A 60,948-nucleotide genomic window follows, 5' to 3' on the forward strand; every position below is an offset into this window, starting at 1 on the left:
AACAATAACATTACTTTTAGCTAAGACATTTCGGATAAAGTGGTACCTAATGTCGATATGCTTCATTCGCTCGTGATAAACTAGATTATATGCCAAATATATCACATCTTGGTTATCACAATATATATTAACACTTTTCTGTTCTAAACTAAAGTCCAAAAGCAAACTTTATAACCATATCGTTTCCTTTGCTACAAAAGTTAATGCCATGTACTCCGCCTTAGTTGAAGACAAGGCAATGTGATCTTGTAAGAACGCTTTTCAACTAATTGCACCATCCGCTAGCGTAAACACGTACCCTACTAAAGATTTGCAATCATCCAAGTCACCGGCGTGATCCGTATCCACAAAACCAGTGGTCTCATGGCCATTTTTGTCCCTTCGATACATTATATCCACGTTTGTTATCCATTTCAAATATTTGAGGATCCACTTCATAGCTTTCTAATGAGTTTTACTAGGATGCTTCATATAGCGACTAACCACGCTCACAGCTTGTGAAATATCAAGCCTAATGTACACCATAGCATATATAATACTACCCACGGCACTAGAATAAGGAACACGGAACATATGCTCCTCCTCCTCCTCCTCAATCTGCGGTGATAATTTATCTGAAAATTTAAAGTGCTTCGCTAAAGGTATACTTATAGATTTTGCCGACTGCATATTAAAACGTGTCACAATCTTCTCAATGTATTTCTTCTAAGATAGATGTAAAACTCCTACAATCCTGTCACACAAAATCTCCATACCTAAAATTTTCTTTATAGCAACTAAATCTTTCATCTCAAATTCAGCATTTAATTGCCTTTTCAGTAAGACATATTTTTAGTTGTTATCAACATATCATCAACATATAAGAGTAAATAAATCAAAGAACTATTCTCCAATCTCCTAAAGTAAACGTAGCTATCCATCTAACTTTTTATGTAGTCTTGACTAGCCATGAAAACATCAAAACGTTTATACCACTACTTAGGAGATTGTTTCAGCCCATACAAAGATCTCTTCAACAAGTAAATATGATATTCCTTACCCGTAATAGCAAATCCTTTTGGTTGCCTCATATAAATCTACTTCTCCAACTCATCATGAAGAAATGTAGTTTTCACATCTAGCTGCTCTAACTCGAGATCCTGTGAAACAATCAAAGCAAGTAAAACACGAATAGAAGTATGTCTTACCACAGGAGAGAACACCTTATTGTTGTAAATGCCCTCACGTTATGTATACCCCTTCGTCACAAGTCTCGCTTTATACCTCGTTGTCTTGACACCGGGAATGCCCTCTTTACATTTAAAAACCCATTTATTTCTGACAATCTTTTCGCTCTTTGGTACTTTGACCAGCTCCCATGTCTGATTTCGAATGAGTGATTACATCTCTTTACTCATAGCCCCTAACCATTGTGACGACTTCGGACTAGCCATCGCCTCATAATAAGACGAAGACTTATCTGTCTCCACCTCATCACCTACGGTCAATGCATAAGCAATATCTGTATAATTATAACGTACCGGTGATTTAATTTGCCTTATCTATCTATCTACGGTTATAGTGTGCTACAGCTTTGTTAGTTGTTCACTATCATCGACTTCAGGAACTGCGGCTTCATCTACAGTCTCAACTTCTGTTACTTTCGAGGTCTCCGAAATTTTCACCTAAAGCTTCACCTCACTAATGACACAATGATTTGTCTTCTGCTGGTTGTGTCTCAGAAATCCTCCATTGAAGTATTGTAATCTTGTCAAATATCACATCTCTACTGATTAGAAAACCGGATGATTTGGGATCGGTGCACCACAACCGGTAGCCTTTCACCCCATGTGCATAACTTGAAAATAGGCACTTCTTCGCCCTCGGCTCAAGCTTACCATCACTCGCAAGAGCATACGCAGGACATCCGAATATACGTAATACGGAATAATCAACAAGTTTCACCGACTATACTTCCTCAGGAGTCTTCCATTTGATACCAGATGATGGAGATCGATTAACTAGATAACATGGCATGTTCATTGCTTCGATCCAAAATTCCTTACCAAGTCCTGCATACGAAAGCATGCATCGAGCTCGCTCAAGTAAAGTTTAGTTCTTCCGTTCTGCCACGCCATTCTGCTGTAGTGTCCTAGTACTGTGCAATGTCTTATAATACCTTCTTTCTTGCAGAACTCGGTAAAATCTTTACCAAATAATTCCATGCCATTATCGGTTCTCAAACACTTGATTTGTTTATCTGACTGCTTCTCAATCAATGCCTTAAATTTCTTGAACATATCAAACACATCATATTTGTGCTTCGGAAAGTATACCCATATCTTCCTAGAATAATCGTCGATAAATGTCAGCATATATCGGCACCTCCTTTCGAAAGAACCGAAGACGAGCCCCAAACGTCTGAATGAATATATTCAACTAGTCGTTTGGTTGAATGAATAACTGTAATAAACTTAACTCGGTGCTGCTTCCCAAAGATGCAGTGCTCACATAAGTCCAGCTTCCTTGTTTTTTGACTCTTCAACAACTCCCTTTCACTCAGCATTATCATACATGCCTCGTTCATGTGCTCTAAACGCATATACCATAACTAAAGTCAAGTTAGAGTTTGACTCACCTGATAAAACTGCAGCGGTTCCAGTCACGGTCTCTCCCAGAAGATGATAGAGAGTATTAACTTTTTTCCCCTTCATCACTATCATGGCACCTTGAGAGATTTTCAGTACTCCACCTTCAGCGGTGTACCTACGCTTGATGTCATCGAGTGTTCCAAGAAAAATAAGGTTCTTCTTGAGCTCCAGTATATTGCCTTACATCTGTCAATGTGTGCATCACCCCCATCGTACATCTGAATTCAAATTGTCTCTATCCCTACAACCTTACAGACTGCATTATTTCCCAAAAGAACTCTACCACCATTTGCAGTCTGGTAAGTAATAAACCAACTCTTATGAGGCGTCATATGATAAGAACACCCCGAATCTAGCACCCATTCGTCTCCTGACGAAGTAGTAATCACACATAAGACAGCTTGTGCATCACTATCGTTCCCCTCGACAACGTTTGCAACATTGCTTGTGGCATTCTGCCTATCAACTTTATTCCTCTGCTTATGACAATCTTTTATGATGTGCCCCTCATCGTGACACTCAAAGCACTTCATGCGTCCCTCAGATTTTCTATGGCATGATTTTGATTTGCTTTTACCTCTGTTGCTACTAGGCCCTCGATGTTATTCTCTACCTCGAATCGTCAGTGCTTGCATTGTTCCTTGTACTAGACTGTCATCTGGCAACTTTCTTTGCCACTCCTTAAAGATTTAGGCGGACTTCACCTCTTCTGAGGTAATTGTAGTACGCTGTAGTGAATCAGTAAAGTGCTCCGATGACTCTGGTAAATAGGCTAACATGCCATGTTCTTCATCATCAAGTATCTTACCGACATTCTTAAGATCCATCATGAGTTTATTAAATTCATCTAGGTGGGTTCTGATAGACGTACATTTGTTATATCTAAATTGAAACATCTTCTTCAACATGTACAAGCGATTATTCAATCATTTCTTCACATAGAGTGTTTGAAGTTTTGCCCATAATGCTACAGCATCATTCTCCTCAAAGCAACCTCTATTAAGACCCCATCCGACAAATTTAACAGGATTATGCTCTTTACTTTTTCATTAGCTCTATCCTTTCAGAAGCTTTCATTATAATAGGTAACTCATTTTCATCATCCAGTGCCTTGGTCAAATCTTGTGTTGTTAATAAAGCTCGCATCTTGATACTCCATAACACAAAATTATTGCTCTCATTAAATTTCTCAATTTCAAATTTCCTCTTAGACATAATTGTAATAACATAATTTTTAGATAATAATCAAATAAGGAAAAGCTCCAAATCACAATTAAGAAATCCAACCCTAAGCTTTGATATCAATTGTTGGGATATAATATGCGGAAACGATAGGATTCTATAATTTACGTCAACGAGAAATCACGAGAGAGAAATAAATGAGAAATAATAAGGATACCAGAAATTTACGTGATTCGATTCGAGTATCGGTACTACGTTCACGGGAGAGCCGACAATAAATAATCTACTATAATCGAAGATTCAGAGTTTACAATCACTCATACGCTCAAATGTTTCCCACACCTAGATTTAACCCAAAATTCAAAGTGTTTATAAATAAACAATTCACTTGAAGATAAACTCACGGTATAAAATTATCGCGCGTTCAAGTCGTATGCCAAAAAGGAAAAGATCTTAAGCTTCCTCGTGCAGCTCCTCTCTCTCAGTGGCGTGCGGCTTCTTGCGGATCGTTGTACATAGGGCTTCGGCGGCAACTTTCGGAAGGGGGAGAGAGACCTGCAAAAATTCTGTTTCTTCTTTCATACGTGTGCCCAGGTCAAACTTTGACCTGGGCCCACCTACGCTTTGTTTTATATGCATGTAGGGACTCCATCTTCATGGCAAAAAAGAAAATCGTGTGCCCAAAGGTCAAATCTTTGATCTTTGGCCCACCAACGTTGGCTTCTTGCGCATGCAGACTTGGGCCCACGTAACAAACTTTCGGCTTCTGCAAATTTCGCAAAATAGAAGAAACTTTGCTCAGCTTTTTTTTTTCCTTATATTTCCTTTTTGGTGCAGCTTCAAGAGTCCAACGAAACATGTTTTGTAAATATTCAAACTCGAGCGTAATTTAACAAAAAAGATTGTGTGATATCCCGAAATTTGATTCCTATTTCGAAATATATGATAGGATTATTTCATCGATGCGCTTATACTTACTTTACTCTGACTTGATCATTTACAAGTTAATTAATTTATTGGGTAAAGTCATAAAGGGGTAAAATACGAAAGATTAGAGAATTCGATCAGAAGTCGATCGCTCGACCATAAGGATCAACAATGGTTAATACTACACTATTATAAGTCAATTAGTGAATGGATATAAATCGATTCGACAGAACTATGTAGTCATTTCGTAGGTGATTCCACACAATTACGATATTCACGTTGAATGACGATAAACCGATTCGCGATTCGAAGAGGCACAAACATGAATAAAAATTATTGACCATGAGTCAACCGCATGAGAACCTCTAAAAGCCACCAGATAGATTACGTCGTACTAAAATCACATTCAATCGATTTTTAATCACGAAATTTAATTTGATTTCGGGTATCGAACTTTCGAGGATTTCGAGATTAAATTATTAGACGACGTCTCATCGTCCGTCAAATTATCGGCAAGTTCAAAATTTTTGAAAAAGAGATTATCGGATGAAAAATGGAGATCGAAATACAATAAAAAATAAAAAAAAAGAGAAATTCGGATCAAGAGGTAAAATTGAAATTTTTGGACTAAAAAGATTGTTTATATGAAATTGTAAATAAAAAGAAAAGCGGGGACATAATACAAGAGGGTTCTAAGCAAGGGTGGGTGAAGAGAATGATGAGAATTTGGGAAATATCTTGAGAAATTTTTTTATTTTCTCTCTTTCTTTCTTTCTTTTTCTTCTCTCTTCTCTCTCCTCTCTCTTTCTTCCCCATTCCACTCGCGCCTCCTCCCTCTGCAGACCGCCCATCCTCCTTTCTCTCCTTCTTCTTCTCCACCTCCACTTCATTCCCCCTCCTTTCCTCACGCCTTTCTCCCCCATCTCTGCCCATTCTTCCCCCTCCTTCTTTAGTTTTTCTTTTTCCTCAAACTCCCTCATTTTCTTTCCACCACCATCAACCCCATCCCCACCACCATCACCTACGCCACCCCATCACCCCATCACCACCGCCCACACCACCGTACACCATCCCACACCACTGCCATCTCCACCACCGCTCACCACCGTCATCTCCACTGTCGTCTGCTTGAGTCACCATTGCGGCCATCGCCAATCCGAACCACCTTTTTTATAGAGAGATGGATAGAAATCCGGGAGAGTTTGAATGGCCCTCCGTCGTCGTAGTTAGTTCTGTCCAATCCAAAGGATCTATAAAATTCCAAAAAGTGGTCGATGGGTTCGATAAGGCGTCTTGGTAAATGATGTGACTTTGTTCATGAGAGAAGACATCATAATTCTAATTGGCTGCTGAATGATTGATTGGCTGGACGATAGGTTCCCTCGATGGAGAAAGCTTACCAAGAATTAATAATTGAGCAATTTAGTTGATAATTATGGGATAGGATTCAACGCCGTTTGAAGAAAGTTACTCAATAATTCTTTGAAGTGATTGCATTGTGCACTTTCCAATGCGAGAACAAAAAGTGGGTCTTCTTTAGTCTCACAATGGCCGATGAGTAAGATCAAAAGCGACAAAATTAATTTGATGTAACTTGGAAAAGATAGTTACCGTTTTCCCATTTTGACAAGATTTTCAAGGTTCAAATTCAATTGGAAATCGGACCTCGAATCCACAGAAAAAGGTCCAAAAAAAAAAGTTGAAATAACAGTCTATCACTATCCCATCCACATTGTAAGGTGATTTACAAATTAATTATTAGAAGACACATTAGAGCAACTGTTTTGCCGGAATTTCTCCGGCAATGAAATAGGCTTTACCAAGGTAGTTTTTTTTTTAATTTTATTAGAGGAAAATAGGTTCTACATTCTTACCCTTTACCAAAAAAAAAAAAAACAGATTCTACGTTAACTCTGGATAGGAAATATATAGGCAAATAAGAAAAACAATAACTAGGTTAGGAATGTACAAGTATTACAAGCAAACTGAATACAAAGAAACTTTGCCAAAATTTAATCAACAAAAAGGCTTGAGTACATTGAGAGAAAGATATACGTTAGAATTTAATTGATGACATGAATTTAGAAACTACAGCTAAGAAACATGCTAAAATTTAATTGACGATCCGAATATGGAAAATAAAAATATAGCGTAGGAAAGTAAAGATACCAAATGAGAACAAATTTGTTTGATTTGTGCGATGAGCCTTTAGTAGATGGACGATGGTATTTATAGTAGTTGTGCCATAACCGCTTCTGAGCGGTTGCCTCAATGTTCCCTTTACTTCCTAAAGTTTTGTGTCCATGTTCTCACGACATCATAATATAGTGTTTGCATAGTTATTCTTTACAAAATGTATATTAGTTGTTTCACGATCCCAATTGCTTTACTTTTCAATAACTTTGAATTGGTGGCCATATCTTTATGCTCCTTGTGTCTAACACTTTGGTCACTCATCAATCCTTTTTTATCAACACTCTTGTTGAGTTGTAAATCAACAAGCCACCGGCGACAATTGTTGATGTGTACCAACACATCGATACCTATTCTAGTCGCTAACAATGGGTCATGTTTTCCTTGATTTTTCATGTTTTGATTACGTGTCTATCCATATTGATGGTCAGGTCACTTTTTGGTGTAAATAATGACACAAAAAAGAAAGAAAGAAAGAAAGAAAGAAAGAAAACATACACACAAACATGAGAGAGCTATATCTCACGAGTTGGAGGTTTATTTATTTAGTTTTAATCAAGTGAAAAATGAAATTTAATCTTACACTCTTGCTTTTAACTATTGTGATTCGCGAAAATCGATATTTTAAATCCAACTAGAGCTTATGCTTAGAGTTCTATAGTACATATGGGCCTCAAATATAAGTTCTTGGATCTTTCTTGCTTGGGCCTCAGGCATAGAACTTCATCATCATGGATTAATGGTGGATGCATAACATGTTTGGCGAAGAAATGGAACCGCTAGATGAAAAGGGAAAGTGAGATGACAAATGAGATCGAAAGATGAATTCATATAATTTAAATGAGCATTTCAATTCTTATATTAGGTTGGACAGAAGAATGCATTGGAAGAGGGTGTGTTCGAGTGTACAAGAAGAACATGGATAGAGGATTCAAGTGAACTAGGGCTCTTTTAGTTTGAAATGTAATTTTTTGATCCTTCTCAAAATGCCTGTCGAATAAGGAAAAAAAGGAATGGAGGTTGCAATAACGGCTTCCTTACGGCCTTCCTACTCGGATTACATCAATTTCTTTCTGAAAGTATGGATGAGATCAAGTCACATAACTTAGACATAAATCTCTTCAGTGTAACGAATTTTACCTACATCAAATCCTAACCCCATACTAAAAAAGAAATGAAATGGATGGTTGAGAGACAAAATTATTCCAATGACTATCACCATTAGATTCTTTTTTATTGGGAATCATGCTTGCAAATTAATCAATCAATCAGAATTCACTAATTCGCCTCGAAAGGATTCCTCCGCAATTATCAGCACGTGTAGCAGTTGGGGAAGGCTGCGTTATCATTCCTTGGCCGGTCACGTGCCGTAGGAAGCGGCGCACTTGACGAGAGACCCCATGACACATGGTGAACCATTTGACATGTTGGGCGTGCCAAAGACAATCCACCGCAAGACTTCCAAGAAAATAGGGTCCTTCTATTTTTGGGTTAATTGCGATGATCCGCTAATCTTTCTCCGATCTACTCAAAGTCCCACTAATGTTGCTTTCACCTGCATCAACCTTTAGGAGATTATAACTGATTAATGTGTTCGAAAGTTCAACTCAAAAGGGTAAATCGCATATAATGAACTAGGAGTAACATGTAGAATTTGATTAACAAGGTGGATGCGCGCGAGAAAGGGGAAAGATCACATGTACATAGAGCACTTATAAACTAATCGCAGGCAATGTGTAATAGTTTGACAGTACCATGAGATGAATTTTCATAAAACAAGGTTATGAAATATTGAAAAAAATGGATATATTAGGACAGTTTTTAGAGGCTATTCATTATGTTTGTCCTAGGGTGAGCATATCGGACCCATCAAATTGGGAAATGTCTAGACCGGACCAGTCAGTTTGGTTCGCTTTTTGGGGACATCATTCCAATTCCCAAGTCAGGAGGAATTCGACCGACTCTTTTTTTCTAAATATATTTTTTAACATTTTAAAAATAGCAAGAAACCTTAAAATAGTAACAGTTCTTTTTTTTTTTTGCTAATTGATTGGTTCCATTAGACCGAATCGAATCGGTCGGTCCGACCCTAATCACTGGAATCAATCCTCAATCCTCCTGGTCTAGTTCATAATTCTTAGGTTGGGAACTAGATCAGATCAAGAATCGATCATTCCTACTTTGTTCTTCCATGGACCTTGGTCAAAAGAAAGCATAGTCTCACCATTAGGCAAGGGACCGTAGAGCTAAGATGGTGGGCATTAAATGAAATTAAATAGTCGCCAATGGAGTTCGGCAGGGTTTTTGGTGAGGTTGTGACCTGCCTAACAAAAGGCCAAGGCTACCGACCAAAAAAGAACAAAAAAGGCCAAGCCTTGCTAATTTATCAATGGTTGAGAGACAGTCATGACGACATCGACGAGCACCGACCAAGAAATATCTCGTTCTCTTCATTATGTGTACCTTAAAACCGAAAATTTCGATATCATTAAATAGGGAGTGCTAAAAATGACATGACCGTTTACGAAAAAAAATCTTCAAATGATCTTTAAATTTCATTGGTATAGCTTCTTGTGAGCACGAGATAAGATATTTTTTTATATGAATTGAAGCGAACTAGTCGGTTTGGTTCGTTCCTAGTATCAAAGGTGAATAAGACCGGATCAACTATATACACTTTTTTTTTTTATATTTCTTAAAAAAAATTAGTAGATTTAGTTTATTGTTTATGAGGAAATAGAAGCTTGTAATTGAGTAAAAATATATCTGGATAAAAACATAGAATTTGTCTTGAGCTATAAATTTGTTCATGATCATGCTTTGGATAATAAGATATCTTGATGGAATATGAAAAAAATAATAACTAGTTTTATTGGATCGAATCGGATTGGGAACAAGTTATCCCTATTTGAAATCACCTAAAATTCTAAAGAAAAGATTGGTGCCGTCCCTTGGGTCCTTCTAAGCCGTGAATAATTTCCAAAACTTGATAACACTTAAGTAGAATGACTCGAGCTAAACTAGCTAAGAAAATGCATGGGGAGATTCATTATTGAAAAAATAATCATGAAAATGATATTACCAATCGGTATAACTTTTTTATTTTCCTTTTTTAAAGAAAATTAGATTTGAAAATCTCATGAATGGAAAAAATCCAAAATAAATTATATTACCAACATGTTATGTTGTCATAAGGAGCGCCATTCTTGATAGAATAAATCAAATCCAAAATTTTCATCTATTTAAACGACACGAATCAATCACGATCTACCACTTCAATTTGAAACGGAAACATCATCTCGCGTTTCAAAAAATCGATTAGCATAACATCATATAAATTTTATTGAAAAAATTCCAACTTTACCCCATCTCCATCCACGAAATTCACGTACAAAATTTCAAAGAGGAGGGCGGCACACACTATCTTTTCGTGACGCGCAAAGGCCCACCCAGCAATGCGCATCACACACGGCTCGCACGTCCCCTTTTCGCCGCCACTTGTACAGCTCTGCGTGCACCTAAAAAATGTATATTAGTTGTTTCACGATCTTGATTGTGACAATGTCAAGATAATCACCAATTCTCACTCTCTCACACATTTTTGAATCCCTTAGTTTCTCAATCCATAAGCCAAGTCTACATTGCGTTCCTTTAAGGCATTTGAATTAACGTAAAAATTCATATGTTTATAACCATCACTCAAGAAGTACAAGTAATAATTCTATAGGGTTCTTGACTTATAAACCCAAAGATGATTGTACGGTATTTCTTTTATAAGGATTGACATTGATAGTCCCATTTGTCAAGCTGTTGACCAAGCCTATATTACTGTCCCAACAAAGACCTCTTAGATTGGTAAAATCGTACCACTTACGAGAATACTTGAACTCTTGTTGACATGATGATAGTGAGATGATGTGATTCTTGTAAATCATGCATTAATGGTTAGGATAAAATAGCATTTTCCATGAGAGTGAGTAGAAAGCCCTTTTGAATTGATAGTCCCTCATTTGACATAAAAATTGTTAAATAGATTTGTATTGCATGAAAGTGTTTTAGTGATATCATTTTTTTTCTAAAATCATAAGAAATAAACTTTCCCAGATTTAGTCAAATTGGTTGGATATGGGTTAAGAATTTTGCACTACGATAAATGGGTCATAAATAAACAAGTCTACTTTGTGGTGATTGTGCATCTTTGACTATTTTTCCTCTGGACAGAACATTGCTTTGCCCCCTTCTTCCTTTAGATCTTGCCTTGAATGGACCATATATGCACAATACTTCTTTTTGTCTTGTTCCGATTTTAAATTCTTGCTTCTCATGTTAACCCAAATATGTGGTCATTCATTTTTGCTTTATTTCTTGTTTTAAAGCAAAAATTATCCCCATGTGTGATGCTTCTTTCTCAAGCATACGCTTCCATCAAAAATCTTTTTTTTTTTTTAATAATAGTAGCAAATATGCACTGCTGCTACCAATCCACGGCCACTTAAAAGATAATGGGCAGAACTTGATTTTTTTTTTTTATAGGTTTAGTCCAATTAACTCAATTAAGCTTAGAACTATTCACTAGAATCCTTTGCCGCCGGTCCAATGCAAATGCATTAACTAAATTATATGATGAATGCTCTTAAAATTACATGTTACATAATTTAATTTAATATTTTTGTTCAAGGATTGGGGTCGCTCTCTAATATTTATATGTAATAAACAACTATATCTATCAATACGGAGTATAAACCACGTTCCAACAAAACTTGAACCTTCAGCAAGAGAGAGAACCAGCTTTAAGGAATAGAGGGCCATCTCATAGGCCGTGGGCCAAGGTCGAGCGTTTGATGGAATTGGGCTGCTGGGCGGAGGATGATCGAATTGGAACTGGTTTTTTCGATGGGCTGGAGAGTGATGGGCCGAATTGAGTCGGCTCTAATTAGACCAAATTCAGATGTTAATGGATTCCTTTAGTTAAATAGAATGGTTAAATAATAAAGTGAATACTTAGGAGCACTTTACATGTCATTGGGTCAATTGATCATGTCCCTTTATATAAAAGAGGAAAACATAGGATTTTGACAGGTTCTTCACCATTGAAGCCTATTCTACCGAACTTTCTCATTATACATGTTAGATATTTTTAAGAAGTCATCTTTTGTTCCTAAATTAACACACTTTGGGCAAGTTGTTGAAATAACAATAAATACTTTCATTGCTAAGACATTAAAGAATAAGAGAAGCTAATACATGCATGTAATGTCCTCTGGAAAATGCTTTGAGAAGCATCTATCTTTTGTTATATTGTCTCTGATTAGACGATAAGCAGTAGCAATAATAGTGCTTACATGAGAAGAGAATGAGGGGGAAATTATTATCGTCTAGAAGTACAAAGTTCAACAAGTAAAAAAATTTGAAGTTTAATACCTAAAGTTGTTGAGGCATGTACCTCTCTACACTTACATTTGTAAAATTGATGTTTGTCACTCATCGGGGCACCCTTTGTCTACATGATTAGAAAGTCCTTGTTCTGCAGACAGCGTGCCTTGCTCATTGTTTATATCATCATTGTTTTGGCCGATATCTCTTGACAGCCTCAGAAGGAAGTTAGTGTTTTCCAAAGTTTCAACGGCTGCAATCTCATTGTCGCCATCATCCGTATTTCTATCTCTAAATCTGGCTTTCTCAAAAGTACGAGAGTTGAGGTCTCTTTCGTAAAATATTCTTCCCAATGTAACAAATTTCTCCCGTAATGAACCTGAAGGACTTGCAACGACATGCCAGTTTCTTGTGACGAACATGACCATGAAGATGAGGAGAGCTAAGACTGCAGTAGCTCCAGCAATCAAGAATAGGCCCCAAAAACTGTCAAGACCCAAGCTGTTGGAAGAATCCAGGCAGTTGGATTTCGATGGAAACCATGTATTTTCGATTTCCATTATTTTAAGCACTTCAGTATCATTAAGGATTACTCGGGAAATATCAGGTACTAGCGGAGACCCTTTGGGGAAAACCTGCAAACGAAAGGCAAGACATGAGAGTTTTCAAACAAACAAAATAAATAATAATCCTAGTAATAGGAAATTTTGAGGGTTTTCTTTTCGGAGCTAAGAGATTGAGGACTTACAAAGCCAAATCCAGCACTTCTTAATGTCGGGATCATGGTATATCTTTTGCAATATTGAGAAACGGCAAGTTTAATGTAGGGGACTTCATCGAATGCTGCCGCAATCCCACCCTTTTGACTTCCCTTGGAAAGAAGCACATCGCATTCTTCTGCGGACTTATAAGATATAAGTCTGGAATCATTGAACTTCATTTGCTTTAGCATTCCATAAACGAAAGAGTTTTCCAAGTAACCCACATTTTCTCCACTCTTAAGGAGCTTATCCACATCAACCACTGTAGGTTGAAGATTTTGCACCACCAAAAGAGAGCTCAAGCTTGCCGTATAACATTGCGTTAGTATAAGTACCACGAAAACCCACACGATCACAACAAATCTGGCTAGGTTGCTTAATACTCTCTCCCCTGCAATCCAAATTGAGGGAAAGCACCTAAATTATCCAAGAACAATATGTAAATTACAATGTTCAATTGATTTTTTAAAGTCAAGGGTGATTACTTTGTGCAAAGACCATGATTGAAAATGAGAACCAAAAGCTCGTGCCAACTTGATGCCCGGCCGGACCCTGGAAATCTTCATTAATTTGGTGTTCAAGAATCCACACGACGAATGCTATAAACACAAAGAAGCATCCGGTTGTTAACCAAAGGTCCCAAGTGAGTGGCTTCAAGAAAACCCAAGCATTCTTGCCCTTGCTGTCCTTGTATGGCACAAGCATTGCGACCCCGGTTCGGTGTATGGTGTCGTGAAGTCCACGTATAGTGATCTGTTTGCAGTGATTGTTATATCACCCACGATTCCATCGTAATTCTATTCCAACAAAAAAAAAAAAAAAAATGGGAAAGTTTCTTTGTCAACGACATGCTAGCATAGTAAGTTTCAGCAAGTATTCCAACAAAATCAAGCACTTGCTCACCTGGTAAAATACTTGATCGATCATGTCGTCGTAACTGCCCATGCTACTTCCATTGGAAAAGGCAAAAGGAATAAGGTCATAAGCCACAACATAAGGCAATTTATCTATCATGGCTTGAAAGATGTCGATACAGTATCCAGTGACTTTGGATTTATTTGTGCTACGATCAGGAATCACCTGCACAAATTGATTGAAACCGTCCTTCACAGGGACTAAAATTTTCAGCCTCTTCCCATTTGTGGGAATGTCCCATCCCTTAGGAATAGAGGTGGAATCTCCTGGCCATATTATCGATCCGAGATTACTCTTCGAAGTGGAATATTTACTTTTGCTGAATGAATACAAATATCTTAGCAGCCCATTTTCTTGCGTCCAAAATCCAATCCCTCTTGCTGCATGTCCATTGATATTAACAATCTGGAATGTTGACCACTCTAGCTGCCCGTGAACGAGTCTAAAATTTCCAGCGAGGCCCGTGAATGTCGTATTGGTTAGTTCTTGGAGAAGTTTCGGACCACTTTTAGAGACCCCAATAATGTCGAGATCTGTTGTATCTATTGAAGCATTAAACATCTGGAAGGTAAAATTAGCCACACCCATTTCCTCGACAGCCATTGCCAGAGCCTGAGCAGCGTCATAAGCCCAGTATCCGAAAATGTTCAACGTAGGATTAAGGATGGATGGATTGTCTTGTTGGAATTTCATCTTCCATCGGACCATGAAGTTGTTCAGGTTTGGTGTGTTCGGGATGTAAGTGTTGATGCCCAATGCTCCTTGCATCGAACTAGTGACAACAGATGAATCCACAGAAGTCAATTGGTCAGCCATTCCATTAGTCAAGATCCACACATAACCTTCACTCATCATTCCCACCTCTTTTGCTTTGAAAAATAGCCGAGATCCGAGGGTAGGTAACATGTGCATTATGAAGACCCTCGCTTGCATCATCATTAACTTGTAGAGTTCCTCCAGGATTTGACTGTCCGTGGCCAAAGGAGGGATGAGGCTCCTATAATACACTCGTGTGTCGACCTCTTCCAAAGCATCCGTAAGAGAAGGTATGATGCCTTCTCCGAACTCATTGTCCACGTATATGAGGACCACTTCTCTCCAGCCAAAAGCTTGCACGACTGCGCTTATGGCATTCACTTGCGATGAGTCATTTTGCGCAGCTCGAATGAAGTAAGGACTCCGAATGGAACTGAGGGAAGGACCAGTAGCAGAAAAAGAGATGATCGGCACATGAGATTTGTTTCCAAGGTGAATGATGAAGTTTGCTTGCGATGAACGTTGAGGTCCTATTATGGCTTGGACTTGCTTATTCTTTATTAGATCAAGTGCTGCAAGGGTGAAAAAAAGATGGAGAAACAATAACAATATGACACATAATGGAAATTCTTATTGTAAAAGGCATGGTATTGATCAAAAGCCAATTAAAACTTTATGCGGTATCATAGAAATATAACGTTTAAGAAAAAAGGAAAATAGAAGTTTGAAGTTGGATTATAATTATTTACCAGATTGCAGGCTTTCGTTGTTGGCTTTGATATTCTTTGGCATATGATATTGCATACCGATCAGAAACTAATCTTTCATGAAAGTAAATTTAGAACAAAATAAGAGTGGATAAATTGGCCTAGACAGATAAGTTGATTTCTTTATTTCATGGCATCAAAAATTCCACTCTAGAATCCAAGCCCCATATTGCAATTGTATGAATTTTGTGAGGTCAGACCTATGTGAAGTTTTATTATATATCAAGCCTCTCGGCATCCACTGCTTTCATGCATTAACAATTATTTGGTGGAACTGGAAACCTTAGTTGTTTTATTTCCTCATTAATGACGCACAACTTCCTTGGAAATAAATCATTGGCTCAGCTCGAACAATCTTGTTAACCATGATGTTTGGGTCAAATGGAAAAATAAATCAGTAAAATTATGTAGAGATATGCACCATATACATATTTTTTCCAAAGAAAATAATTTGAAATGATCTCCATCAGCCTTCCCCCTGAAGTGGCTATTTTCTACGTAGTAAGTATCGTTTGCAAGATCATTTCTAACAAGATTCACTATGCAGACATAGTTTGGTAGAATATTACTACATTTATAGTGGGACAAGAGTCCTAAGAGAGCTATATATTCTTCAAAGAATAGAATAGATGATAGTAGTCCTACCATACCATCCAAGACCATAAACAAAAATCCTCCATTCACACGTTGTTATCAAGATCAAATTTTGTATCCATAAATCTATGTACATTTGTGTATTGGTGAAATACAAGATAATAGAGATGGTGGACTTCTCAATTCTAAGATCAATGAGATAAGTGCATTAAAAATCTTAGATATTTTTACGAATGTGTAATTGAGTTCTAAAACTTATTACGAAAGTATAATTGAGTCTTAAAACTTCAAAGAGTGTAATAAGTCCTAAAAGTTGTTACGAAAGTGTGATTGAAATCCAAATAAAAAAAATGGTTCAATTAGATCAATTTGATAAGTTTTAGGATTTGATAGTGCTTTTTAAAAGTTTTAGGATTTAATTACATTTTTTGAAGGTTTTATAACTTAATTACAATTTCATGATAAGTTTTAAGATTTTCAATACATTTATCCCATGATTAATTGTTGACCGACCGTAATACAATACTATTTCAATGGTGCCGCACTCTTCAAACCACAAAGACCAAAACCACAAGAAGTATCTCTTTTAAGCTATTACAATTGGATAAACCACCCCCTTAGGGAAAAACAACCCAACCACGCCCCCAACAACACAAAACTCCACCCCTCCGGAGGGAAGTTTTATCTGGCAATAAATTAAGAGGTTCAACGGTCAAATGTTACTCTTAGTGACCAGTCTTGTTATGAAGTCCGCGTGGCGTTGATTGACCAAAACCCACGAATCCCCTCCACTCTCAAGCTAAGCTAAGTGTCAAAATGCCGGTGTCGTAGGGGTGTGCATGGTCCGGGTGGGCGGTTCCCAATCTAGAACTGGGAACCACCCATTAAGAACCAGTTCCGAAAATTTGGAACTGAGATCCACATGTTAGTTGTATGGATCCACCCAAGAACCGGACCGCGGTCCGGTCCGGTTCCAGTGGGTCCATGAAACCAGTCTCACAATAATAATAATATCATTTTCTCGAAAGCTCCGATCTTGACGGGAAACAACTTTGGTTTTCAACCAAAGTTGTTGGTTCTTCGCCGCCCGACCTATTCTTCTTCTCCTCCTCCAACAGCCTTGCTTTTTCACGTGCTTGTTTTTGCCCACCAATTGCTCGACGTTTTGTCAAGGTGTGGTTTGGACTTTTAGCTTCAGTGCCTCTCCATTTGGTTTGACTGGAGATCAACGCCTCTCCATTTGGTGCACTTTGGACTCTTTTTTTCCCACTTTAATTATTTTTTTTAATTATTTGATTTGGGTTTGTTATTTTGTAATTTTATTTTTTTAATATTAAAAATTAATATATTATTTTAATATAATCGGTCGGTTCGGATGGGTGGGTGGACGGATCCGCCCATGGAACCAGGAACCGGACCGGTTCCCTTGAGAACCACCTGGTTCGGGCGGTTCGGGTGAATCCCGATTCTATTGTACACCCCTACGGTCTCATACGACCGAAAGACCTGGGGGATTATATTGTTACCCTCCTCATTCCCAATGTGAAATAGATCAAATTGAATGTCCAATACCAACTTTTTGTTCGTCTTTGATTTTATTAGAAGATGATAACGACTTCTTTTTCACAATGATCAAAGCCCCCTTGGAGATAATGCACTAAACAGATGTTTAGTGCAAAATTAACGTTGGTCGTTTCTTCCGGGAGCTCTGGAAATTGGGGCTTGAGAATCTCTGCTGTGAGAATGCATATAGCTTTGAATGGAACACACATTATTTTATCGTGTCCTTGAAAATTTAACCGGGAATTCTTCTCAAATGAAAATGAAAATTTCATAAGATTGGCAAACACCTCATTATGAACAATAATTAGATTCATCTTAAATCGCACGAACAGCTGCATAAAGTACTTCATCCTCTATGACCAGTCAACACGCCACAGAGAGAGAGAGAGAGAGAGAGAGAGAACCTGCGGCAGCAGCAGCAACCTCATCTCCTTTGGAATCTCTAACATTGAGGACCAGCCTAGTCTTGTAGGAAGGGTTTGAAGTATAGAAGTCAGAGAGAGAAAGGTTAATGCAGCTCAATCCCATCTGACCCACCCACGTCTCCAGATCAAGAACCACCCCAACGTTCACCAGGATCGTTTGGGCATTATTGTTACCGCTCTGCGCCAAGGTGATCTGAGGGCCCTCCCTGAAAGTCGTGACGATTGTGAAAAAGGCGAGAGCCAAAAGGAGGAGCTTTTCAGCATTGGACGAGACTCTTGGAGGAACCATTGAAAAGGGTTTCGGGAGAAGGCAAAGCGCGCGTTTTTTGCATGAGAGAGAGACTTGGAGGATACGACGACGATGTATTTATAGTGGGGAAAAGCATGGAAATCCCATTCAAGGGTTGCTCACGTGGACGGGCCCCATAACTAATTTGTAATGGGAAAGCAGTACGAGGATGATGAAATGGGAAGCCAGACATAAATTCAATTTTTCTCCCCATCTCAGTCTAATCTTGGATGTGATTTTGCCTTCTTACCCCCGACAAAATGCCAGAATAAATGCTTCTCCACGCGGCTTTGAAAGAATGCAAGGAACCTTTTCCTTACGCGGATTTGAAAAAAAGATTGCAATTGTCCTTTAGCATCAGCATCAATACATGACACACCGACACACTATTTTTCAAAAAATGAGAATTTCGAAACGTTGTGACACATTTTATAATTATTATTTTTATCAAATTAATTTGATTCAAATTTACAAATAAATAAATAATAATAATAAATATAGAATGAAATTACATTAAAAACATTAATTCATAATGTGTTAATATCATTCATTGTTTTAATTTAACAAATTCAACTTCATTTCAATAATTCGGAAAAAAAGAAGAAGGAAAAAGCAAGCAATCCACATTATGGACTTGCATGTTAGAGCGTGTCGGAAAAGAAGGAAAAAAACAAACTTTGGGGTGAATTATGTGTCACGGGAAGTGAGAGTCAGAAAGAAAAAGAAGACTAGATTTTTTTTTTTCTCATTTTGTTATTTTTATTATTTCTTATTTTTTATACATATTTACATTTTGGTCCCTCATTTATTGAATTTTTTTTAAATTGATCTATGCATGTCAGAATTCCAGAGTCGAGTGTTGAAGAGTGTTGGGAGAGTTAACCAAGTATCGAATTTTCCGATATCTATTGACCTAGTATTGGAGAAAGTCAGAGAGAATCGAACACATGTCGAAGTGTTCAACACACACAAAGGCTTCCGAAAAGTATTAGTGCTTCCTAATCGATGGCATCATGCACTGTTAGCTCTGGTTTCCTCCTAAGAAAACGAAATTATGTGGGGTTTTCTCTTTTGTGTGGGCTAAGAAATCTATAGACGTAAAATTAGTTGCGTACCTAGCTAAGAAATTGGTCGATTGGTTTTTTCTTATACTGGAAAAGCTAGGAATCATAGTAGTGTATTTTATAGTAGACACAGGTCAATAAGCTTTTAAAATTCTTTTTTGGGTCTCGTTATCAAGTTATCATAAAAGATAAAGAAATATTTTCATTCCCAATCCAATGATGCAAGTAACACGGGAGGGATTGTGTGATATCCCGACATCTGATCCCTATTTCGAAATATATGAAATGATTATTTTGTTGTCAATACGCTTATACTTACTTTACTCTGACCTAATTATTCACGAGTTAACTAATTTATTGGGTAAGGCTGTAAAGAGGCAAAATGAGAAAGATCAGAGAATTTGATTAGAAATTGATCGCTCGATCATAAGGATCGATAATGATCAATACCACACTGTTATAAGTCAATTTGACATAACTACGTAGTCAGCTTGTGGGTGATTCCACACGATTATGATATTCACCTCGAACGACAATAAACCAATTTTCTATTGATTTTATATTCATGGTATATAATTGAACCCTCGCAATTAGATGATAACCGATGGTCGTCCGCGATTTGAAGAGGCACAAATGTGGATCGAAAATTATTGACCACGGGTCAATCGTGTGAGAACCCCTAAAAGCTACTAGATAGATTATGTCGTACTAAAGTCGCATTCGATCAATTTTTAATCACGAAATTTAATTCGATTTTTGGTATCGAACTTTCGAAAATTTTGAGATTAAATTATTAGACGTCGTCTCATCATCCGTCAAATTATTGGCAAGTCCAAAATTTTCGGAAAATGAATTATCGGACGAAAAATTGGAGATCGGAAAAAAGAAAAAAGAAATTCGAATCAAGAGGCAAAATTGAAATTTTTGAACTAAAAAGATTGTTTTTATGAAATTAGAAATAAAAAGAAAGGTGGGGACATAATACAAGAGGGTTTTAAGGAAGTGTGGGTGAAGAGTATGATGAGATTTTGGGAAGTATCTCAAGAAATCTTTTGAATTTTCTTTCTTTCTTTTTCTTCTCTTCTCTCTCTTTCTTCCCCCTTCCACTCGCGCCTCCTCCCTCTGCAGACCGCCCATCCTCCCTTCTCTCCTTCTTCTCCACCTCCACTTCATTCCCCCTCCTTCCCTCACGCCTTTCACCTCCATCTCTGCCCATTCTTCCCCCTCCTTCTTTAGCTTTTCTTTTTCCTCAAACTCCCTCATTTTCTTTCCACCACCATCACCTACGCCACCCCCATCACCCCATCACCACCGTCCACACCACCGTACGCCACCACCATTCACCACCACAACCGCCATCTCCACCACCGCTCACCGCCGTCATCTCCACCGTCGTCCGCTCGAGTCACCATTGCAGCCATCGCCAATCCGAACCACATTTTTTATAGAGAGATGGATAGAAATCCGAGAGAGTTTGAACTTTGAATGGCCCTCCGTCATCGTAGTTAGTTCTGTCCAATCCAAAGGATCTATAAAATTCCAAAAAATGGTCGATGGGTTCGATAAGACGTCTTGGTAAATGATGTGACTTTGTTCATAAGAGAAGACATCATACTTCTCAACTGCTGAATGATTGATTGGCTAGACGGTAGGTTCTCTTGATGGAGAAAGCTTACCAAGAATTAATAATTGAACGATTTAATGCGCATTTGGTAACGATTCTGTTTCCGGGACTAGATTCTGATCAGAACTTATTCTTTTTTATTCTGTTTCCAAGAACTGATTCTAAGCATTTTAAGCCGTTTGGTAACTATCCAAAATGTCTAATTCTAGAATAGAATGCGTTTGGCCGTGCTCATTAATTCTATTCCAAATCAATTTCTTTTAATTTTTAAATAATTTTTTTACTTTTTTACTTTTTTTTTCTTTTCTTTTTTTCATTTTTTTCTTTTCATTTTTCCTTTTCTTTTTCATTTTTCTTTTCTTTTTCTCATCTTCTTCTTCTTCTTCTGGCCGGCGACCTCACCGGAGCGTCGCCGGCCCTCCGAGGCCGACTCGTCGGCCGAGCCTTTGGCCGGGCGTGTCACGCTCCGATCCTCGAGCACGCACATATCTCTTACCTTTGGTCGATTTTCTATTGCAATATCCCAGGACTATGTATCGCCGACCCTTTCATTTATAAATGTACATGTGGAAGCAATTATAAATCCCCAAACAATAAAACAATGGGATAGATTAGGACTTGAAAATTTAACCTGAAAGTCAACACCCTTATGTACATCTGTAATGACTTAGTCATACATGTACATACACAAACCATACTAAAAGGTTGGTTTCTACTCAATTAGATTCTACAAATGACAGACATCGGGATCCTACCTGATCATCCTCGGGGTTCTCCTTCGTATACTCCTCTTCGAGTTCTTTCTCCTCGGGGTTTTCCTCGTCGGTTCCTCCTCCTTAAGCTCATCATCCGGTCCTGAAATGGTTATTCAATAACCACCGAGACAACGTCTCAACAAGTTCTACCCCTAAGACCCGATTAGTAAACTAATACACCTTAGGCTGCCTATGCACAACATGAGTCATAGGACTTATCTTGACCTCAGATTCCACCTGCATATTAGCACAATTTAATAGGCACCCAAGCAATCATTTCACAAATCGAAGCATCGATCAAATCGACCTAGTCGATTACATGTCAACAAGACTACTCACGGTTATTTCCATTCGATCAATCAATTCACAACATCATATCAAAACAATGATCAATCGACCTAGTCGATTACATGTCATTCGGACCACCTCTCGATCACATCAACACCATACTTTAAAATCTCCATTCGGGTACTCAGTCACAAAGCCAGATGAATGCTTGCGGGCATCTTTTTCGCCAAGGTGACGTACCAATTACCGATCACGATAATCTCCAACAGTACACTTAGTCACATAGCCTTATTAATGCTCTCGAGCGTCATTTTCGCCAAGGTGACATAAGTAACAGACGGTCTACGTGCGTTCTTTAAGGCGCCGTTTCGCACGATGATATTTCCCATCACCGAACCACGCCCGTCATAGGTCACAAATCACCGACGATCTACGTACGTTCTTTAAGACGCCGTTTTCGCACGGTGATGTCCTTCATCACCGAACCACGCCTGTCACGATTCATAGGCAGTCTACGTGCGTTTTTTAAGGCGCCGATTTTCGCACGGTGATCTCCCTAATCACCGAACCACGCCTGCCATAAGTCATAGATAGTCTACGTGCGTTCTTTAAGGCGCCGTTTTCGCACGTGAAGTACTTTATCACCGAACCACGCCTGTCTATACTTTATACTTGATCGGTCTCAGCCAATAAAATTCTCAGTTAGCTCTCATCTCTTTCTCCACTTTATAGCTCATCACAACATTATAAAAGTTAAATAAACAAACTCGGCCATCAGCCAATCAATCATTCAATTTCATTCAATTTGCGATAAATCACTAAAATTGCATAATCAAATCAATTCCACGCAACGTAGAGCTCAAATAAATAAATGGACTGCACCACGGCAATCAGCACGAAATTCTAGTCACCAGCCATCCCGGTTAATTTTCCGGAAAATAAATAATTAAATAATTAATTTCGAAAATTAAATAAATAAATACAATAAATTCAATTTAGCACAATATAAAAGCTCAATTAAATAAACGGTCTACGCCACGATCATCAGCATAAAATCCCGGTCACTAGCCATCCTAGTTGAATTTCCAGAAAATAAATAATTAAATAATTAATTTCGAAAATTAATATTTAATTCCTAAAAATTCCACCTAGGCCCGATTTGCCTAATTAACACCCGATAAGGGACAGGAAAAAATCCCAAGAAGCATCCAATAAATACTACAGACAATTCTTTATTTAATTACACTAATCACACAACTAATATGCAAAGCAATTAACTAATAATCACTAATAAACTCTAATCTAACAACCTAATTACACTTAATTAACACTAATCAACATTTAAGTATAATTAGCAAGACTAAGAATGCGTTAGTGAAGTAAAACTCACTTGACAGAAAGCGAAGATCGAAAACCGCGACGGCGGCCGAATTCCAAAATTTCGGCGGCAACAATAGATACTCGAGCCGGGCCTACAAGCCTCGCAAGCCCACAGCAAAAGCTGACCTTGGGCCGAACTTGCTTCACGGGCCCAAGATGGGCTGAACTTGCTGGGCCTCGTTGAAATACAAATGATGTTGGACTTGAAACTCGGGCTGAGATGGGCTTGAAACAAAACTGAACTGGCTTCAAGATATGGGCTGGACTTCAATTGCTTTGCTGGAAATAGGGCTTGGCCAATTAACTCACGTGGACTGGGCTGGGCTGCAGCTGAAGTAATTCGACTGGGCTTGAAATGGCCCTCAGCTGGACTGAATTTTACTGGGCCCAAATGACTGAAAGTGTTGGGCTAAGGGCACGCCGCTGGAGAAGACCGAAGACTGCTGGAGCTGGTGTCACGCGCGGGCTGGGCTGCTGCGGCTGGCCCACGAACTGGAGAAGCAGCTGCTAGCGTGCGTTGGAATCTTCGAGCTTCGCTGGCAACAAGGGGACGAGATGCAGCTTCGCTCGGTGGGGATTTCTTCGGTCAATCTTCAGCGGTTTTCAGCTGGGTTTTGGCCGGTGTAATGGACCGAAACGTGGCAGGGGAAGAGAGCTCGGTGGACGGTAGTTCTCGGTGGAACGTGCGGCTTCCTTCGGCGGTCTTCAACTCCGCTTGTTGAACGAAGTAGATAAAGAAGCTGGCAGATTGAAGGGGAATCACGGGTTTCGGTCATCACGCGGATGGGCAGGCGTCGCTGACAGAAGCTGGAACGTCTGGTAGCAGCAACGTGGTCTGGCGCGGCCCGCGAAGGAATCATCAAGGAGGAAGTGAAGCAGCTGCGTTGGTGGTGACTCGGACGCGTGGAGGAGTCAACAACTCGCTGAGATAATCGCCGAGCTGACCGAGGCGTGGGCTGTTGTGGCTTCGCTGGGCTTCAACTGGCGTGGCAAGACCGAAGTGGAGCTGCAGCATCGACGTGGAGATGGACGAAGGAAGCAGCTCGCTGGCGTTGGACTCGTTGAAGGTGCAAGGGACTTCGGTGGAACGGCATGAAGAGAGAGGGATGCTTCGGTGGTGAGCAGGGATTAGTGGGGCTGAAGCGTGAGTGGGGAACAACTGGTTTTCGGTGGGGGATTGAACGAAGATGGGGCTGCAGAGAAAGTGAATTAAAAATGGGAGCAGCGAATGCAAAGAGAAAGAAAACAAGGCTGCTGGAAAATTGATGGAGGGGATGGTCGCTCGAGAGAAAGGAGGGGGAAAAGTCGGCGAGTGAAACTTGCTCGAGAAGGTGGAAAGGAATGGATGAGGATGGACCCAAAGTCAAATAAAATATCTTCTTACATAAATGCTTGGTCCCCAATACTTTCCCATCAATTTTCCACCAATAAATCTAATATTGATGCCAAAATATGCTCCCCTTACCATATATCCGAATTCTTCAATTTTAATCTTCAATTTATCCACCCAATCTCTAAATCGAAGTCCGATTTTGATGAAGATAAATTCCGTAGAATTTTCAGTAGCTACCCAACACCCAAAGGCTTGGCTTAAAAGTCCAAACTCTCTTAAATTCAGTCCAAACGAATTTATGTTAATTTTTCGTGACGTCCGAACGATTTTCCGTAAAAATCTCGGAATCTCCGAAAAATCTTCTGAGACTAATTTGATGTTCTTAAAATGACATGCGATATGATAAAACTTCCAATTTCTGAAATCGAACTTAGATTGGCGGTTAATTTCACTCAGACGCGCTTTAACAGAACCTGACTACGGGGTAGTTTTAACTTTTTAGGACATATGACCCGTGGTCGATTTTCTTCGAGCCACGACGAACCCACTCGACACATTGGCAATTCTTGATTATCGTGAAAATCTCTAGGATTCAAATACGGACACAAGGGTACCAAAACAATAGTAAGATCAAATTAGTGCTAGTCGACGAGAGTTTTCCAATTTAGTGGAGTCACCCATGATCGGTCATACATCTCAGTCGAATCGGTCTATCTTTGATCTTAATTCGATTTTTAATCGTGCCGTAAAAAATCTCTAAAGATGAGCACGGTCGAGAAATCGATTCATGGCCGAATTCTCGCCTATCTACCTTAAAGTTCTTAATAGCGTACCTAACTAATTTAGTTATCTCATGAGTGGCCAACTCGAGAAAACACTGTAGCCACGTCGATGAAATGCCCAATTTAACCAATCGAAATCGAGCTCGAAAATCGGGATGTCATAAGGCGAGCCTCGGTGGCCGGGCGAGCCTTGCCAAGGCTGGGTGAGCCTCGCCTGGCCACCGATAGGGCTGGGTGTCGCAAGGCTTGCTCAGCCCCTGCCCAGCCCCGACGAGGCTCAGCCTCGCCTGGCCACCGATAGGGCTGGGTGTCGCAAGGCTTGCTCGGCCCGCCCGGCCCGACGAGGCTCAGCCTCGCCAGATCTGGGAGGCCGAGCCTCGCCGGTGGCTAGGCTTGCCTCCGGTGAGCTCGCCAGGACTAGCGGACGGCGGCGGCGAACGGCGAACGGTGGCGGGGTGGTGGACGGCGGTCGCGAGATGGCCGAAGGAAAGAAGAAAATTCTTGATTTTGATTCTCAAATTCGTTCCGGAACAAGAATCAACTTTTTTTTTTGTTCTTCATTCTATTCCCAACTGTTCTCGAGAACAAAAATTTTACCAAACTCGATTGTAGGCTCAAACTGATTCCGGAAACAAAGAATCAAAACTTGGCCATGTTTGGATGGTTACCAAACAGGGCCTTAGTTGATAATTATGGGAGAGGATTCAACGTGGTTTGAAGAAAGTTACTCAATAATTCTTTGAAGTGATTGCATTGTGCACTTTCCAATGTGAAATCAAATTTCTTTTTCAAGTGGGTCTTCTTTAGTTTCACAATGGCCGATGAAGTAAGATCAAAAGCGACAAAATTAATTTGATATAACTTGGAAGAAATAGTTACCGTTTTCCCATTTTGACAAGATTTTCAAGGTTCAAATTCAATTGGAAATCGGACCTCGAATCCACAGAAAAAGGTCCCAAAAAAAAAAGTTGAAAGAACAGTCTATCACTATCCCATCCACAATGTATGGTGATTTACAAATTAATTATTAGAAGACACAATAGAGCAACTGTTTTGCCGGAATTTCTCGGGCAATGAAATAGGCTTTACCAAAGGTAGTTTTTTAATTTTATTAGAGGAAAACAGGTTCTGCATTCTTACCCTTTAAAAAAAAAAAAAAAAAAAACAGGTTCTACGTTAACTCTGGATAGGGAATATTTAGGCAAATAAGAAAAACAATAACTAGGCTAGGAATCTGCAAATATTACAAGTGAACTGAATATAAAGAAACTTTGCCAAAATTTAATCAACAAAAAAGCTTGAGTATGTTAAGAGAAAGATATATGTTAGAATTTAATTGATGACATGAATTTAGAAACTGCAATTAAGAAACATGCTAAAATTTAATTGACGATCCGAATATGGAAAATAAAAATACAGCGCAGGAAAGTAAAGATACCAAATGACAACAAATTTGTTTGATTTGTGCGAGGAGCCTTTAGTAGATGGTAGTAATCATGCCATAATCGCTTCTAAGCTGTTGCCTCCATGTTCCCTTTCCTTCCTAAAGTTTTGTGTCTATGTTCTCACGACACCATAATATAGTGTTTGCATAGTTATTCTTTTCAAAATGTATATTAGTTGTTTCACGATCCCAATTGCTTTACTTTTCAATAACTTTGAATTGGTGACCATATCTTTATGCTCCTTGTGTGTTCAACCTTCTAACACTTTGGTCACTCATCAATCCTTTTTTATCAACACTCTTGTTGAGTTGTAAATCAACAAGCCACCAGTGACAATTGTTGATGTGTACCAACACATCGATACCTATTTTAGTCGCTAACAATGGGTCCCGTTTTCCTTGATTTTTCATGTTTTGATTACGTGTCTATCCATATTGATGGTCAGGTCACTTTTTGGTGTAAATAATGACACAAAAAAGAAAGAAAGAAAGAAAGAAAGAAAACACACACACAAACATGAGAGAGCTATATCTCACGATTAGGAGGTTTATTTATTTAGTTTTAATCAAGTGAAAAATGAAATTTAATCTTACACTCTTGCTTTTAACTATTGTGATTCGCAAAAACCGATATTTCAAATCCAACTAGAGCTTAAGCTTAGAGTTCTATAGTATATATGGGCCTCAAATATAAGTTATTGGATCTTTCTTGCTTGGGCCTCAGGCATAGAACTTCATCATCATGGATTAATGGTGGATGCATAACATGTTTGGCAAAGAAATGGAACCGCTAGATGAAAAGGGAAAGTGAGACGACAAATGAGATCAAAAGATGAATTCATATAATTTAAATGAGCATTTCAATTCTTATATTAGGTTGGACAGAAGAATGCATCGGAAGAAGGTATGTTCGACTGTACAAGAAGAACATGAATAGAGGGTTCGAGTGAATTAGAGCTCTTTTAGTTTGAAATGTCAGTTCTTTTATCCTTCTCAAAATGCTTGTTGAATAAGGAAAATAAGGAATGGAGGTTGGAATAACGGCTTCCTTATGGCCTTCCTACTCGGATTACATCAAATTCTTTCTAAAAGTATAGATGAGATCAAGTCACGTAACTTAGACATAAATCTCTTTAATGTAACGAATTTTACCTACATCAAATCCTAACCCCATACTAAAAAAGAAATGAAATGGATGGTTGAGAGACAAAATTATCCCAATGACTATCACCATTAGATCCTTTTTTATTGGGAATCATACTTGCAAATTAATCAAGCAATCAGAATTCACTGATTCGCCTCGAAAGGATTCCTCCGCAATTATCAGCACGTGCAGCAGTTGGGGAAGGCTGCGATATCATTCCTTGGCCGGTCACGTGCCGTAGGAAGCGGCGCACTTGACGAGAGACCCCATGACACATGGTGAACCATTTGACATGTTGGGCGTGCCAAAGACAATCCACGGCAAGACTCCCAAGAAAATAGGGTCCTTTTTTTGGGTTAATTGCGATGATCCGCTAATCTTTCTCCGATCTACTCAAAGTCCCACTAATGTTGCTTTCACCTATGTCAACATTTATGAGATTATGACTGGTTAATGTATTCGAAAGTTCAACTCAAAAGGGTAAATCGCATATACTGAACTAGGAGTAACATGTAGAATTTGATTAACAAGGTGGATGCGCTCGAAAAAGGGGAAAGATCACATGTACATAGAGCACTTATAAACTAATCGCCAATCAATGTGTAATAGTTGACGTACCATGAGATGAAAAATGGATATATTAGGATAGTTTTTAGAGGCTATTCATTATGTTTGTCCTAGGGTGAGCATATTGGACCCATTAGATTGGGAAATGTCTGGACTGGACCAGTCAGTTTGGTTCGCTTTTTGGGGACATCATTCCAATTCCCAAGTCAGAAGGAATTCGACCGACGCTTTTTTTTTAATATATTTTTTTAACATTTTAAAAATAGCAAGAAACCTTAAAATAGTAACAATTCTTTTTTTTTTTTTTGCTAATTGATTGGTTCCATTAGACCGAATTGAATCGGTCGGTCCGACCCCTAATTACTTGAATCAATCCTCTTGGTCTAGTTCATAATTCTTAGGTTGGGAACTAGATCAGATCGGGAATCGATCATTCCTACTTTGTTCTTCCATGGACCTTGGTCAAAAGAAAGCATAGTCTCACCATTAGGCAAGGGACCGTAGAGCTAAAATGGTGGGCATTAAATGAAATTAAATAGTCGCCAATGGAGTTCGGCAGGGTTTTATGGTGAGGTTGTGACCTGCCTAACAAAAGGCCAAGGCTACCGACCAAAAAAGAACAAAAAAAGGCCAAGCCTTGCTAATTTATCAATGGTTGAGAGACAGTCATGACGACATCGACGAGCACCGACCAAGAAATATCTCGTTCTCTTCATTATGTGTACCTTAAAACCGAAAATTTCGATATCATTAAATAGGGGAGTGCTAAAAATGACATGACCGTTTACGAAAAAAAATCTTCAAATGATCTTTAAATTTCATTGGTATAGCTTCTTGTGAGCACGAGATAAGATATTTTTTTATACTTGAGTTCAATGGATGATCATATGATATTTTAACATTAGATGTATCTAAAACATACCACCCAAATTAGAAACTGTCTGAATTGAACCGAACTGGTCGGTTTGGTTCCTTCCCAGTATCAAAGGGGAACCGGACCAGATCAACTATATATATTTTTATTTATTTATTTATTTATTTATTTATTTCTTAAAAAATATTGAGTTTAGTTTACTGTTTATGAGGAAATAGAAGCTTGTAATTGGATAAAAAGATATCTAGATAAAAACATAGAATTTTTCTTGAGCTATAAATTTGTTCATGATCATGCTTTGGATAGTAAATCTTGATGAAATATGAAAAAAATAATAACTAGTTTTATTGGATCGAATCAGATTGGGAACAAGTTATCCCTATTCGAAATCACCTAAAATTCTAAAGAAAAGATTGGTGCCGTCCCTTGGGTCCTTCTAAGCCGTGAATAATTTCCAAAACTTGATAACACTTAAGTAGAATGACTCGAGCTAAACTAGCTAAGAAAATGCATGGGGAGATTCATTATTCAGAAAACAATCATGAAAACGATATTACCAATCGGTATAACTTTTTTATTTTCCTTTTTTTAGAGAGAATTAGATTTGAAAATCTCATGAATAGAAAAAATCCAAAATAAATTATGTTACCAACATATTATGTTATCACAAGGAGCGTTGATCTCGATAGAATAAATCAAATCCGAAATTTTCACTTGCTTAAACGACACGAATCAATCATGATCTATGACTTCAATTCGAAAATGGGAACATCATCTCGCGTTTCAAAAAATCAATTAGCCTAACATCATATAAACTTTTTTTTTTTCAAAACTCCAACTTTACCCCATCTCCATCCACGAAATTCACGTACAAAATTTCAAAGAGGAGGGCAGCACACACTATCTTTTCGTGACGCGCAAAGGCCCCCCCAGCAATGCGCATCACACACGGCTCGCACGTCCCCTTTTCGCCGCCACTTGTACAGCTCTGCGCGCACCTAATTCGTCCCGCCCCAACCCCACCACCTCGGCCACCCTCTATTTATACTCCGACCCTTCGCCATTTCCCATCGAATCTTTCCCCGTTTTCAACGCCCCCACAGCAACAGAGAAAGATCCGAGATCCGGCCCACCGCTCGCGGCGGCGCTGGTGGCACGGCCTCTTTTTATATCCCTTCCTTCTCCGACGAGGAGCTCCGTCCGCGAAGAAGGGGGAACGCCATGGCCACCGGCGCTGCGGAATGCCTCCTCCGGTGCGTCTACGAGGGCTGCATCTCCGGGTGCGACTCCGGGATCGAGAGGCGGCCGTACCACCGGAACTGCGGCTGCGCGCTCCACAAGAAGTCCGGCAGCAACTTCCCCCGTCCCCCGACGGGGAAGGGCAAGAGCGTGTCGTATCCGATCAGGCGGGCGTGGAGCGAGGGGTCCCTCGTCCTGATGGCCTCCGCGAGTTCGTCGCCGTCGTCGTCCCCGGTCGTGGGGAGGCCGCAGGCGGCGGGTCCTTGCGATCTAGACAGGGCGATGGATGATGGGTTTTGTCTCAAGATTTGATCTTTTTTTATGGGTTCTTCTCTTCGGTCGTTTTTCTTTTGGTTCTTGGTAGATGAGATGGGGGGTCGTTGTTGTTGATGATCTCGATGTTTGCTTCATTCGTTTTGATCTCTTCGTGACCAGCTTAGGAATTTTAGAAGAGCCCCCTCATTGAATTAGAGAAATCTGACATGATCTATAGACATGGTGGTGTCCTCTGGTGTTGTCTGGGTGGAAATCGGTGCGATTGCAATGTTCATCTGTTGATATGGTGGGAGTCAGTTTCATCTGACGATGAATGTACAAAGTGATCTTAATGGAGCCATACTTTTTCTCCCAAATTCCTGTTCCCGTTCTTCCATCTTCTTTTGCGTGAAAGGAGTTAAGATTGTTCTGGATGCAAAATCTGATCGCAAGAAAAGGCTGAGATTTTTCTTGGCATGGATTCAATTCCAGTCCTTTTTGCTCACACAGATTCAGAGCATGTCTCACACCTTTCACATCGTCTTGATTCATCTCCTTTTGCTTGATCGATGATGACCCATCACGCCAAATTCCTTTTTCTATGGGGGGTCGATCTAGACAGAAAAAAATCAGAGGAGGGGGAAGAAAATACGTGCCATGTTTGGCGGGGTCAATTGATCTGAGCAAGTGCAGGCCAACAGACTTGAGATGGAGACAAGAAAGACAAATGGCGTGGCATGCATAAACGAGAGTCAAGAGGGGCGGGCAGGCAGGCCATGTGGGTCGCTCTTTGCTGGCGGATGCAGCCGAACAGTATTCAATTCAAATTGCATTTGCCCTGAAATATGAAGCTGGACTTCCCTGGTCTTTTTTAAACAAAAAGACGTCTCTCTCAGTGGGTTCCAAGCCAATTTTCTTTTCTTTTCCTTCGAAAAAGGATGGACCGTCCACGACTTTTCGAGCCTTTTTTTTTTTTAAATTGAGAACTCTGAGTTGTCTTCTCTTCTCTCAACTGTATGAATCACATGCTGGCGCAAGCCCGAAAAGCAGATCAAGTCCAAGCTGTCTCTACATGAGCGCACTACCAAACGAAGAAGAGAGTCAGGTGACCACCCAAAAAGACAAATTTAAAGTAGCTCTCTTGGAGCCGTTGGGTGCGTACAGATGTTTGACCATTGCTCTAGATTGCGTTATCGTTTCTGTAACTGATGAACCTTCACAAATTACTGCCTTTTTAATGTTTCTAAGATGGCATGACTCACATCACCGACGGGAGGAAATTTGCTTTTGAAATAGACAGTTGCTAACTAAGGTGAAAAACTGATATTTTGTAGCATAATTCAGATTTGCTTTTCTATATGAATTACTACTAACCACAATTTGAGTTATCAAACATGTGGAAGAATAATAATCGTGAAATTTAGTTTTATTTATAAAGAAAGTTATGAGTCACCTGTGAAAAAATTTACTACTTGTGATGTATTGCTGTTTATTTTTCTCTGTCAAATGTCGCCGACCGTTCTTAAAAGTTTAATTGTCAACGGCAACCACGAGCAGGAAATAGGGCTAATCATAGTAAATAATAAGTTCAATGACAAGCAGAGTCTAATTTACCAGAAGTAAAGACAAGGTCAATCTTGATGTTTTGGATCCTAATAATTTGCAGATTATTTGCTAATCTGTGTCTCAATATGGATCAGAATAACCTTTTCTGCTCTCAACAGGTCAGAATAACTTCCAAGTGTTTGCCGCCACAAATTCAATGAAAGAAGATATACTCGAATTATGTACAAACTACAAGAAAAACTAGTGGGGCAACATTGTCAAAAACATAAACCTTCATGCGAGAAATCTCCTCCCTTCACATTGTTTGCACAACAAGAACCGAGTGCTTCAAAGCAGAACGAGAAAGCTAAACAACCAAAGAAAACGTCAACAGAACAAGGTCGTGAGAACTCAATTTGCGGATAAACCTATGCATAGAACTCCAACTATCAGTGAAATTTTCAAAGCCGAGCTAAGTGGGGCCGAGCTCGCTTTCTAGGGCCTTCTTCAATCTTTCTATGGAGACAGTTTCGACTAGCCGCCAGGCGTTAGGCCTGGAATCGTCTCAGAGGAAAAGAGACAACTTTCATGTCCTAACTAATATGGCAGTGCCAATGGCTACGAACTTTTCTAGACATTCTCAAAAAAGAGTTTGTTTTTCTAGAGAACTCCCTAGGCTTCACTGACATGCACAGCTCTGTTAGTCCTATATAAATCAGTGAATAATGCGGACATTCGAGATCACCAAAGGAAGCTGCACTGATGGAAAACAAAACCAAAACAATCAAAGAGACAGAAAAGAAGGGAAGGACGAAGAATAGACTTATAGCAGCTGAAACGACTCTCCGGTGTGTCCTCGATGGAAGCTTGTCGTTGAATGACATGGAAATTGAACGAAGGCCTTATCACTGAAACTGCAGTTGCACTCTGCATAAAGCAATGGGCGGTCATTCCGGTTGCTCTCGACATAACAAGATGTCTTTCGCCAAGAAAGAGTCACAGGTGGATTCATCTTTGTCAACGGCAACTCGCAAGGTCCCTCCATCCTTTCCAGTCAAAAGTAGAGAAAACTCTAACAAAGCAGCTTCATCATGATCCATAGTAGAGCCACCATGACTGCTGGATGTAATTAGATGGAGGAAAATAACTAGCAGAAACATAGGAAATCAGAGGCGACAGGCTATCCTTCATTTGTTCCCTCGAGACAACAAAAGCATCGGAGGATAGATAACACTCGCTTCTTCTAAATTCAACCTGCACGTTTAACTGATCTCTCCAGGCAAGATCAGGAAAATCAGTCAAATTTGTGCATCTCATGCCTTCACTCCGCGTAAGTCCTGCCAGGGACATCAGCAGAGATGACAACACTATAATTTATTAAAAGTCTCAAGCTTCATGCATCTTTGCCAGTAATAATGATGGGAGTTATTTTTTAAAATATTGCTAAGAATATACATATCGGACCTGTAGAAAACTACTTGTCTAGACTCCTCATAGCGCTTTAGGCATGCTACTAGACTTGCAATCGGATCAAGTTGTTGGTATGTAATATATTATTTTTGTACCTAGCATCCACATGTCCTCAAAATATCAGGAAAAAAACAGTTAACAAAAAAGTTTAGGAGGTTATATTGGACATTCAACAGGTCAGGAAACCTGTTTCAAGTGATTGGTGAGAAAAAAAGGGATTGCAAATGAGTGTACTCAAATTAGTAATTTTCATTTGACAGAAAAGAGTTAGCAATTTTCCTCCTTCCGTATTTGTGGTCCACACCACAATTATGTGATTAACTTAGAGCGCTATTTGGGAGAAAACTTCATGATAAAGAAATTCCGAGAAATAATTTTTCAAGAGAATGGATAGTTTTCTTTGTTTGGTGATATGTGATTGAAAACATTTATTATGTTACAATTAATTGCATTTACATTTGTTTGCAACTTTGTGGGCCCTCTTTCCTTAAGATCTTTTTTGTCAAGCGTCATTCTTGGAAAGAAGTGAAAATTGCTCCCATACGGTTTTACGAATTCTGGGAACAGGTTATTTGGAAAGATTTGTAATTCTAGGAAGGAAAGTAATAAATCGATAACATATTTCGAATAAGGCGCCAGATCTGATATCGAATGTTGATGTAGCAAATATTAATCACTTGGGCATGGTTTAAATTAATGCCTTGCTGTTTTTTTATTAATGAAAAGATCATTAAGCACCAAACATGTCCTTGATTGACTTCTTTTAGGAGGTTAATCTCTTCTCTGCAGGTGCATAGTCGATATATGTCTGACTTCTAGGTCCACGTTTTGGTCTTATCCATCTTCTGATGAATCTGGATTTAGGTGATTTCGAATTGATATTCTCATTTTGCGGAACCTAAGGTTTAATTATTTTTATTTTTGTGTCTTGAGATCCGCTAAGGAAGAGATACGACTTGAATTTGCTTATCCAGATAATTGTGGTATGTTCTTAAACTCGTTCCGCGAAGAAATTAGAAGACATTATGATGATGTGGGAGTAGAGAGGCTCGTGAGGATGCCCAAGTTATTCGGCCTTTGGTTAAAATGGGTCGTGACATGTTTTTCAGGTTTTAATTATTTTCTCGACTCAGTTTAGCCCATTTTACAGAAAAAGAGTTACCTGCGCCGAATTTGGCCCATTAAATCTAATTCATAAAATGAGTAGCCGGCTCTATTCCAAACAGATAGAAATTCATTTTGATGACTTTAGCCGAGCACTAGAAAATACTGTCATCTTCCTTCTTAATTTTTTTTTTTTCTAAAAGAATCACATTTTCTGCGAAACAAATGGAGGCTAAGTATAAAACCAAAGTACTCAATCCAATACAAATATGTCTTGCAATTTGTGAACTGGAAGATCTAGTTATAATCAAGAACAGAGTAAAGTAATGAAGGGCTTCATATACGTGGGACTACGGCTCTCTGCCAAGTCCAGTGCAACTTTGCCACACATGATGCATGCCAGAGAATGCAATTGTTCGATGAATAGGAAAACAAGAAAAAGCAACTCACAAACGAAAAGGAGAAAAAGGATCGGTTACCCACAAATTATACAGTTTCCTCAATTCAACTTGTGTCTGGGAAACCGAATGGGAGAGAGGTTTTCTTCAGATGCTGATTGAAGATGGTAGACCAAATTCCTAACTCTCTCTCTCTCTCTCTCTCTCTCTCTCGCTAGAAGTTCCATGTCTAGGAATGAAGAAGTTCCTTGACAAACTTGGTTTTGTTTAACTAACTGCACAAGAACACTTCGAAGCAAAATTTTCGAAGAAGTTCCTACAAATGCTTCCCAGAGAGTGCGAAAAAGATTTCGCAACATTTAGCAGTCTTTTATATGTTTTCCAGGGAATACTTTTACAGGAATTTTGGCAGCATATGCGGTCAAATCGTTGAAGGATATACTTTACCTTACTTCTCGTTTCCACCTGCTTCTTTTATAAATCGCAGCTCCTCTTTTGTTTGCCTGGGAAGTGATGCCGTTGCTCTTGTCCCTCTTAACTTCAGAAATGCATCACCTTTGGTCTCTTAATAAGTGATCAGCGAGTGCAACACAAATATTCGGTATGAGGTCATCTTTACTTGAGCGTGTTGTTGCTCAATGCTGAACCCCGCATTTTGCCTGCAACTATGATGCGCAAATGCATTTGGAATCTGTAGAGAAGATTGGATTCCTATACCCTAATGTTCATGATTAGACTATATTTTTCCGTGTACTAGTATGCCATTGCTAATGTCAAGTATTTGCTGATGAAGAACTTAACAACCAATGTACTTAACTGTTGGTGCCTTTTACGACCCCGTTTGGTTCGGCTTTCCCAAGGAGCTTTAGACCCTCAAAGCCCATTGGGGAAAATATTTTGCATTTAACAAATATTTTTAAAGCTCATTGGCCAAATATTAACATTCCCAATGCTGAAAGCCCAATGCAAGTATGGACCTACTTTAAGCATTTGACATTTTGGAAATGCAAACTGTTTATCCGTGTCACCGTTCATCTTCTTCCCCATTCGTCTTCATCTTCCCCGCCTGTGAGTTGGGCTTCTCTGGTAGTCGCTACCACTGCCTGGGGGTCACGCGTCCCTAGTAACCACCACCTAGGGTGGCGCGACCCGCAACCCAGGTGGTGATGCTTGGGTCGTGCAAGCCAGGTGACGCCAACTGAGGTCACGCAGCCCAGGCAACATCCCTTGGCATGCACAAGCCAGGCGATGCTGCCTGCACTAGCGCGATCGGCCAAATCTAGCCTCTACAACCTTAGATGACAACGTTGCCTAAGGTCACGACCTTAGGCGGTCAGATCTAGTCGTCTGGCAATTGGCCGGCGGTTAGCGGGCCACCGGATTTGATATTCAAATTATATATATATATATAGTGAAAGCCCATTATAAATGTAAGTTTTGCCAAACGGTATTTACATATCCAAACAACCACATACTATTACTATGGATTGGAGAAAAGTTCAGTCTCATGGATCATAATCAGAAGGGAGTGTTGAAAATGCTGTGATCACCCTCAAGATAATCTTCCTGTTCATTGAGATATAGCTCTTATGAGCTGCTTCTCACTAGGATATTCCGGTGAACTTCCATTAGCAATGTAATATAAAGATGTGATGAAGTTTTGTACAGTTATGAGTATATTTCATGAATAAAAGCATGGTATGCATCGTCATTGAACTAAGATCTAATTCTAATCAAATAAAAATACCATTTCACAAAGACCAACACAATAGATAACGATGGACTCTGACATCACAAGTCTTTGGTAGATGTGGCTGGTGAGGCCCCTTCGAGAATTTGAACCTCTAAAACTCAAGAAAACGTCGTAATTGCATCCTAGTGAAGAAGCAGGATCATTTGATTAAAGTGGTTATTGGTTCCTCAGCAGAATTGTTTGGTTTTGGTCTTCATTTACCCATGAACACAAAAAGCAAGACTTATGCAAAAGGCACCAAGATAGGAAGAAGCCACGTTGTCCATTCCTCCATTTTCTCTAGCCTACTCACCTCCTCCAGATGATCAAGTAAAGATTCGATGCAAAAAGCTAACTCTTTCTGCTCTAATCTAAATCTTAAGTCCCCTGCTTCGGATTTAAAACACGAATCCTTCATTTCGTCTGTTCAATGGCAGAAAAGAGTCAAAGTCCGGGGTGGAGGTACTGATAGTTCATTGGTTTCTTCTCTCTTTCCAGCTCAAGATATTCTTTTCCAGTCTTTAAAGTCACATGCTCATTGGTCAGTTAACTAATAAATCATTGACTATACACAATTTTGTCGGATGTTTTCTGTCAATCTCGTCTTAAAACACGGAATTAGCGGTGTAAGTAAAGTCAAACATCTAGAGTTGCAACAGCACGAGGAATTGTCCAAGCAAACACTGTAAAATTGGTGCTGCTATATCTTTCGATCTTATTTGTGATCACCATAGATGGATTTCTTTTTCTTTTTCGTAACATGGGGGGTAGGATCTTATAGCTCGAGTAATCTATGTATGTACGCAAACCTCTCAGTCATGCATCAATTAAGGATCTGCCTCATCCAAAATGCTTGACCACAGAACCAGCCCGGGGGCTAGATTCAGAGATATTCACTTTCACATAATACAAACGCCTCCCAAAAAGAATAACTCCTGTCCATCCCTAATTTGATGAATGATTTATGAGGGGATTTTTCCACAGTGCACTGATGGTTATCTAGAAGATCTACAGTCAACTAATCGAGGCACACCATCATCCCTAGATTAATTTACTACATGATAATGCATAAAATTAGCAAAATGCAAGTTGTTGCCGGCAACGGAAAAACACTGATGTTTAGAGTACAAAAGCAATCCCAAGAGACAAGTGCAGTAAAACAAAATTCAATGCAATAGTTGCTGATGCATGGGTTACTGATCAATGAAACGGACTTGGGAGTTGGTTTTTGGAACTGACTGTTGCAAGTCATACAGACAAGATAGAAAACAAGTAAACTGCAGCTGGTCATTTTTCCTGGCCAATTATAGGGAACAAAAAACTACAGCTAGTCAAAATCACATGGCAAAGAAGATAGAACATCATAATGTTCGTGATGGGAAAAGACAAAGGAGTATTTGGGGGTGGCCAAGAACATAGGGACTGTGAATGGTAACTCAAAATACAATTCAGTTCTTAACGTTGAACAGGGGAAAACTGTCAGATCATGGCTCAGAAGCAAAAAGACAGTTGCAACTTCCAAATCACCTCAAAACAATCCGACCTGGATTCTCGTAGTCAAATATATTGAACAATGAGCATACTTGCCGTGTTCTGCTAGGTAATTCCGGGGGTTTCAGCAACTTGCATCCGGAGAAATCCACAACACTTAAGAATCTCAAGCCTCCAAGGCCCTGGAGCTCCGTTAGTTTCCCACAATGTCTTACCTTTAGATCTCCCAAGAGTTCTAAACCTGACAAATCTGGTAAATTCTCAAGCATCTCGCACCATGAAATGTCAACAAATTTCAAGGATCTCGCTCTGTCAAGCCCTGGAACCTCCAAAAGTCGCGGACATTTCTTCACTGTCAAGTATTCTAAATCTTCAAATTCTGAAATATCTGGAAGGTTTACAATCGACTTGCATTGTTCAATGTATAATGTTTTGCATGAAGAGAATTCCTCAAGCGCTTGGATATCACGGATTTTCTCGCAGCCATTGATGCACAGATATTTCAAGGTTCCTGGGCATGGTAGATCTGGTAATCTTTCCAGAGAACTACAGTCAGAGAGATCCAATTCTTCCAAGTGTTCAGCATTATAAAGACCTGTTATTTCAACTAACTTCAGGCAACTTCCAGCAACTAATTTCTTCAAACCCTTTAAGTTAGAAAAATCTGGTAAACTCTCAATGGAATAACACACGGAGATGTCTAGTTCTTCCAAGTATTCCCATCTGTCAAGGCCTTGAATTCCAACCAGATTCTCACAAGCAGCAGCATCAAAATTCTTCAGAAATTTCAAATCTGAAAGATGCGGTAATGTTATCAATGCTTTACAACCCTTTATGATGATCGATCTTAATGAGACTAAACGTTCAAGGCCCTCCAGCTTATATAGCTTTTCACAAAATGATGCTGTCAAAGCAGTTAGGCAAACAAGTTCTCCAAGCCCTTTGATTTCAGTTAACTCAGAGCAACTGTGGAGATGCAATTCTGATAAGCGTTTAAAATTTGACAAATCTGGAAATCTCTCCAAATCTGGACCTTGGCTGACTTCAAGCTTCAATAGACTTGAGGGAAGATCTGGGAGCCATTTTATGTCATCATGAAGTTCAATGTGGAGATCGACAAGTTGAGAGAGGGTCTTCATCGTAGTTAAGGCACTCAAATCCTTGACTTTCATTGATAATTGTGTTAGATTGATTAGGTTGGCAATATCTGGGATTGTCTCACAGACGAGATGTAGACTTGTTAGGCTCGAGGGAAGCTCTGGCAGATATTGTAGCTCTTCGCATTTCCCTAAATCAAGCACTTGGAGACATGATAACTTGTGAATGCTTTTTGGCAAACAGGAAATGCCCGTCTTTTCTAACCGAAGGACTCGCAGTGAAGATAAATCCCCTATCTCACTAGGGATTTCTCCTTGCAGATATTTACACCCTGAGGCATCTAACTCTTCAAGCTTCTCCAACCTTCCCACGGTTCTAGGTAAACTTTCTAAGAAAATATGAGTCATGAGCAAAACTTTCAGATTGTGTAGATCCGCAATGGAGTGGGGCAGTTCCTTGACACCCGATCTTGATAGACACAGTCGGGTTAAAGATGTCAACTTTCCAATGGAGTCAGGAAGTGTTCTCAGCGAGTGACACCCGTCTAGCGACAAGCTATGCAATTTCCGGAGGGATTGTATGGAGCTGTCAATTCCGACCAATGATCTACAATTACGAGCAGAAACAATCTCCAGCTTCCTCATCCGACCTATGGACATGGGAATCTTTTTTATGGAACTACCATCGATAAGAAGCTCCCTCAAGTTTGTTAGTCCCCCCATTTCTTCTGGTAGCTCCATGAGTTTCTCACATCCCCTCAAACTTAAGGATAAGAGATTCCTGATATTCTTGATGGAAGGGTGAATTTTGGCCAGATTAACACAATATTCAAGATTCAAGATCTCAAGATTCTGGAGAGCTGAGAAGTCGGGAGTTTCAGTCAACTTATCGCAGTGCAGAAGCCTCAGAACTTTGAGCTGGTTTGCGATTCACCACAAACAATATATAACAACGTCAGCTCTTGAATTAATCATATAAATTGCAAAAGATAAAAGAAGATGGAGATTTACCTTCCGTAATCCATTGACATGGTGCCATGCGTCCCAGTGCTCTGTGAGACCGCTGACTCTTATATTAAGAATAACCAAGTTCTCTGGATGAAAGTTTGTTGGGAAAAAAGACGTTGAACAGGCCATCCAATCAAGCCATCTTAATTTAGGAAGAAGGTCCTTAAAATCTCCCGTGACTTCTGCCTGCTGGATACGAAGGTACCTTAACATTGGCAGTTTTCTGAAGTGCCCATTTGTTAAGCAGTATGGTTCAGAAAGGGAAGGAGAATACTTAAGATGGAGGGCCTTGATCTGATCCGTTCCCTGCAAGTTCCCAGAAACTGAGAAATAAGGGTGTCGCACACGACCCGAAAGTAGGCTAATGAAAAGTGTGACACATTGTTCCACTTGTTCCATACGTAATATTTGGCTTAATTGTACATCCATCCAATTTATGACAGAACTCTAAGGATCACAAAAGCCTTGATGCCAGGCATGCTCCATTACCATGTATGGGAACTCTTCTAATTAATCCAGTTTGACCGCTTTCTAGTTTGACTGGCTTTTCAGGTTTTGATCAGTTTTCTTACAGGGGGTCAAACAGGATAGAGCGCATAACCAATAACAAGAGCCGATTGTCTGTGATTGTGTCATGTAGCAACCTGAGATATTATCCTGCTGAATCAGACAATGTCTAATAATGAATATACAAGTTAGTCTGGATTTCTACATTTTCATTTATGGGGTATATTATGACAGACATGATTTGATATAATTAGCTTGACCCCATATCAGCGGAACTATGCCTAAGCTGATGGTGTCACAAATTTGCTAATTCTACCCACGACCCTTTTTTTTAACCAGAAATATGGGAATCCACACTTTTAAGTAAAAAGTAGAGAGCAGAAAACATTGTACCTCATTTCTCTCAAGCACTTTCAAAGCTTCCTCATGAATCCATAATCTACTGCGTTCACTTGGCTTGTCAGAGTTTTCTTTATAAACAATACTTCTACCAAGATCTCTTAACTGATCATGCATCCATAGCCGATTTCCCCTATTGCCATGGACAATTTTGACTAGGGACATGAGACTCAACACTTCTAGTCCCAAGTTCGGAGAGAAGCCACAGTCATCCCACATATAAATTGGAAGTCTTGGATCCGTTCCATTGAAAAAACATGCAATGTCGAGGAATATTTGCTTCACATCATCGGTTAACGTATCGTAACTTATCTTCAGCTTCTCTTCAACCTTCTCATGAGGCACTTTTCTCAACTTCTTTAATGTGTCTCTCCACGCTGCCTCGCTTTTGTCGCACAAGAGTGACCCAATAACCTCAAGAGCCAACGGGAGCTGCCCAGTAGTTGAGACAATATCACGACAAAGATCGTTGAAGGCAGGAGGAGGGAAGTCACGTTGAAACGCATGTCTACAAAATAGAACCATACAACTTTCTTCGTCCAATCCCATAAGTTCATATTCCCAGTATGACGTCCCAAACTGATTAAGAATATGCTTATCTCTAGTTGTAATAATGATCCTACTTCCAGAACCAAACAACCCATGCCCTCCCACAAGTGCATCTAACTGATCTTTGTCACTCACATCATCAAGAAAAATGAGAACTTTTCTGCCTCCAAATCTAGAACTGATGATATTGATTCCGTCGTCTCTGTTAGAAACTTCGTGTGGGCTTCCTTTGAGAACTTCAGAGATCAATTCCTTCTGCAAGTGCACAATTCCCTCACGCGATTCCGTTTCTCGGATATCAGCTAAGAAGCCATGGCGCTCAAATTGGCTTGACAGTTCATTGTAGATGACTTTGGCAAGAGTTGTTTTACCAGCACCACCCATTCCATGAATTCCAAGTATCCGTGTATCTCCAAATTTAGTATCTACCATAGTCATAATTTCTTTTACATGAATGTCCACTCCCACCAAGTGTTTAGGGGTCACTAACTTAAAAGCATTCTTTAACTCGCTCAAAACCTTTACAACAACCGCTTTTATGAGCTCTGCCTCATTCCTGTCAAAATCGTGCTATGATTGAGATCATGAACAAACATCAAGAGTAAAACTTACTAGAACAAACTCAGATAATAAGCAACGAGATGAATTGGCAAATTAATAATGGTCGATAGTCTAAAAAAGTAATGTACTTTTGCCATATATTAATCAGCTTATATGAATAAGGGATTTGGAAGTACCCATTAGCAAAATTTTCGGATACCAGTCCTTTCAAGGATCCAACTTCTTTGAGTGCTTGTCTCCATTCCTGGACATCGCTATCCCCAAAACGCTGCTTGTATGAATTGAAGATATCTCCAAAGGTTCCTTTGAGCCACTTCACATCTGCGGGCTCTACTTTATAGAATATGGGCAAGATCACTTGTTTCATCTCTTTCTTGCACTTGAGCATCCGAACGAGCTCAAAAAGGCACCATTTGCTGGAAGCATAGCATTCCGAGAGAACTGGGATTGAGATCTTGCTGTTGTCAATGGCCCGGAAAAGCTGTGGGCCAATCTCCTCTCCTAGAGGGAGCTCATCGTCGTCTCTGAACACGCGAACTCTCGCTTCTCGGAGTCGCTCGTAGAGGTGGCTCGTAAAGCCCTTGCGAGAGTCTGGACCTCTGAAGCTTAAGAACACATCATAATCACATCCTGGCGAAGCATCCGATGAAACTGGGGACTCGGAAACCGGCTTCTCCACAAAGGTAATTGCTGTTCTCTTCACCTTTAGAAATTCTGAGGGAATGAAAACGGAAAGCAAGATTAATCGGATGCTAAACCACAGCAAAAGAATGAAAGATCTGAGGATACAGATTTCCTCTCTTTCTATAATGTACTCGCGTATTAAATTTAATGGAGGGAAACAAGTCAAGGTCCATCCTGGAGGTGTCCTACCAGACATAGTAAATAAATCTCTTCCAGTCAGGAGTAGGTGGTTTAACGTGGACCAGTCATTTATTGAGATGCACGTGAAAATCACATTGAGTCCATCACCTCCGCATATATCAACGAATTTATCAAGGTACTAATGTGAACTAATTTTAAAAAACATCATATTTGAAAGTTGATGTAGTATATAATAATTAATAATTATATTTGTCTCATAATTCATTGGCTTTCGTGTCCAACTGTTGACGGGCCCGACTTAATCTTTCTCTTGGCGATTTTCTTATTGGAAGGTATTAAAAGTAAACAATATTAGAGTAAAAAATTAATTGGTGCGAGAAGGAAGAAACAGATGTAGCGACTTTCGAAATGAAAGGGACTAAACAAGAACAAAAAGGAACCACTAAAGAAAATCCTTCTCCTTCCCTTTTTCTGGAAGAATGGAGGTTCTAGACAAAATTGCTGAAAAGTTTGGCCCCTATTTGTTTCGATTGTTGTTGTAGTCCACGGACACAACAAAGTGGAGATTTAAGTTGGGACATTTTGATATAGAATATATCTAAATTGAAGGGGAGCAACCTAACACTAAGGTCACTTGTAGGGCAAAAATTATTAAGATGTACGTGTGAATTATGCTAGGAAAATCTAACATTAGAAAATTTGTATGTTGTAAAACAATTATAATCACAATCAGCCCACAATTTATTTACATAATCTTTTAAGGGAAAGTGTATCTAATTGGATATATTGATACATTTAGACATTTCTTCTCAATTTAACGAAAAATACTAAAGTTGGATTAAGTGGGGAAATTCAACTTAAGAATGGACAGCTGCAACAACAGCTAGCATTTGAAATAGTGAATCTTTTTGGAAGAGTCAAGAGAATAAGATTTTGGACCCAATTTAGGGTGCGTTTGGGAGAAGCTTTCGAAGGAGTTTTGGGCATCAAAAGCCCCTTGGACCAAAATAAGAGTGTTTGGGCTTTCAGCTTTTTTGGCATGCCCACGCGATACTGTTCATTCTTTTTTTTTCCCGAAATTGTCCTCACGAATTTTTTATTTTTCCATTTTTTGCCCTTGTATGAGATTGCTCATCTTCTCTGGGCCGGTTTGGTTCTACCTCAATGTGAGGGGCCGGCGACTGCTAGAGGGACATCGGCGTGGTCGCGACAACCTAGGCAATCGTCTTCAGAGAGTCGGGCGACCTCCACGAGTCGCGGTGTTGCATGACCCTTCGTGAGTCGCAGCGACTCAACGACCATGGCGAGGGGCCGCCCGACGAGTCACGGCTCAGATTTGGGTTGCCTGACCCCCAGCGAGTCGGCGGCCCAGATCTGGGCTGCGGCGGCTCAAATTTGAGTTGCCGCGACCCAAATCCTCACCGATCTGGGTGGGATTTCCCTAGGAATTTGGTTAGTCCTCACAGGATATTCAATCTGGGAAGCTTTCGCTCCGAGATATCCACCAAAAAGAGTAAGCGGAACTGATATGCAGAACCAGAGCAACAGCAGGATAACGAAAGAGAAAACGGGATAGCTCCAGTGCTGTGACTACCCCACAAACGAAAATTCAGAACAGTCAGGATCAAAAGGCTATACCGGGGAAGAAGCACGACACCCATCCCTTGTGATCACCAGAGCTGATGGTCCTCCAAAGTCGGACAGCAACATAACCAGCAACAACACCAAGAATCATGTAGAAGAACAGCATATCTCTCGATCCGCGTCAAATCTGGACGAACCCAGTTGCGAAAGCAAGCTAATCAGGCAATGCAAAGAGCAAACCCCCATCTGGGTTCGACGATATCACTCATGAACAGCATCAACACGCACAAAACACGACTAATAACACACAGCAAAAGATCCCGACTCGCACTAGCAGCTGCTCGAACACCTAGAAAGATCAAGAAACGACAACAGAACAAGCGCGCACGAATGTCGCGAAGGGCACTGCAGATCTGACTGACCTTCTATAAAGGAACGCGCATAGAGAGGGAGGGAGAGAGCAGGGGAGACTCGGGGCAACCACAACGCCAGAAAGGTTAAATCTTTGGCCTGCATTTATTGCTGGGGAAGGAGGAAGTCGAGAAGATGCGAGACGCGATGATATTTCTAGGATCCGTCCGATGGCGGTTTGACGTCTTTGCGTGAGCACGCTGAAATGGGGAATACGGACCGCGGGGGGCACACTCCTACTGCCGATTCTTTCCCCCTTCCCCTTTCCTTCTCTCTCTCTCTCTTTCTTTTCTCCCCTTTTTCCTCCTCACGTCACTTCCAAATCCCCCCCAACCCAAATCTAGAACTGATGATATTGATTCCATCGTCTCTGTTAGAGACTTCATGGGGGCTTCCTTTAAGAACTTCAGGGATCAATTCCTTCTGCAAGTGCGCAATGCCATCATGCGATTCCGTTTCTCGGATATCAGCTAAGAAGCCATGGCGCTCAAATTGGCTTGACAGTTTATTGTAAATGTATCTCCGAGTATCTCCGAGTATCTCCGAATTTAGTATCTACCATAGTCATAATTTTTTTCACATGAATGCCCACTCCCACCAAGTGTTTAGGGGTCACTAAATTAAAAGCTTTCTTTAACTCGCTCAAAACCTTCACAACAACCGCTTTTATGAGCTCTGCCTCATTCCTGTCAAAATGGTGTTATGATTGAGATCATGAACAAATATAATGAGTAAAACTTACTAGAACAAACTCAGACAATAAGCAACAAGATGAATTGGCAAATTCATAATGGTCGATAGTCTAAACAACTATTGTACTTTGCCATATATTAATCAGCTTATATGAAAAAGGGATTTGGAAGTACCCATTAGCAATATTTTCGGATACCAGTCCTTTCAAGGATCCAACTTCTTTGAGTGCTTGTCTCCATTCCTGAACAACGCTATCCTCAAAACGCTGCTTGTATGAGTTGAAGACATCTCCAAAGGTTCCTTTGAGCCACTTCACATCTGCGGGCTCTACTTTATAGAATATGGGCAAGATCACTTGTTTCATCTCTTTCTTGCACTTGAGCATCCGAACGAGCTCAAAAAGGCATCATTTGCTGGAAGCATAGCATTCCGAGAGAACTGAGATCGAGATCTTGCTGTTGTCGATGGCCCGGAAAAGCTGTGGGCCAATCTCCTCTCCTAGAGGGAGCTCGTTGTCGTCTCTGAACACGCGAACTCTCGCTTCTTGGAGTCGGTGGTAGAGGTGGCTCGTGAAGCCCTTGCGAGAGTCTGGACCTCTGAAGCTTAAGAACACATCATAATCACATCCTGTTGAAGCATCCGATGAAACTGGGGACTCGGAAACCGGCTTCTCCACGAAGGTAATTGCTGTTCTGTTCATCTTTAGAAATTCTAAGAGAACGAAAACTGAAAGCAAGATTAATCGGATGCTAAACCACTGCACAATAATGACAGATCTGATGATACTGATTTCCTCTCTTTCTATAATGTACTGACGTTCTAAATTTAATGGAGGGAAACAAGTCAAAGTCCACCCTCGAGGTGTCCCATCAGAGATGGGAAAAACATCTCATTTGACTCCTGCCAGGGACATCAGCAGAGATGACAACACTGTAATTTATTAATAGTTGCAAGCTTGACGCATCTTTGCCAGTAATAATGATGGGAGTTATTTTTGAAAATATTGCTAAGAATATAAATATTGGCCCGGTAGAAAACTACTTGTCTAGAATCCTCATAGCGCTTTGGGCATGCTACTAGACTTGCAGTCGGATCAAGTTGTTGGTATATAATATATTATTTTTGTATCTAGCATCCAGATGTCCTGAAAATACCAGGAAAAAAAAAAGGTTAACAAAAAATTTTAGGAGGTTATATTGGACATTCAACACGTCAGGAAACCGTTTTAAGTGATTGGTGAGAAGAAAATGAATGATCACAAGCGAATATACTCAAATTAGTAATTTTCATTTGACAAGAAAAAAGTCAGCAATTTTCCTCCTTCTGTATTTGTGGTCCACAACCACAATTATGTAATTAATTTAGAGTGCCATTTGGGAGAAAACTTAATGATAAAGAAAAATACTTTCCGAGAAATCATTTTTTAAGAGAATGAATAATTTTCTTTGTTTGGTGATATGTGATCAAAAATATTTATTATGATACAATTAATTGCATTTACATTTCTTTGTAACTTTGTAGGCCCTCTTTCCTTATGATCTTTTTTGTCAAGCTTTATTTTTGGAAAGAAGTGAAAATTTCTCCCATGTGGTTTTACGAATTCTGGAACAGGTTATTTGGAAATATTTGTAATTCTAGGAAGTAAAGCAATGCATCAATAATAATTTTCGAAATAGGACGCTAGATCTGATACCGTATGTTGATATAGCAACTATCAATCACTTTAGCATGGTTCAAATTAATGTCTTGCTGTTTTTTTTATTAATGAAATAATCATTAAGCACCAAACGATGTCCTTGATTGACTCTTTTTAGGATGTTAATCCTTCTCTGCAGGTGTATAGTTGTTATATGTCTTACTTCTAGGTTCACATTTTGGTCTTATCCATCTTCTGATGAGTTTGGATTTAGGTGATTTCGAATTGATTACTCATTTTGCAGAGCTTAAGGCTTAATTATTTTTATTTTTGTGTCTTGAGATCAGCTAAGGAAGAGATATGATTCGAATTTGCTTATCCAAATAATTGTGGTATGTTCTTAAACTCATTCTACTAAGATATTAAAAGACATTTTGATAATGTGCAAGTGGAGAGACTCGTGATGATGCCCAAGTTATTTGGGCTTTGGTCAAAATGGGTAATGACATGTTTTTTGGGTTTCAACTCAGTTTAGCTTGTTTTGCGAAAAAGAGAATTTGGCCCATTAAATTTGAGTCGCAAATTGGGTACTCGGCTCTGTTCCAAACAGGTGAAAATTCATTTTCATGTGTCTAGCCGAACACTAGAAATCACTATCATTTTCCTTCTTATAAAATATTTTCTGGAAAGATCATATTTTCCATAAAAGAAACGGAGCCTAAATATAGGACCAAAGTACCCAATACGATACAGATTTGCAATTTGTGAACAGGAAGATCTATTTATAATCTAGAAAAGCAATGAAGAGCTTCATATATATGGGACTACGGCTATGTGCTAAGTCCAGTGCAACTTTGCTGCACATGATGCATGCCAGAGTACGCAATTGTTCGACGAACAGGAAAACAAGAAAAATCAACTAACAAAAAGGAAGCAGGATAAGGATTGGTACGCCCAAATCGTAGAGTATCCTCAATTCAACTTGTGTCTGGGAAAGCGACTAGAAGAAAATTTTTCTTCAGGTGCTGATTGAAGTTAGCAGACCCCAAATTCCCAAGTCTCTCTCTCTCTAGACGTTCCATGTCTAGGAATGAAGAAAGTTCCTTGACAAACTCGGTTGTAGTTAACTAACTGCACAAGAACACTTCGAAGCGAAATTTTCGAAGAAGTTCCTACATATGCTTCCCAGAGAGTGAGAAAAGATTTCGCAACAATTAGCAGTCTTTTATATGTTCTCCAGGGAATACTTTTACACGAATTTTGGCAGCATATGACATTGGATCGGTGAAGGATTTACTTTACTTTACTTCTCATTTCTACTTGCATCTTTTACAAATTACAACTCCTCTTTTGTTAGCCTGTGAAGTGATGCCGTCCCTCTTGTCCCTCTTAAGTTCAGAAATGCATCACCTGTGGTCTCTTAGTAAGTGATCGGCAAGTGTAATGCATACATTCGGTATGAGATCACCTGGACTTGAGTGTGTTGCTGAATGCTGCTGAATGCTGAACTCTGCATTTGCCAGAAACTATGATGCGCAAAATGCATCTGGAATCTGTAGAGAAGATTGGATTCCTATATGCTGATGTTCACGGTTACAATACATCGTTTTTCCGTGTACTAATATGCCATTGCTGATATCAAGTCAAAGTATTTGCTGATGGAGAACTTAATAACCAATGGACTTCTCAACTGTTGAAGCCTTCCACATATCCAAACAGCCACAGACTATGGCTATGGAATGGGCAAAGGTTCAGTATCGTGGATCATAAACTGAAAGGAGTGTCTAAAATTCTGTAATCACCTCAAGATAATGTTCCTGTTCATTGAGATTTAGCTCTTATGAGCTGCTTCCCACTAGGACATTCTGGTAGGAACTTGTGGAACTTTAACAATGTAATATAAAGATGGTACGTAGTTTTGTACGGTTGAGTATATTTCATGAATAAATGCATGGTATGCATGGTCATTGAACTGAAGTCTAATTCTAATCAAATTAGAAAACCATTTAGCAAAAACCAACAGAACAGATGACATGCTGAAGCTTGTTGTGGATGACAGACTCTGGCATCACAAGACTCTGGTACAGGTGACTGGTGGAACTAGAGACTCGTGAAGCCCTTCTGTTAATCTGGACCTCTGAAGCTCAAGAAAGCGTTGTAATTGCATCCTAGTGAAGAAGCAGGATCATTTGATGAAGTGGTTATTGGTTCCTCAGCAAAACTGTTTGGTTTTGGTCTTCTTTTCTTACACATGAACACAAAAAGAAAGGTTAATGCAAAAGGCACCACGATAGAAAGAAGTCACGCTGTCTATTCCACCCTTTTCTCTAACCTATTAGCTCCTCCAGATGATCAAAAAAATATTTGATGAAAAAAAAAGCCAACTCATTCCTCTCTATTCTAAATCTTCAGTCCCCTGGCTCAGATTTAGAACAGGGATCCTCCATTTCGTCTGTTCAATGGACGGAAAAGAGTCAAACCCCAGGGCAGAGGTACAAATAGTTCATTGGTTTCTTCTCCCTTTCCAGCTCAAGACATTCTTTTTCAGAGTCTTTGAGTTCACATGCTCATTGGTCTGTTAACTAATAAATCATTGATTATACACAATTTTGTTGGATGTTTTTCTGTCGATCTCGTCCTTAAAACAAGGAATTATCAGGGTAAGTAAAGTCAAACATCTAGAGTTGCAACAGCACGAGGAATTGTCCAAGTAAACAGTAAAGTTGGTGCTGCCATATCTTTAGATCTCAATAGTGACGACCATAGATTTCTTTTTCTTTTCTGTAACATTGGGGGGGGTCAAACATTGACGAGTAATCCATGTATGTATGTGAACCTCTCTGTCAGGCATCGATTAAAGATCTGCCTCATCCAAAATGCTTGACCATAGAACCAGTTAGATTCAGAGATATTCACTTTCACATAATGCAAAGGATAATTTTTTTTTTTTTTGGTGACCCAAGAAATCCCGAAAGCCGACAGCCGGCGGGAAGAACCTGGGGGCAACATAGGAAAACCACCACCCCATGTCACCGGGTAAGTCACCAAGTAACTCCACCAGCCCCCTTGCATTGCAAGGGCTTCGAACCTCTCACATCTCTCTCAAAGGATCACTGAAGCCTACCCAGTGGAGCCACCACGGCCGGTGGTAATACAAAGGATAATTCAATCCCACGTATCCCAAGAATTGTAACTCTTGTCCATTCCTAATTTGATGAATGATTTATGAGGGGATTTTTCCAAATTGCACTGATGGTTATCTAGAAGATCTACAATCAACTACTCGAGTCACACCGTTATTTCAGCAATATGCAAGTTGTTGCTGGCGACGGATAAACACTTTGTAGGGCCAGTTTAAAATACAAAAGCAATCCCAAGAGACAAGTGCAGAAAAACAAAATTCAATGCAATAGTTACTGATGCATGGATTACTGATCAATGAAGCAGACTTGGGAGTTGGTCTTTCAAACTGATTGTTGCGAGTCACGCAGACATAATAGAAAACAAGTAAACTGCAGCTGGTCACTATGCCTGGCCAAATGAAGGGAACAAAAAACTACAGCTAGTCAAATCACATGGCAAAGAAGATAGAACATCACCATGCTCGTGATGGGAAAAGACAAAGGAATATATTAGGGTGGCCAAGAACAAATCGATGGTGAATGGTAACTCAAAATAGAATTCAGTTCTTAACATTGAACAGGGGAAAAAGGTCAGGTCATGGTTCAGAAGCAAAAAGACAGTTGCAACTTCCAAATCACCTCAAAACAATCTGGCCTGGATTATCGTAGTCAAATAGATTGAACAATGAACATACTTGGCGTGTTCTGCTAGGTAATTCCGGGGATTTCAGCAAGTTGCATCCAGAGAAATCCACAATGCTTAAGCATCTCAACCCTCCAAGCCCCTGGAGCTCTGCTAGTTTCCCACAATGTCGTACTTTTAGATCTTCCAAGAGTTCTAAACCTGACAAATCCGGTAAGTTCTCAAGCATCTCACACCTTGAAATGTTAATAAATTTTAACGATCTCGCTCGATCAAGCCCTGGAACATCCACAAGTTGTGGACATTCATTCAGAGTCAAGTATTCTAAATCTTCAAATTCCGAAAGATCCGGAAGGTTTACAATCAACTTGCATTGTTCAATGCATAGTCTCTTGCACAAAGAGAATTCCTCAAGCGCTTGGATATCATGGATCTTCTCACAGCCACTGATGTTCAGATCTTTCAAGGCCCCGGGGCATGGTAGTTCTGGTAATCTTTCCAAGGAACTACAGTCAGAGAGGTCCAATACTTCCAAGTGTTCAGCATTATAAAGGCCTGTTATTTCAACTAGCTTCCTGCAATTCCCAGCTTCTATTCTCTTCAGACCCTTTAAGTTAGAAAATTCCAGTAAACTCTCAATGGAATAACACACTGAGATGTCTAGTTCGTCCAAGTATTCCCATCTGTCAAGGCCTTAGATTCCAACCAGATTCTCACAAGCTGCAGCATCAAAATTCTTCAGAAATTTCAAATCCGAAAGATCCGGTAATGTTTCTAATGCTTTACAACCCTTTATGATGATCTATCTTAATGAGACTAAACGTTCAAGGCCCTCCAGCTTATATAGCTTTTCACAAAATGATGCTGTCAAAGCAGTTAGGCAAACAAGTTCTTCATGCCCTTTGATTTCAGTTAACTCAGAGCAACTGTGGAGATGCAATTCTGATAAGCGTTTAAAATTTGACAAATCTGGAAATCTCTCCAAATCTGGACCTTGGCTGACTTTAAGCTTCAATAGACTCGAGGGAAGATCTGGCAGCCATTTTATGTCATCATGAAGTTCAATATGGAGATCAACAAGTTGAGAGAGGGTCTTCATCGTAGTTAAGGCACTCAAATTCCTGACTTTCATTGATAATTGTATTAGATTGATTAGGTTGGCAATATCTGGGATTCTCTCACAGACGAGATGTAGACTTGTTAGGCTCGAGGGAAGCTCTGGCAGAGATTGTAGCTCTTCGCATTTCCCTAAATCAAGCTCTTGGAGACATGATAACTTGTGAATGCCTTTTGGCAAACCGGAAATGCGTGTCTTTTCTAACCGAAGGACTTGCAGTGAAGATAAATCCCCTATCTCACTTGGGATTTCTCCTTGTAGATATTTACACCCTGAGGCATCTAACTCTTCAAGCTTCTCCAACCTTCCCATGGTTCTAGGTAAACTTTCTAAGAAAATATGAGTCATGAGCAAAACTTTCAGATTGTGTAGATCCCCGATGGAGTGGGGCAGTTCCTTGACACCCGATCTTGATAGACAGTCGGGTTAAAGATGTCAACTTTCCAATGGAGTCAGGAAGTGTTCTCAGCGAGTGACACCCGTCTAGCGACAAGCTATGCAATTTCCGGAGGGATTCTATGGAGCTGTCAATTCCGACCAACGATCTACAATTACGAGCAGAAACAATCTCCAGCTTCCTCATGCGACCTATGGACATGGGAATCTTTTTTATGGAACTACCATCAATAAGAAGCTCCCTCAAGTTTGTTAGTCCCCCCATTTCTTTTGGTAGCTCCTTGAGTTTCTCACATCCCCTCAAACTTAAGGATAAGAGATTCCTGATATTCTTGATGGAAGGGTGAATTTTGGCCAGATTAACACAATATTCAAGATTCAAGATCTCAAGATTCTGGAGAGCTGAGATGTCGGGAGTTTCAGTCAACTTATCGCAGTGCAGAAGCCTCAGAACTTTGAGCTGGTTTGCGATTCACCACAAACAATATATAGCAACGTCAGCTCTTGAATTAATCATATAAATTGCAAAAGAAAAAAAGAAGATGGAGATTTACCTTCCGTAATCCATTGACATGGTGCCATGCGTCCCAGTGCTCTGTGAGACCGCTGACTCTTATATTAAGAATAACCAAGTTCTCTGGATGAAAGTTTGTTGGGAAAAAAGACGTTGAACAGGCCATCCAATCAAGCCATCTTAATTTAGGAAGAAGGTCCTTAAAATCTCCCGTGACTTCTGCCTGCTGGATACGAAGGTACCTTAACATTGGCAGTTTTCTGAAGTGCCCATTTGTTAAGCAGTATGGTTCAGAAAGGGAAGGAGAATACTTAAGATGGAGGGCCTTGATCTGATCCGTTCCCTGCAAGTTCCCAGAAACTGAGAAATAAGGGTGTCGCACAAGACCCGAAAGTAGGCTAATGAAAAGTGTGACACATTGTTCCACTTGTTCCATACGTAATATTTGGCTTAATTGTACATCCATCCAATTTATGACAGAACTCTAAGGATCACAAAAGCCTTGATGCCAGGCATGCTCCATTACCATGTATGGGAACTCTTCTAATTAATCCAGTTTGACCGCTTTCTAGTTTGACTGGCTTTTCAGGTTTTGATCAGTTTTCTTACAGGGGGTCAAACAGGATAGAGCGCATAACCAATAACAAGAGCCGATTGTCTGTGATTGTGTCATGTAGCAACCTGAGATATTATCCTGCTGAATCAGACAATGTCTAATAATGAATATACAAGTTAGTCTGGATTTCTACATTTTCATTTATGGGGTATATTATGACAGACATGATTTGATATAATTAGCTTGACCCCATATCAGCGGAACTATGCCTAAGCTGATGGTGTCACAAATTTGCTAATTCTACCCACGACCCTTTTTTTTAACCAGAAATTTGAGAATCCACACTTTTAAGTAAAAAGTAGAGAGCAGAAAACATTGTACCTCATTTCTCTCAAGCACTTTCAAAGCTTCCTCGTGAATCCATAATCTACTGCGTTCACTTGGCTTGTCAGAGTTTTCTTTATAAACAATACTTCTACCAAGATCTCTTAATTGATCATGCATCCATAGCCGATTTCCCCTATTGCCGTGGACAATTTTGACTAGGGACATGAGACTCAGCACTTCTAGTCCCAAGTTCGGAGAGAAGCCACAGTCATCCCACATGTAAGTTGGAAGTCTTGGATCCGTTCCATTGAAAAAACATGCAACGTCAAGGAATATTTGCTTCACATCATCAGTTAGGGTATCATAACTTATCTTCAGCTTCTCTTCAACCTTCTCATGCGGCACTTTTCTCAACTTCTCTAATGTGTCTCTCCACGCTGCCTCGCTTTTGTCGCACAAGAGTGACCCAACAACCTCAAGAGCCAATGGGAGCTGCCCAGTAGTTGAGACAATATCATGACAAAGGTCGTTGAAGGCAGGAGGAGGGAAGTCACGTTGAAACGCATGTCTACAAAATAGAACCATAGAATTTTCTTCGTCCAATCCCGTAAGTTCATATTCCCAGTATGGCGTCCCAAACTGATTAAGAATATGCTTATCTCTAGTTGTAATAATGATCCTACTTCCAGAGCCAAACAACCCATGCCCTCCCACAAGTGCATCTAACTGATCTTTGTGACTCACATCATCAAGAAAAATGAGAACTCTTTTGCCTTCAAATCTAGAACTGATGATATTGATTCCGTCGTCTCTGTTAGAAACTTCGTGGGGGCTTCCTTTAAGAACATCAGAGATCAATTCCTTCTGCAAGTGCACAATTCCCTCTTGCGATTCCGTTTCTCGGATATCAGCTAAGAAGCCACGGTGCTCAAATTGGCTTGACAGTTTATTGTAGATGACTTTGGCAAGAGTTGTTTTACCGGCACCACCCATTCCATGAATTCCAAGTATCCGTGTATCTCCAAATTTAGTATCTACCATAGTCATAATTTCTTTTACATGAATGTCCACTCCCACCAAGTGTTTAGGGGTCACTAACTTAAAAGCATTCTTTAACTCGCTCAAAACCTTTACAACAACCGCTTTTATGAGCTCTGCCTCATTCCTGTCAAAATCGTGCTATGATCGAGATCATGAACAAATATCAAGAGTAAAACTTACTAGAACAAACTCAGATAATAAGCAACGAGATGAATTGGCAAATTAATAATGGTCGATAGTCTAAAAAAGTAATGTACTTTGCCATATATTAATCAACTTATATGAATAAGGGATTTGGAAGTACCCATTAGCAATATTTTCGGATACCAGTCCTTTCAAGGATCCAACTTCTTTGAGTGCTTGTCTCCATTCCTGAACAACGCTATCCTCAAAACGCTGCTTGTATGAATTGAAGACATCTCCAAAGGTTCCTTTGAGCCACTTCACATCTGCGGGCTCTACTTTATAGAATATGGGCAAGATCACTTGTTTCATCTCTTTCTTGCACTTGAGCATCCGAACGAGCTCAAAAGGCACCATTTGCTGGAAGCATAGCATTCCGAGAGAACTGGGATTGAGATCTTGCTGTTGTCAATGGCCTGGAAAAGCTGTGGGCCAATCTCCTCTCCTAGAGGGAGCTCGTCGTCGTCTCTGAACACGCGAACTCTCGCTTCTCGGAGTTGCTTGTAGAGGTGGCTCGTAAAGCCCTTGCGAGAGTCTGGACCTCTGAAGCTTAAAAACACATCATAATCACATCCTGGCGAAGCATCTGATGAAACTGGGGACTCGGAAACCGGCTTCTCCACGAAGGTAATTGCTGTTCTCTTCACCTTTAGAAATTCTGAGGGAATGAAAACTGAAAGCAAGATTAATCGGATGCTAAACCACTGCAAAAGAATGAAAGATCTGAGGATACAGATTTCCTCTCTTTCTATAATGTACTCGCGTATTAAATTTAATGGAGGGAAACAAGTCAAGGTCCATCCTGGAGGTGTCCTACCAGACATAGTAAATAAATCTCTTCCAGTCAGGAGTAGGTGGTTTAACGTGGACCAGTCATTTATTGAGATGCACGTGAAAAACACATTGAGTCCATCACCTCCGCATATATCAACGAATTTATCAAGGTACTAATGTGAACTAATTTTAAAAATATCATATTTGAAAGTTGATGTAGTATATAATAATTAATAATTACATTTGTCTCATAATTCATTGGCTTTCGTGTCCAACTGTTGACGGGCTAAGACTTAATCTTTCTCTTGGCGATTTTCTTATTGGAAGGTATTAAAAGTAAACAATATCAGAGTAAAAATTAATTGGTGCGAGAAGGAAGAAACAGATGTAGAGATATAAACGACTTTCGAAATGAAAGGGACTAAACAAGAACAAAAAGGAACCACCAAAGAAAATCCTTCTCCTTCCCTTTTTCTGGAAGAATGGAGGTTCTAGACAAAATTGCTGAAAAGTTTGGCCCCTATTTGTTTCGATTGTTGTTGTAGTCCACAGACACAACAAAGTGGAGATTTAAGTTGGGACATTTTGATATAGAATATATCTAAATTGAAGGGGAGCAAACTAACACTAAGGTCACTTGTAGGGCAAAAATTATTAAGATGTAAGTGTGAATTATGCTAGGAAAATCCAACATTAGAGAATTTGTATGTTGTAAAACAACTATAATCACAATCAGTCCACAATTTATTTACATAATCTTTTTAAGGGAAAGTGTACCTAATTGGATATATTGATACATTTAGACATTTCTTCTCAATTTAACGAAAAATACTAAAGTTGGATTAAGTGGGGAAATTCAACTTAAGAATGGACAGCTGCAACAACCGCTAGCATTTGAAATAGTGAATGTTTTTGGAAGAGTCAAGAGAATTATATTTTGGAACAATTTAGGGTGCGTTTGGGAGAAGCTTTCAAAGGAGTTTTGGGCATCAAAAGCTCCTTGGACCAAATTAGAGTGTTTGGGCTTTCACTTTTTCGCATGTCCACGCGATACTGTTCATTCTTTTTTTTTCCGAAATTGTCCTCACGAATTTTTTATTTTTCCATTTTTTGCCCTTGTATGAGATTGCTCATCTTCTCCGGGCCGGTTTGGTTCTACCTGACTGCGAGGGGCCGGCGACTGCTAGAGGGACATCCTAGGCAATCGTCGTCAAAGAGTCGGGCGACCTCCGCGAGTCGCGGCGTTGCATGACCCTTCGTGAGTCGCGGCGACTCAACGACCATGGCGAGGGGCCGCCCCGACGATTGCCTGACCCCCAGCAAGTCAGCGGCCCAGATCTGGGCCGCGGCGGCTCAAATTTGAGTTGCCGCGACCCAAATCCTCACCGATCTGGGTGGGATTTCCCTAGGAATTTGATTAGTCCTCACAGGATATTCGATCTGGGGAGCTTTCGCTCCGAGATATCCACCAAAAAGAGTAAGCGGAACTGACATGCAGAACCAGAGCAACAGCAGGATAACGAAAGAGAAAACGGGATAGCTCCAGTGCTGTGACTACCCCACAAGCGAAAATTCAGAACAGTCAGGATCAAAAAGGCTATACCGGGGAAGAAGCACGACACCCATCCCTTGTGATCACCAGAGCTGATGGTCCTCCAAAGTCGGACAGCAACATAACCAGCAACAACACCAAGAATCATGTAGAAGAACAGCATATCTCTCGATCCGCGTCAAATCTGGACGAACCCAGTTGCGAAAGCAAGCTAATCAGGCAATGCAAAGAGCAAACCCCCATCTGGGTTCGACGATATCACTCATGAACGGCGTCAACACGCACAAAAAACGACTAAAAACACACAGCAAAAGATCCCGACTCGCACTAGCAGCTGCTCGAACACCTAGAAGATCAAGAAACGACAACAGAACAAGCGCGCACGAATGTCGCGAAGGGCACTGCAGATCGGACTGACCTTCTATAAAGGAACGCGCATAGAGAGGGAGGGAGAGAGCAGGGGAGACTCGGGGGCAACCACAACGCCAGAAAGTTTAAAATTTTGGCCTTTATTTATTGCTGGGGAAGGAGGAAGTCGAGAAGATGCGAGACGCGATGATATTTCTAGGATCCGTCCGATGGCGGTTTGACGTCTTTGCGTGAGCACGCTGAAATGGGGAATACGTACCGCGGGGGGCACACTCCTACTGCCGATTCTTTCCCCCTTCCCCTTTCTTTCTCTCTCTCTCTTTCGTTTCTCCCCTTTTTCCTCCACACGTCACTTCCAAATCCCCCCTCCCGCCCCGCAACCAAATCTAGAACTGATGATATTGATTCCATCGTCTCTGTTAGAGACTTCATGGGAGCTTCCTTAAAGAACTTCAGAGATCATTTCCTTCTGCAAGTGCACAATGCCCTCATGCGATTCCGTTTCTCGGATATCAGCTAAGAAGTCATGGCGCTCAAATTGGCTTGACAGTTTATTGTAGATGACTTTGGCAAGAGTATCTCCGAATATCTCCAAATGTAGTATTTACCATAGTCATAATTTTTTTTCACATGAATGCCCACTCCCACCAAGTGTTTAGGGGTCACTAACTTAAAAACTTTCTTTAACTCGCTCAAAACCTTCACAACAACCGCTTTTATGAGTTCTGCCTCATTCCTGTCAAAATGGTGTTATGATTGAGATCATGAACAAATATAATGAGTAAAACTTACTAGAACAAACTCAGACAATAAGCAACAAGATGAATTGGCAAATTAATAATGGTCGATAGTCTAAACAACTATTGTACTTTGCCATTGTTGACACCTAAATTTTTGGGGTTAATTTTTGCTAAATAATATATATAAAAAAAAAAAAAATCAAATCACATGGCATATAATTTAGGCAAGTTTTATATTCCGTTAAGATTTTAGGTAATATACACTCGGATGTGTTTTTGCGCAAAAAGGGGAATTTTTTGATCGAATATGCAAAAAATATTGCGCGGGGTGAAATAATATATTCGATCAAATTTTACGCGAGCAAAATTGGCAGTAAAATATACCACGAATATACAATTTTTTGGGGTATAAAAGGAGTTGCGTACGGTCGAAAAGGGGGGGTCCTTTCCGTTGGTAAAAAGAGAGGAAAAAGTAAAAAAAAAAGAAAAAGAAAAAGTAGCCGAAACCCTAATCGGCTACTGTTCATCTTCCCGAAGAGCAGCCGGCGCGCTGCTTGCTCACCGCCGCCGGCCTCCGTCCGCGAGTGCTGCGCGCCTGCGCGCCGGCCGCGACGCCCCTCGCTTGAACCGCCCCGACGTTCCGCCGCCGCATCTTCATCCGCGAGCCGGCGCCGGGAGACCCAGCAGATCGGTCCCATCGCCCGCAACTCCCGGATCCGGCGACGATCCGACGTTTTCGCTGCCCCGACGCCGCTTTTGCCTCGCCGCGTTCGAGGTCTCCCGCCGTTCTCGCCGTGCCGCCCGCGACGCTCCGCCGCCTCGCCGCCCCGACGCCGTCTCCGTCGTGCTTCGGCCCGCGCTCGGAGTCCCTCATCCGCGACACTCGCACCTGCACCCGCGAGTCCCCCACGCCGGTCTCCGCCGTTCCTCTTGTTGCCGGAGCTCTTCCGCCACCGGTTTGCCCTCGCCGGAACCCTAGCCGACGAGCTCTCCCTCGCCGGAACCCTTCGCGGAGTCCTTAACCGGTGGTCAAGATTTTCTTTTATTAAAAAAGAAAAAAATCAAATTAGGTAGATTTGCTTTATTTTATTAGGCTGGTTTATTTTATCTTATTTTATTTTTATATCTTGGTTTCTTTGTTTATTTCTCTATGCATAATTGAAAATCTCAATGTATCACCCGTTTCGCAACCGCGCCAGATTTTTTATTTCATCTATAAGGCTTTAGATGAAATAATTAATTAAGCGGGAATAAAATTGATGTTTTGATCTTTAAAGCTTAAGATCGAGTATCGATTTTACTAGCGAAATATTATGCCTTGATCTGAGCGATATGTGATGTCCCTTTTGGGGTAATTTTGAATGGATTTGATCGTTTTTATTTATCATGAGATATGTTTGAGATAGAATATCACATGTTTTAGGGTTATTTGCATATTTAGGCAAAGCATTCTACTTATCATGAATTTTCGAAATAAAAA

At 40.0% G+C, this 60,948-nt stretch overlaps 3 protein-coding genes and 2 pseudogenes across 4 annotated transcripts; 1 reads left to right on the forward strand and 4 right to left on the reverse strand.

Annotated features, from left to right (window-relative positions):
- Nucleotides 1-12,409: 12,409 nt before the first annotated feature.
- On the reverse strand, nt 12,410-18,375 carry LOC120291416 (annotated as a pseudogene).
- A 12,317-nt stretch (nt 18,376-30,692) lies between these two features.
- LOC104436145 lies at nt 30,693-31,501 on the forward strand. The gene has a single exon (XM_010048876.3). It carries the CDS (start codon nt 30,852-30,854, stop codon nt 31,179-31,181), a length of 330 nt encoding a protein of 109 aa, XP_010047178.2. The 5' UTR covers nt 30,693-30,851; the 3' UTR covers nt 31,182-31,501.
- A 7,037-nt stretch (nt 31,502-38,538) lies between these two features.
- LOC120285867 (TMV resistance protein N-like) lies at nt 38,539-47,360 on the reverse strand. 2 transcript variants are annotated; one of them, XM_039308569.1, is made up of 6 exons: nt 45,817-45,871; nt 45,449-45,581; nt 43,162-43,699; nt 41,870-42,980; nt 40,973-41,275; nt 38,539-40,879 (listed from the first exon to the last, which is right to left on the reverse strand). In XM_039308569.1, exons 2-6 carry the CDS (start codon nt 45,558-45,560, stop codon nt 38,897-38,899), a joined length of 4,047 nt encoding a protein of 1,348 aa, XP_039164503.1. In that variant the 5' UTR covers nt 45,561-45,581; nt 45,817-45,871; the 3' UTR covers nt 38,539-38,896. The 2 variants fall into 2 exon arrangements, with proteins under 2 accessions (XP_039164503.1, XP_010050321.2); XM_010052019.3 differs by lacking the exons at nt 43,162-43,699; nt 45,449-45,581; nt 45,817-45,871 and adding an exon at nt 46,672-47,360.
- Nucleotides 47,361-51,793: 4,433 nt separating this feature from the next.
- On the reverse strand, nt 51,794-58,675 carry LOC104436146 (annotated as a pseudogene).
- Nucleotides 51,892-53,328, reverse strand: LOC120291417 (putative adenylate cyclase regulatory protein). Its single transcript, XM_039308743.1, has 3 exons — nt 52,722-53,328; nt 52,606-52,619; nt 51,892-52,506 (listed from the first exon to the last, which is right to left on the reverse strand). The coding sequence occupies exons 1-3, from the start codon at nt 53,326-53,328 to the stop codon at nt 51,892-51,894; spliced, it is 1,236 nt and encodes a 411-aa protein (XP_039164677.1).
- Nucleotides 58,676-60,948: the final 2,273 nt, after the last annotated feature.

The sequence above is a fragment of the Eucalyptus grandis genome, chromosome 3 (genome assembly GCF_016545825.1).
Source record: "Eucalyptus grandis isolate ANBG69807.140 chromosome 3, ASM1654582v1, whole genome shotgun sequence".
In the NCBI taxonomy this organism is placed as follows: domain Eukaryota; kingdom Viridiplantae; phylum Streptophyta; class Magnoliopsida; order Myrtales; family Myrtaceae; genus Eucalyptus; species Eucalyptus grandis.

Coding starts and splice junctions, on each gene's coding strand:
- LOC104436145 (XM_010048876.3), top strand. CDS start 30,852: ATGGCCACCGGCGCTGCGGAATGCCTCCTCCGGTGCGTCTACGAGGGC.
- LOC120285867 (XM_039308569.1), bottom strand. CDS start 45,560: ATGCTGTTCTTCTACATGATTCTTGGTGTTGTTGCTGGTTATGTTGCT. Junction 41,276..41,869: donor AAGTGCTTGAGAGAAATGAG/GTACAATGTTTT, acceptor GGGAACTTGCAG/GGAACGGATCAGATCAAGGC. Junction 40,880..40,972: donor ATGTCAATGGATTACGGAAG/GTAAATCTCCAT, acceptor ATCGCAAACCAG/CTCAAAGTTCTGAGGCTTCT.
- LOC120291417 (XM_039308743.1), bottom strand. CDS start 53,328: ATGGGAAGGTTGGAGAAGCTTGAAGAGTTAGATGCCTCAGGGTGTAAA.